Source organism: Paramisgurnus dabryanus, chromosome 6 (assembly GCF_030506205.2).
Source record: "Paramisgurnus dabryanus chromosome 6, PD_genome_1.1, whole genome shotgun sequence".
NCBI lineage: Eukaryota > Metazoa > Chordata > Actinopteri > Cypriniformes > Cobitidae > Paramisgurnus > Paramisgurnus dabryanus.
The window spans coordinates 38189418-38261506 of record NC_133342.1 but is presented as its reverse complement, the minus strand read 5'-3'; the positions used below and the strand labels follow the sequence as shown (position 1 = coordinate 38261506).

General features: G+C 37.8%; 6 protein-coding genes across 8 annotated transcripts in view; 1 reads left to right on the top strand and 5 right to left on the bottom strand.

Annotated features, from left to right (window-relative positions):
• xcr1b.3 (chemokine (C motif) receptor 1b, duplicate 3) overlaps window positions 1-1841 on the bottom strand; it is a 3238-nt gene extending 1397 nt beyond the window's left edge. Inside the window, exons 1-2 of one of the 2 annotated variants that reach the window (XM_065276740.2) lie at window positions 1718-1774; window positions 1-563 (exon numbers count right to left, since the gene is read on the bottom strand). The exon at window positions 1-563 is cut by the window's left edge and continues 1397 nt beyond it. The gene's annotated coding sequence lies outside the window, so the exon portion shown is untranslated. Of the gene's footprint in view, window positions 564-1717 lie in introns of both variants that reach the window. The other variant, XM_065276741.2, reaches the window with a different exon arrangement.
• A 611-nt stretch (window positions 1842-2452) lies between these two features.
• LOC135767114 (chemokine XC receptor 1-like) lies at window positions 2453-3732 on the bottom strand. Its single transcript, XM_065276743.1, has 2 exons — window positions 3651-3732; window positions 2453-3494 (listed from the first exon to the last, which is right to left on the bottom strand). The coding sequence occupies exon 2, from the start codon at window positions 3476-3478 to the stop codon at window positions 2453-2455; it is 1026 nt and encodes a 341-aa protein (XP_065132815.1). The 5' UTR covers window positions 3479-3494; window positions 3651-3732.
• Window positions 3733-9584: 5852 nt separating this feature from the next.
• xcr1b.2 (chemokine (C motif) receptor 1b, duplicate 2) lies at window positions 9585-10678 on the bottom strand. The gene has a single exon (XM_065276949.1). It carries the CDS (start codon window positions 10676-10678, stop codon window positions 9650-9652), a length of 1029 nt encoding a protein of 342 aa, XP_065133021.1. The 3' UTR covers window positions 9585-9649.
• A 5080-nt stretch (window positions 10679-15758) lies between these two features.
• LOC135767113 (chemokine XC receptor 1-like) lies at window positions 15759-18161 on the bottom strand. Its single transcript, XM_065276742.1, has 2 exons — window positions 18047-18161; window positions 15759-17629 (listed from the first exon to the last, which is right to left on the bottom strand). The coding sequence occupies exon 2, from the start codon at window positions 17597-17599 to the stop codon at window positions 16571-16573; it is 1029 nt and encodes a 342-aa protein (XP_065132814.1). The 5' UTR covers window positions 17600-17629; window positions 18047-18161; the 3' UTR covers window positions 15759-16570.
• Window positions 18162-24617: 6456 nt separating this feature from the next.
• On the bottom strand, window positions 24618-26715 carry LOC135767109 (chemokine XC receptor 1-like). Its single transcript, XM_065276738.1, has 2 exons — window positions 26574-26715; window positions 24618-26303 (listed from the first exon to the last, which is right to left on the bottom strand). The coding sequence occupies exon 2, from the start codon at window positions 26285-26287 to the stop codon at window positions 25205-25207; it is 1083 nt and encodes a 360-aa protein (XP_065132810.1). The 5' UTR covers window positions 26288-26303; window positions 26574-26715; the 3' UTR covers window positions 24618-25204.
• A 1329-nt stretch (window positions 26716-28044) lies between these two features.
• On the top strand, window positions 28045-59696 carry fyco1b (FYVE and coiled-coil domain autophagy adaptor 1b). 2 transcript variants are annotated; one of them, XM_065276692.1, is made up of 18 exons: window positions 28045-28134; window positions 28602-28702; window positions 29340-29446; window positions 31247-31372; window positions 35156-35262; window positions 35942-36085; window positions 36360-36453; window positions 36825-39017; window positions 39256-39348; window positions 40386-40504; window positions 40940-41107; window positions 41426-41569; window positions 49930-50102; window positions 50349-50469; window positions 52305-52391; window positions 57273-57483; window positions 57887-57996; window positions 58085-59696. In XM_065276692.1, the coding sequence occupies exons 2-18, from the start codon at window positions 28651-28653 to the stop codon at window positions 58158-58160; spliced, it is 4125 nt and encodes a 1374-aa protein (XP_065132764.1). In that variant the 5' UTR covers window positions 28045-28134; window positions 28602-28650; the 3' UTR covers window positions 58161-59696. The 2 variants fall into 2 exon arrangements, with proteins under 2 accessions (XP_065132764.1, XP_065132763.1); XM_065276691.1 differs by having other exon boundaries at window positions 52302-52391.
• The last annotated feature ends 12393 nt before the right edge of the window (window positions 59697-72089 follow it).

Below are 72089 nucleotides of genomic sequence, written 5' to 3'. Positions count from 1 at the left end.
CAGAATTTTTTTAAGATTTACATTTTACTTTTTTGCATTTGGCAGACGCTTTGAAGCAACTTACAGTATACAAACATGTGAACCTGGACCACAAAACCAGTCATAAGGGTTTAAATTTGTAAAAATTAAGATTCATACATCATCTGAAAGCTGCATAAATAAGCTTTTCATTAATGTATGGTTTATTAGGACAGGACAATATTTGACCGAGATACAACTATTTGAAAATCTGGAATCTAAGGGTGCAAAAAAGTAAAAAATTTAAAGTTGTCTAAATGAAGTCCTTAGCAACACACATTTCTAATGATAAATACTTTTTTTATATATTTAAATCTACAATTTGTACAAGTAATTTACAAAAATCTTCATGGAACATGATCTGTACTTAATATCTTAATGATTTTCACATATTTTATATCAGTGTGTATTCCCTCGAATCCACAACCTTTTGCACTGTAATGTATATACAACAAGAACACATTCATGTTTTTTTTTCACATTTATTTACATTTCATGTTCAAAAAAAATTTGATTCTTCCTAACCCCAAATAGCTGGAAGAAATCTGAAAAAAAGACAAAACCAAAGCTCAGGCATAGAAGGTTAAAGCAACTTGCTTGCAGTTCATTCAAGTTATAGATTTTGTCAGTAGGCCTATGTGTGTTATCTGGGAACCTCAAACCACAATAAAAACCCACTATTGCGCTTGTAATGCAAAGAAAAGAAAGAAAGAAAGAGAGACAGAAAGAAAGCCCACTGTAAAAAATGAAAAATTGGATTAGCTTAACCTCCTAAAATCCGAGCTTTGGTTTGTCTTTTTTTTAGATTTCTTCCTGCTATTTGGGGTTAGGAAGAACCAATAAATATAATAAACAAATATTTTTCTTTGAACATGAAGCTGTGTAATTGTCCACATTTGTGTACAACAGGTTACATGTTTAAATATTATGGTGCAAACAACTAAAATGTGATATCCACGTATGTGGAGGTCTTATGAGGTTAAAAAAAATTCTTCATTTGTTAACACCTAAATTTCTTTTACCTTAATTTTTTACAAAGTATTTTTCACTTAATAATGTAAGTTTTTTAGGTGTTACCATTTGAAGTAATTTTTTAAGATGGTTCAACTTTTTACTTTTTACAGTGTAGAAAGAAAGAAAAAAGAAGGAACTAAAGAATTAGGAAGAAAGAATTACAAAGAAAACATTAAAGACAAAAGCACTAAAGAAAAATTCTCATGACTCCGCAATCGTACTTAAATTCATACATTTCTTTTTTTTCTGTTGAACACAAAATTCAGACGCATTCAGAAGATTCTACATTAATTGTACTTTTGTGTCTCACTGATTTTTTTTAGATTTACATTTTAAATGTATGCATTTAGCAAACGCTTTAAAACAACTTCAACGCATAGTCTATATTTTATACTGTATGTCTGTTGGATCAAACCCACAACATTTGCATTGCTAATGAACTGCTCTACCACTAAACACATTTATTTTTGTTTTTCACATTTATTTACATTTATGCATTTATTTAAAGCAACTTGCTATTTATAAGTTATACATTTTATCAGTAGACCTATGAGTTTTATCTGGGAACCTCAAACCCACAATAAAAACCCACTATTGCGCTGCTTATGCAGAGAAAAGAAAGAAAGAAAGAAAATAAAACTAAAATAGAGTTGAATTTAAAGCACAAGCAGAAAACAAGAAGTACCTTAATTCTGGTGGTTTCCTCCTTAAACCATCAATCCAGTCTAAAGCAGAGATTGTTTCTGCATTACTGTATCACATGAATGTCCAGCCCACAACATCCTATCATATCTTGAACAAATTAATCTCAAATTATAAATTTCATGAACGATTGTCTTAAAAATAATTCATCTCAAGAAGTCTGTATTTGTGCATAATTTCTCTTTCACTTTCACTCTTAATGCAGTGTGAAACTTTACAAATAAACCACAACTCTAAAATAGAGATTAAACTGAAACTTTGCTCCGATACAAGTCTATTTACATATTTCTCATAAACATATTTGTATCATGAGAAAACAACTTTTACACTTTAACATTTTATATATTATCTCAAACTGTACTCAGATTTGTCAAAGCACAAGTGTCAGAGATCTCAATATGAAATCTCAGAGAGGGCTTATCCTAGTCCTATAGACTAAAATGCATGTTTGAGCTGCCTTCATTTAAAAACATCTTGCACTGACATTTCTTAACATATATCAGTATCATTATTGTGTCTCAAGATGCATACCCGTATAATTTTTTGTAAGATATGTTTGCAAAAACTACTTAAATGTTCTAATATAAACTAAGGTCTTGGATTAATCTAAACCTTGTCTTGGAAACTGCACCAATACGAAATGATTATCAAATTACAAGCATATTTTTAAAGCTCTCTCTATATAAACACTAAATTCAAGTTTAAAAATATTTCATTTTTACAATGAGTTGAGCACACAGTTCTCAAAATCTCTCTCGTTCGTGTTTCCTTGAGTCCTGAAGTCACTAAGATCCATGGTTCCTCTGTTCCTCCCGAGTTCAGGAGAACAGCACAAAAGTCTTGAGACAACTGACGTGAACTTCGCTCTGAGAAAATACAATACCGGGTTCATGCAGCAGTGAGAAAACGCCAGAATTCTGCAGATGATAAATGCAATATTCAGCCGGTAATACTTGCAGGGGTCATAGTAGGACATCAGCACTATGAGTATATGATACGGTCCCCAGCATACAAAAAATGCAATGACGATACACAGCACCAGAATCACAGTCTTGTGTTTCTGTCTGTTTGCTGTAGACATCAGCGTCAGCAGGATTTTGGTGTAGCAGAAAACAATGAGTACAAACGGTACGAGGAACAATAGGACCAGCTGCATGTAATATCCAACTTTATCGTCCTCCGTGTGGGTGCTTTCACAAAAGTAGCTGTCGAAATCTTTTTGTGCTTTGGAGGCCATTGAATCCCTCATGGAAGCAATCAGACCGATGATCCAAGCGCCGGCACAGGCGGCTCTGGCACACCACAGCCTCCTATCCCTTGTAAACCAATCGCCTCTCACCACCACGACAGCAAAGCGGTCAAGGGTCATGGCCGTCAGAAGCATGAGGCTTCCGTAGATGCCCACAAAGTAGGCCCCGGTCATGAATTTACAGGTGACGTCGCCGAAGACCCAATGGTGGAAAAGTTCCACGCACCAAAACGGCAACGTAAGCGTGAACAGTAGATCAAAAAGTGTTAAACACAATAAGAAGAGGTTGGTGGGCCTCTTCAGATTTTCATAGCAGAGGAGAGAAAACAAAAGGAGACCATTGCCAATGAAACTCATACAGAAAATAGTGGCATAGCACACGGCTGTGGGTTTTCTGTCATCATAAACCTCACACATTGTGCTTAAATTACCCTCTTCATCATATGAGTTATTGTAATCATATGAGTAATTTTCATAGGTGTTGTTGAGCGCCATCTCACCTTTTGCGTCTCTAGAGAACAAGTTGAAGAACAATGAGTAAGCGTCTTATTATGTTGCAAAGCCGTTGAATACTTTAATAACTATGTCAGGCCTAATCAAGAGCTATGCAATAATGTATTTAAAATATGGCATTACATAACAAAAGGACAATGAAATTCACACTTACCTCAGTGACTCGATTGACAGAAATGGGTATCTGCTTAATGCTTAATTCTCTGTCTTGTTGCTTCACACTTTGGTTAACGCAGTTATTTCCGTTAGCTAATGTTACTTTCACAATGAACAATCTAAGTGTTGCTTGGCACGTAAGTGTACTATGTGATTTCTGGGAAGCCTAAAATCTTCCTAAAAAGTCTAAACTATATGAGGACTTTGTAAAAAAAGAATAATATTAAACAATATTATATTTAAATTTGAAGTAATAAATCAGGTTTTATATAAATTATAACCATAAATAGAAGAATGTTATTTTTGGTCAGATGTTGCTCTCTAAAAGGGTTAATGACAAAAAAAAGTTTTTATGTTAAAAAAAGTATTTTTAAACTTAAAAACGTAAAAACAAATTGAGTCAGGAATGTGTTTAAAAAAAAATTGTACATTTTTATAATTTTTCCATAATATTTTTGATAATCTCCATAAAACAAAAATGACATGGGGTCCAGCCAATAATTGTCTAATTAAAATATAAGTTTACTGCGCTCCATGTGCTAATTGTTTGTTTGTTTGTTTGTTTGATAGTGGAATTTAAATTATAATCCTGAAAATAGTTTGAAAGTGTAAAACAACTTTACTATAAAACTTACATTTGAGAAGTAAACATTTAAGAACAATTTTAAAATAGTACATTACTCAACATTTGAAGTGGATCAAAACCTTTCATAAAAGTTTTGACATTTTGAACAATACCTATTCTTGTCTTAGAACAACTTTGATTAACTTTTTTGATCCACTTCAAATGTTGACTTCTTTCTTTCTTTTTTCCTACTTTCTTTCCTTCTTTCTTTCTTTCTTTCTTTTCTTTTATTCTTCACGCCAATCCAGCATCTGTGGCTATATTCAAATGCTGACTAATATGTATGATAACAATTATAGACAACCTTAGCTTGCATTTCTTATTTATTAGGCTATTTATTGAATTTATTCAAACTAAAATGATTAGCTAAAGTATTAAAATTATTTAGTTTTATGTTTTTATGGCCCGGCTCCAGATATTAGATGAAAGGTGGGCCAAATGATATTCCAGGTGGGCCGGTCGGATGGGGGGGTCTTTAATCTCACATGTCTATGGTTTTAATAATCATATATTTAAGACAATTGTTAGGGTTCTTTGTTATTGTTGTGTTTGTGTTTTCTTCATTTTTAATATATTTTTTGTGCATATTTTGGAACTATTTAGTAACTTATATATACAGTTAACATGTTTATTTTACATTCTCTCTTTTTGCATTTGTAATCTTTTTTGACCCCTTAACAGATCTTGAATTAATTAAGTAACTTTAGATTTGATAAAAAGGGGCATTTATTTTAAAATAACTATTTACCTCAACTAAAATAAACCTGTTACTTGAGTGAAGAATGAACAGTACACTCTCAGAAATAAAGGTACAAAACTGTACCTTTTCTGTCACTGGGGCTGAACCCTTTCAAAAAGTACAGCTTTGCACCTAAGGATTTCATTTTTGTACCTCAGAAGTACATTCTGTGACCAAAGAGAGCTTATTAGTACCTCAAAAATACATATTAGCATCTCAAAGTACAATATTGGTACTTAATGTTTACATATCTGTACCTAATGGTCCATACAATTACCTTTTTAAAGGGTGCTGCCCCACTGACAGCTACATATTTAGACTTTTTTAACAATGTAGGTCCTTAAGGTACAGAAATTTACCCAAAATAGTATTCTGTTTTGTATTCCTGTAAAGGTATAAAAAAGGCAACTTAGGGGACAGCCCCAGTGACAGAAAAGGTACAGTTTTGTACCTTTATTTCTGAGAGTGTAAGAATTGGGTTTATTCTTGTAATGTTTCGTTAAAAAGTTGCATTTCTTTAAAAATAACCATTTCCATCAACTAGAACAAACTTGTTACAAACTAAAAAGGTTAATTTGATCTGAAATGCTTAAGAATTATTCTCACGTCTGTTAATATAGTATAACATTTCAGATTTCTGGCCAAAAGCTGTTATGTGGGGGGGCCAGGTTGGCCAAGCCTCTGATTGGGAGGGCCAGGCCCACACTGGCCCCCCGTGGAGCCTGACCTATTTCTTATTAATATTTTCTGGTTGCACCACCCGACATGTACAATAAATTTACATTTAACAGACTTCTTCTCGTTGCTATGTCAGATGGGATGGGGGCTTAGCCCACTGAGAACATGACCCCACAAACACAATTTTTTTATTATTATGATTCTTATTGTCTATCCAATAATATCTAAAGTATATTGTTATGTGAAAAAATCACAGTAGGCTATGTAATATTGTTTATTGATGAGGCGGTCTTTTCACCGAAAGTGTCAATCACATGATCATTTGATGCGGGTCAGTAGCGCACTGCAAACGGAGTACTGTACAGTATGTGTGAAACAGCCGTAAAACCATCACTTCTTTCTCTCTGTTATTTTTTGCATTCCTACTTTTTTACACCTGATATTTCCTCTTTTGCATTTTCTCTACATTCTGGCTTCAACCTGGAAATATGTTAGCTCATAAAAGCCTAATCTAAATATCAAAAGTGCATTTTAAGCTATATTTCTAGGCATTCATTTTATGGATTAAAGTGATTTCATTTTTACATACACATTGATATTGTAAGCTGTGTAAAGTTATTAAGATTTTAAGTTAAGTAAGGAGATAAAATTGTTGTTTTATTTTTACCTGCTGAAAGTCTATGCTCGATGACTGACTGCGTGTTGTCAACAGTACAGTGCCACCTGCAGGCGGGAACAGATACTGGACTGTACCAACTCCACACAAGCTGCATTTAACAAAATAATCATGCGTAAAATAAGCGCTGATAACGCAAACAGACGGAATAACAAAACACATTTGAAATAATAACAACAAAATCAATTCAATTTGTAAACTTAAAAGTTTTCAACCCTTAAAAGATCAGTTTTTTTTTATAAAAGCCACCCCTAGCAACACCACTGAATGCTGGTAGGCCTAACTAAGCTTTTGCCTGTGATTTCAAATTCATAAATATGCTTTTTAAGTACAGTAAAAAAGTGTGTTTAATAAAATAGCTTTTTTTGTTTTACATTGGTTGTACAACTTGACACAGAAAGTTTACCAGCCTACACATTACTTTATTTTTACAGTATTTGAGAGAAATGTAAACATTTCATTCAGCCATAGACCCTGCGTATTTAACAGTATGATGTGATATCATGTTTATTGTTTATACTTGTTAACGTCTTAATAAAAGGCGCATGATTACGGTTAAGAACATCCAAATTGTTGGACAAAAGTTTTTTAATTATCCTAACATCCCAACAACTTTTTTTTGCAATTTGTATATAGAAATTATTTCAAACATTAAATAATGCCAGAGTATCTTATTTTGAATTTGTTACAATTTAAACACCATTGTCTTAAACTGTAAATTAGTAAAGACAGTTGCCCCGCCTGCCATTTTACAATTTTGAGATACCAAAACAAAAATTACTATTTATTATTTAAAAAAAAAAACACTCAAAATGTATTTAAACCAAATAGGGTTTATATAAAAAAAATGGCACATGTCATAAATGCTTCAAGTTATTTTTATAGTAAATAATGCAATTGGACACAAAAATAAGCATGTCATGTCATTGACCCCAAAGACTAAATAAATATTCCAGTTATGATTAATGTTATTCCTTACAAGAAATTAAAAAACCCAAACTAGTGCTGCATAAATTGAAATTTAGGCTATATTTGGTTGAATAAGTAAACTGTGAATCAGTACTGCGGTCATCTGTGGGTTTCTTTTATTGTGGTCCTGGCAACATGATCTCCATGAATCAGGTAACCAGTAATGAAACTTTGTAAGTCCATAAGAAGGAACTTCAAAAAAACAGAAAACACACCACTACATAGCAACAATACCAGATAATGAAACAGATGTGATGGTCTCAATGTTATATTATTTAGCAGAGATTTCTAGATTCATCTTGGTACAACGTGGGTGTGGAATTACACATGCTCACATATATAAAATGTCATGCAAAAATATGTTCCTTTAATAATTTTATCATTATTAAACATTAAAATCAATTAAAAGCTTATGTAATTTGCATTGTTTATATGGATTTAAAATTACATTAATTTTATAGGATAATGCAGTTGTTGTGCAAAATGCATTAATAACACAATTAAACAAGTCATTAAACAAAATATAAATAAATAAAACATGCCGTTTCTGCTATGGTGTATGAGGAGGAACCCAAGTGCAGACAGAGGTGGATGAACACAAACACCGTATTTAAATGAACCGAAAACAAAGGCCCACGAGGAAACAAAACAACATAAACAGGATAACTAATATGACAGAATAAACACACAACTGGATACAGGACTAGACTAAGACACTAAACTGGTAAACACTTACCAATAAACTGACAGAACACTAAATATACAATACAATACAATGATTTGACTAGACTTAAACTTGACAAGGTACTCACAGTCATGAAACAACAATGCCAAGCACAGAACAACAAACACAAGGACCTAAAATAGGGGAGAACTAATGAGGACGACAGGTGACATGGGTTAAACAAAAAATAGGAGGATGACAAGGGAGCGGGGTAAAAGTGACAAGACACAGGGAACACATGGTCAAGTAAAACCAATACTGAGACCACGTGATCCCACACAAAACATGAGCCTGTCATGATCCTACTACAAGACTAGATTAAACAAAGGACAAGATGGCAGAATCATGACAGTTTAAGATGTAAATATGATGCCAATGTGTCATTATTCCAATTAAATATTTGATATAAAAGTTAGTCAACACTTTTATTTTGGAGGTTTTTTGCATGAAGGCATGGGCGCTCAGATTGTTACTGTGTGTGCCTCCTTGGTGCATGACGCCCTGAATGCAGCACCAAGACTGATAACCTAGATGACAGCGGATGTAACATTGTGCAGACTTTTCGTGTATAAGAGCACTGACATGGGGTTCACAACGGCCACATAGCGGTGAACAGTCAGAACTATATTGAACATAAGGCTATTTTAGTATCCGGTGTAGAAGACAAAGTTAACAGCTCTTCATGCCACATCTCCAAAAGTCCATCTGTACATGTAATAGTAGGCCCAAAAGGGCAGGCTGAAGGTAAAAATCAGATCGTAGAGAGACAGATTTAACAGGAACGTGTTGGTCAAGGATTTCAGATTTTTGTATTTCACAAGGACCCACAAGACTAAAGCGTTCCCAACACAGCTGAACAGAACCACTGCATGTTTATTGTATCACATGAATGTCCAGCCCACAACATCCTATCAGATCTCGAACAAATTAATCTCAAATTATAAATCTCATGAACTATTGTCTTAAAAATAATTCATCTCAAGAGGTCTGTATTTGTGCATAATTTCTCTTTCACTTTCACTCTTAATGCAGTGTGAAACTTTACAAATAAATCACAACTCTTAAATAGAGATTAAACCGAAACTTTGTTCCGAAACAAGTCTCCTACCTATTTACATATTTCTCATAAACATATTTGTATCATGAGAAAAAAACTTTTACACCTTAACATTTTATATATTATCTCAAACTGTACTCAGATTTGTCAAAGCACAAGTGTCAAAGATCTCAATATGAAATCCCAGAGAGGGCTTATCCTAGTCCTATAGACTAAAATGCATGTTTGAGCTGCCTTCATTTAAAAACATCTTGCACTAACATTTCTTAACATATATCAGTGTCATTGTTGTGTCTTAAGATACATACCAGTATAATTTTTTTGTAAGATATGTTTGCAAAAACTACTTAAATGTTCTAATATAACTAAGGTCTTGGATTAATATAAACCCCTCTCTGGGAAACTGCACCAATCCGAAATGATTACCAAATTACAAGCATATTTTTAACGCTCTCTCTATATATACACTAAAACAAAAGAACAATTTATAAATTCATCAAGTTTAAAGAAATTTCATAAAGCTTAATTTTTACAGTGAGTTGAGCACACAGTTCTCAAAATCTCTCTCGTTAGTGTTTCCATGAGTCCTGATGTCACTAAGATCCGTGGTTCCTCTGTTCCTCCCGAGTTCAGGAGAACAGCAAAAAAGTCTTGAGACAAAGGGCCTGAACTTCGCTCTGAGAAAATACAATACCGGGTTCATGCAGCAGTGAGAAAACGCCAGAATTCTGCAGATGACAAATGCAATATACAGGCGGTAATACTTGCAGGGATCATAGTAGGACATCATCACTATGAGTATATGATACGGTCCCCAGCATACAAAAAATGCAATGACGATAGACAGCACCAGAATCACAGTCTTGTGTTTCTGTCTGTTTGCTGTAGACATCAGCGTCAGCAGGATTTTGGTGTAGCAAAAAACAATGAGTACAAACGGTACGAGGAAAAATAGAACCAGCTGGGTGTAATATCCAACTTTATCGTCCTCCGTGTGGGTGCTTTCACAAAAGAAGCTGTCAAAATCTTTTTGTGCTTTGGAGGCCATTGAATCCCTCATGGAAGCAATCAGACCGATGATCCAAGCACCGGCACAGGTGGTTCTCGCACACCGCAGCCTCCGATCTCCTCTAAACCAATCGCCTCTCACCACCACGACAGCAAAGCGGTCAAGCGTCATGGCCGTCAGAAGCATGAGGCTTCCGTAGATGCCCACAAAGTAGGCCCCGGTCATGATCTTACAGGTGACGTCGCCGAAGACCCAATGGTGGAGAAATTCCACGCACCAAAACGGCAACGTAAGTGTGAACAGTAGATCAAAAAGTGTTAAACACAATATGAAGAGGTTGGTGGGCCTCTTCAGATCTTCATAGCAGGTGAGAGAAAACAAAAGGAAACCATTGCCAATAATACTGATACAGAAGATAGTGGCATAGCACATGGCTGTGGGTTTTTTGGCATCATAAAGTTCACACAGAGGAGTTAAATCATCCTGATATTCATAAGATGAGTTGTAGTCATATGAGTAATTTTGCTCATAGGTGCTGTTGTGCGCCATCTTACCTTTTGCGTCTCTAGAGAACATGGTGAAGAACAATGAGTAAGCGTCTTATTATGTTGCAAAGCGGTTGAATACTTCAATAACTATGTCAGGCCTAATCAAGAGCTATGCAATTATGTATTTAAACTATGGCATTACATAACAGAAGGACAATGAAATTCAAGCTTACCTCGGTGACTCGATTGACAGAAATGTGTATCTGCTTAATGCTTAATTCTCTGTCTTGTTACAAGTTATTTCCGCTAATGATACTTTCTATAGTCATATATTGAGTATGCCTAGGTGCTTTTTCACAGAGAGTGTCAATCACATGATCATTTGATATGCAGAAGCAGTAGGTCAGCAGCAAACTGCAAACAGAGTATGTGTGAAAGCACAACGGGTGCTTGACGAACCCCACCGCACACTACTGCAAACGCACTGCACACAGATTAGGTGTGAAACAGGCATAAAACCCTCACCTCTGCCTGTCATAATTTTTCTCTGTTCTTTTTTGCATTCCTTTTTTAAAAACCTGATATTTCTTCCTTGGATTTTCTCTACATTCAAAACCTTACTCTAAATCTCATAAGTGCCAGGGGCGGATTTAGTGATTTGGGGGCCCAAGGCAAATCCATGTATTGGGGCCCCAACCTATGCCCCTTTTACTATATATATGTACACACACACACACACACACACACACACACACACACACACACACACACACACACACACACACACACACACACACACACACACACACACACACACACGCACACACGCACACACACACAAACACACACTCACCAGCACAGATCACCAGGCCCGGATTAAGAGGACTTTGGGCCCTGGGGCTATAGCAACACCAAGGGCCCCCTTTCATCTGATTGCCAAACTTGTCTTCTACCGCAATACTTTCATTGATTGTTATATTGTATTTTAACACAACTGAATGCTATTTTCACATATTATCTGTTTTGTTGTCACACATAAAGAAAGAGTATAAAATAGTGACTAAACATGACCAAATAACACCCGTGTTTAATCCAACCAGCTGTTACTTTTTTCTACTGCTAAAATCCTGATTTATAAATGCGACATCGCCTGACAAATTCACCATACATTTACATTGAAGAGTTGATATACAAGGTGATTTTGACTACATTACATGTGTGTCTCATGCGGTGCGGAGCTTTACTGATGCTCTTCTCTTGTTGTGTTCATGAGAGCTTTTAATTTTAAATGCAACTGATAGTTTAATTGTAGATTGCGTATAGCGCAAACAATTCCGCGCAAATGTAAAAATATGAGAGAATACACTGTTACGCACATGCGCATACCGCACCATAGGAAGGGAGAGAGCTCGGACACAGCATACCGATGTGTGTGTGGGAAAACACTGCTTACCTTTCATTAAGTCATGATAAACTCAATCAGCCGTCTTCTCTGTCATTAACATCTGTTGACGTTTAGGTGAAAAGACAAGTACACGGAGGAACGCACATGGAAAACACCGCCAACTTTTAATTCTTTCACTCAGTGTCATGTAAGAGAGCCATGCACTGTCAAGGTGTCGCAGAGAGGCACTGTCCCAAATGGTGCACTTCATGTGGACTTTCGGTCGCGTGGCCTTAAATTGCGCGTGCTCGCTTAGTCTACAAGTCCGTAGGGTGTCCCATCTGTCATTTTTATGCTACAAATTGTGCTCATCAGCGCCCCCTTTGATCCCTTTATGGGGTCTTTGGCGAAGCCCACACTGCAGCAGGCTTCGCACACTCTACCAACCCAGAAGTCCTTTCGAAAAAGAAATCAGACAAATCAGACAACGGAAGGGAGGAGTTCACACTGATGGGCAACTTCTCGTCCTATTTCCGGCGTGACGCTCGAGTCTGTCCCAAAATAAAACTTTGGTGCACCCTCTTGGACTTACGTCAAGGGTCCCTAGGGTCTTCACTACATGATATCGTCAAAGTGTGGACTCTGAGGAAGAGGTCTTCACGTGTCCACTTAGATCCGAAAACCCGAGGTCCAACCCGAGACCCGATTGGGTTCGGGTCTAAAAGTTTCACATGTGTCTCGGACATGGGTCGGGTACAATAATAGCGGCATCGGGTCTCGGGTTATTTAAAATGAATGTGTTTTTGCTGAACGGACCAGAGAAGATCCGAAACTCTCACGCGTGTGCGTCAATGTCCTTTTCAAACCTTTCATCTGTTTGCCAAGAGCGTTTGCGGCCCATACTGTGTGCGACAGATTCATGGCTGGCGGTAGATTCATTTTCGTTGAGACAGACATGTCAGTCAATTTTAAATGTAAATTTTAGCAGTTACCTTGGTGTCGTCGTCATCAGATAACAAAGTAAAAGGAATGGAGCAGCTCGCCAAATTGATTGCGAGGCCACTGGAGTTTCTTTCTGTCTGACTCCTGCGTGTGGGTCTGCAGAATGCACACACGTCAGTGTTGTTTACATTAGGGTCCAGTCAGGTTAAAAAAAATTGCCACTAGTTTGGGTCAGACTCGGGTCTAATTTTCTCAGGTTTGTCTCGGGTCGGGTCTTTCTTTAAAAAAAAAAAATATTTATGCATATCTGGTATAAAGTGATTCTGGTCATTTCGGGTCAGGTACATTTCTTTGGACCTGAGAAGACCTCTACTCTGAGGAGGTCTACATGTCTGAAGTGTGCCTTTTGGGACAGGGACAGAGAGGAGAGAGAGAGAGAGAGAGAGAGAGTGTGCACACGAGAGAGACGCGCTGAGCGCTAGCAACAGTGATTGAAGCCGTTTTAAATATTAAAATAAAAATGTAAATGGTAATCATAAAAAATCTATTCGTGGCGGCCAGTGTTGATTCTGTGGCGGCACGCCACAAATAAATCAATGTATGGGAAACACTGCATTACCATCCAAATAGTGTTTAACTCATTAACTTCAGCTGCTTGCTTACGCTCTTCGACATATAAAACACGCAGATCGGGGACGACGCAGGGGGCCGAAGCTAACTGTGGGCTGCTGCCTCTGCACTCTGGGTCTTCCACGGGCACGGATGAAAGTTAACCAAGGTAGTTTGTTAGTTTAGGAATTTTCCATCCCTTTTCTGCCTTTCGAGTTTGTTTTTCCTTTTTTTATTGTGGACCACTATCACTTTTTTATCATTTTTGAACTGCAGCGAGCATTTTATAGGCCTACCCATGTTCTGCATGAAAGCATAAAGAAAAGAGGCATTTCCCAACCTCATGGTGTAAATTGTAGAGTTAATTTGATTGGGCGGTGAATTATATCAGTCAGGCACATTTTCCAATAACTTCTTGTTATTTTATTATATACAAATCAACCACCTATGACTTGACAATCTCATTTCCTCCAGCCAATCACGGGCCCCCTAATCCCGTGGGCCCTGGGGCTTCAGCCCCACATAGCCCTTATGTTAATCCAGCCCTGATTATAATTTACCATTAAACTTAGAAATATAGTAAAGATAATGGTTTGGGCATACTCAGAAGATGTGATTTACTGTTAACTGTGGGGTGCAGGGCTGTTATGATAATGGGATACCGCTTGCTATGAGAGGAATTGTTCATTCACTTTAGTAAATTAAAGCCAAAAATATTCAACAAGTTGTCTACTTTATTTATAATGACAGAGATATTACATTTAATGTATTTGTATGAGACATTTTTAATTTCTGGAAATGTTTAATACAGAATAAGACAAATAATGCAGGATACCAAAAATTTGCCATTTTGTTGATTTTGTGCTCTTCCACGATCGCGAACAACCGGAGGGACTGACTGGCAGCCGACATCTAACTCCACATTGTAGAATCAGTATTTGGTCTCTGGTAAGCCCTCAATTAAACTAATAAATATTACCATAAGTAAATTAGATATGCTGTGTTCACTGCCAAGATGGACACAAATATGGCGGCGGGCATGGCGGAACTGACGTCTTTGGTTCCTATGAAAAGAAATAATTTCGAACATAAAATAATGCTTAAGTATCTTATTTTGAATTTGTAATAATTTAAACACCATTTTAACAGTTGTCTTATACTGTAAATTGGTACAGACAGTTGCCCCGCCTGCCATTTAACAAGTTTGAGATACTAAAACAAAATTGTTTATTATTAAAAAATACTGAAAATGTATTTACGCTAAATAGGGTTTATAGAAAAAATTTAATAAATGCTTCAAGTTATTTTTTATAGTAAATAATGCCATTGGACACAAAAATAAGCATATAATGTCACTGACCCCAAAGACTAAATAAATATTCCAGTTATGATTAATGTTATTAACTTCCTTACAAGAAAAAAAAACTAGTGCTGCATAAATTGAAATGTAGGCTATATTTGGTTGAATTAGTAAATTGTGAATCAGTAGACTGCGGTCATCTGTGGGGTTCTTTTATTGTGTTCCTTGCAACATGATCTTGATGAATAACCAGTAATGAAATTCCATAAGAAGGAACTTAAAAAACAGAAAACACACCACTATATAGAAACAATTCCAGACAATTAAACACAGGAATCACAGGAGGACTAATCACAGAGAACAAGAAATTGAGCACAATTAGGTTGGGGCAGGAACAAAACTACAGACTTACTACAAAATGGCGGTCGTGATTGTTTTGAACACATCCAATGTTTCCTGTGCCATTTTGTAGTAAGTCTGTAGTTTTGTTCCTGCCCCAACCTAATGGTCGTTCCAAACCAAAGTGCTCAAAACTGACCACTTCAAAGGGGCCCATCAGAATGACAAATTTCAAAGGGTAAAACTGATGATCACTACACTGCCCATGATTCTTTGCGCAGTTATACTATTATGAATACATTAGCACAATAAAACTAACACATTTTGTAAATTATACATGCTTATGCTTGACAACAAATAAATAATTTTTACTACATGAGCAGGAATCATCCATAGTCAAAATATATCCATTAAAAATGAATTGCTTATAGAATTAATGACTAAAGTCCATTGCCCATGGTGCCACCAAAGTAAGCACAAACCAAAACAAACTAACAAATATTCACTTTCTGTGTTTTTATTGAAAAGGAAATATTCACTTCACTTATCAGTTCGTGTATGTTTTCTGTGAAACATAATTTTTTTTTATTTCATTGAAAAGTGTGAGAAGTTGGTCGGTGTAGCCGCCACAGAATTTTGGCATAACAAAAACTGAACATTTCCAGTCAAAACTTTAAATATAATTTGAAAAAGAATGCTTTTATTACCAATATAAACAAATGTTTATGTTTTCATAAGCCCCTGACGATCGAGTTCAGACATCAGAAATATATCAGTCTATATACTCATGTTTTCTATTTTAGATTATGGATGTGACAGAAAAGGACAATGCTTGGGAGACAACATACTTTATAGGATTTCTGTAAATTAAAATGCACAAACCTGAAACAATAACACCCAACAAATGGAGAAGAGATGGCTCTTCTAACAACATTTATTATTTATTTCATTTCTGTATTTTTTTTTTAAGTTTTGTATGCACATTGATAAGGAAAAAACAAAGATATAGATGTGAAATTTCTTTGTTATGGGTGTGACAATTCTGAAATTTCTTAACTATGGAAAATAGTTAAATGCTTTAAAAACTTTAACAGTTACTTTGCATGGGTATTAAACCATCAAATATTTACATCTGAGAAATTAGTGAGGGTAAAAACTTTACCTTTTTTGATAATGTTATATTGTCATGGAATTGCAGAAAATAATAATAAACAATTTGTTTTATAAAACATATAAAGCACAGCAAAGGTATAAAAAACATTTTTACATTTAGCAGTGTGTGTTTTGCAATAATTCTTATAATTTTACATGCACTATTCAAGCCCTCTGTTTTAAAGGGCCAGTTTACACTGTATTCTGTCAATTATAAATCATAAGAACTAATACATTGACATTTCTTCCTCGTTTGAATAAATGAACCGGCTGTGTCGGTCCTGAGGATCTATGTCCTTATTACAAACCGTCCATAACATTTTCTTCAGGTGATTTCGAAATTTGATTCCCATGAAGACGTAAAACAAAGGATTAAGGCAGCAGTGAGAGAAAGCCACCATCCGGGAGATGTGCATCATATAGTCAACAGAGGTGCTGACGTCACAATCATTGAAAGGAGAGATACCCCAAGAGATCAAAGAGTCCAGAAATATGGCCACATTGTACGGTCCCCAGCCCAAGAAAAAAAACACCACTATGCAGAGGATTAACCACACAGTCCTGGCGCGAGTGTGAGATGTGGGTCGATGCAGCCGCCACAGGATTTCGGCATAACAAAAACCAATGACTATGAATGCACTAATAAAAAAGACATTTTGCAAGTATGTACCAGTAAGCTTCCAATTAATCTGTTGGTCAAATTCACAGTGCTGGAAAACATCTGTGACATTTGTCAACTCATCACTGGGGTCCGACACAACTCTTTGAAAATGGGAGTAGGGGAATGCAGCACCAAGACTGATAACCCAAATGACAGCAGATGCTACATAGCACTGCAGACTTTTCCTGGATATTAGCACTGACATGGGGTGCACAACGGCCACGTAACGGTGGACGGTCAGAACTGTGACGAATATGAGGCTGCTGTAGTATCCGGTGTAGAAGACAAAGTTAACAGCTTTACATGCCAGATCTCCAAAAGTCCACCCGTACATGTAATAGTAGGCCCAAAAGGGCAGGCCAAAGGTGAAAATCAGATCGGAGAGAGCCAGATTTAACAGAAACGTGTTTGTCAGGGATTTCAGATTTTCGTATTTCACAAGGACCCACAAGACCAAAGCGTTCCCCACACAGCTGAACAGAACCACTATGGTGAAAACGATTGGAGTGACAGTCGCTTGAAATTGAAGCACGTTCACCTTTTGACAGCTCTCATCAGAATAATCAGTTGTCGTTTCAAATTCACTTTCATTCATTTTGATACAAAAATGCTGCCCAACCAGTACCTGAGGAACAAGAAAGAGTTTTTTTACACTCTATACAATGCTGGGTTATATTCTACCAATCGTTGGGTCAAAAAGGACAAGCCAAGCTGTCATGTTAAAACAAACCAGCATTTTGGGTTAAAACCCTACAACCCTAAAGGTTAAATTATAATAATATTTTATTTTAGAGTGTATATTATTAATGTAAACGGTACAATGTGTAAATCAAACACTGTAATCTAAAAGGAGCTAAACATAGGCTATATAAAACAAATTATGTTAAAGATTCCAAAACAATCAACTAATTAGTAAAGAATGCAATTAATATTATATTTCAGAAGTATAAAAAGAACATGCTGTTTTATATTGCAATTATTAATTTACATACGAAGACTATTATAATATTATACAAACCAATAACCAATTGTAATTCTTTACCTTGAAGATAAGTTTTATAATGTTGTCCAAAGAAAACTATACTTGAATCGTGTGCCTGCAAATGAAACCTTTCAAATGACTGAAACCCTTATCATGTGTGTCTGTTCCTATTAAAGTTTCACCTGCAAATATCAAGGCAAAAAAAGATCCCCTATCCTGAAAAACAAAACCCACTGCCCATTCTCTGTTCCTAAATAATTCAAATTTAATGAAAATATCCGGAGAAATTATTTGTCTCCAACATAAATAACATGGGGTACCACAAGGCTAACTAGTCACAAATTGTAACAAACCTGTCACCCCCATTGTACATTAAGCGGGCCATTAATAATCTATAGTATTCAGTATATAGTTTAGTAGTAAGGGTATTGATCAGGAAGGTAATTATTTTATAAGTTGTCTGAGACTCAAAGACCTTTGAGTGCACCCAGAGTTATGTGAAAAAAAACACAGTAGGCTAATGTAATATTCAGTGGCTGCCGGTGAATTCTTTTTCGAGGGTGCACGATGCAAATCTCATCACAACATGTATTTAGCCTGTCATGTGTGGCTTGCAGGCCAGGCACCACGGGGGGGGGGGGGTTGTTGGGGGTAGGTGGGGGCATGGCCTTGAGTAGATGAGGATATAATCGATATAAATGAGTATATACTTGTTCAAGATGTCTCTGAAGATAGAATGCATGAAATCTTGGAAGATGGAGGGGCGTTGACTAATCCAAATGGCATGACCAAATATTCTAAATGGCTGGAAGGGGTTTATGGAAGGGATTTATGGAATCCATTTATTCCATTCATCACCACTTAGGATCGTGATGATTCTCAGATCCAGTTTTAAAAAGATCTTGACACCTCTCAGTTGTTCCAAAGCTGCTGGGACGGGAGGAAGGGGATAACAAAACTTAACTGTGATCTTGTTCAGTGCTCGGTAATCAATACAGGGTCGGAGGCCGCTGTCTTTTTGGCAACGAAGAAGAATGGAGATGCAGCAGAGGAAGTCAAAGGGCTTTGCTTATGTACTTCTACATTGCTTCCTGTTCCAGTATGGTAAGTGGATAGATTTTACCATTAGACACTGCTTCACCTGGAAGGAGATCAATTGCACACTCCTATTGACGATGAGGTGGTAGTTGGGAGTATCTCTTGGGACAGAGCATGTCCAGAAAGGCATTGTATTCCTCAGGAACAGCAACTGGAACATCTACCTTCGGGCTATTAATGATGTGGAACATACCGATATGGGTGAGACATGACGAGGATGAGGAATCTGTAACTGAGGAAAACAGGATGGAAAACAGCGATTACCCATCTTCTAACATAACTGGTATCCCAAGAGAGCTCCGGATGATGTTTCATTAACCACGGTCACCCTAATATGACATCCATGGTGGAATTGTCCAGAACCAGAAGTCTGATAGTTTCCCTGTGTAGAAGCCCCATGTCAGAACGAGTTCACTGGTTTAAAAGTTGATGGATGATCGATTAAGGGATTTACCAGTTACAGACTGGACTTTGAGTCTCTTGTAAATCTGTTCCTTTTGGATTTGGATATCAGAGCAGAGTTGCAATAAGATGAAGTTGCCCGCTGACCCAGAGTTGAGGAGGGCTGAGACAGTAACAGAGGAGCCAAACAAATAGAGCTTAACTTTAGTAGTTAAATAGAGCAGGGAACATTGTAGTAGAAAACCTTTAAATTTCTCCGCCAGACCAGAATAGGGCGCCGGGTTAGCCATGAGAGCTGCGACTACGGTAGCAGGGGACGATGCTGAGACTGGTATAGTGGAAATGCCAACCAGTCTCTGAAATCGGTCAGCGGGTGCGGCACCCATGTTTTCTGTTTACCGGTCTGGACTTCTGTTATGGTATACAGAGGAGTGGGACACAGGAGTAAGAGCATGTATGGCAGTTATTAAAACACAGTGCAAACACAGGCTAATGGGTTGAGGTTACGGTTAAGCAGACAGATAACAGTAACAGACGATGATGGTAACAGATAACTCCACACATACACTTTTTTGACAGTCAAAAAGATATAACAAATAACACTTTCCTTAAAATCTAAACTGATAAAGACGATGACAACGATGAAGATTACAGAAGTCTGAAGTCATTTTTACATCTACTGGTTCCCCCCAAGGCTGCTGTCTGTCTCCTCTCCTGTACATTCTGTACACTAACCAGTGTCGCAGTTTGTACCAGGACAGATACAAACTTAAGTTTGCTGATGATTCTGTCATTGTCAGCCTGCTAACAGGGGATGAGCTGGACCATGGGCCAGTCCTCAGTGACTTTGTAGAGTGGTGTGATAGCTCCTTTTATAGTTGAATGTATCCAAAACTAAGGACATGATCATTGACTTTGGCAGGTAACCTCCTTCCCCTACAGTTACGGTTTTATCTTTTTGTTTTGCTGCTTGGTTTTAAAGCCTCTCCCTGACAAACAAAAATAGACTTGGAAGTTTGGTTAAAGTGGCGAGCAAGATTTCCAGGAGAGGTCAGGCTCAACTTGGGGAGTTATATATAAAACAGGTCCAGAGGAAAGCTAGAGTTATATTTCAAACTCAGGATCATCCCCTTAGAACAGAGTTTGAGCTTTTGCACTCTGAGCGGTGCTATTGAATTCCTACAACCCCAAAACAGAAAAAGTTGGGACACTGTAGAAATTGTGAGTATAAAAGGAATGGAATAATTTACAAATCTCATAACCTTAAATTTTATTCACAATAGAATATAGATAACAAATCAAATGTTTAAAGTGAGACATTTTGAAATGTCATGCCAAATATTGGCTCATTTTGGATTTCATGAGAGCAACACATTCCAAAAAAAGTTGGGACAGGTAGCAATAAGAGGCCAGAAAAGTTAAATGTACATATTAAGAACAGCTGGAGGAGGACCAATGTTTAGGAATAGAAATGTTGTCCCATTCTTGTCTAATACAGACTTCTAGTTGCTCAACTGTCTTAGGTCTTCTTTGTCGCATCTTCCTCTTTATGATGTGCTGAATGTTTTCTATGGCTGAAAGATCTGGACTGCAGGCTGGCCATTTCAGTACCCGGATCCTTCTTCTACGCAGCCATGATGTTGTAATTGATGCAGTATGTGGTCTGGCAATGTCATGTTGGAAAAGTCAAGGTCTTCCCTGAAAGAGACGACGTCGGAATGAGAGCATATGTTGCTCTAAAACTTGGATAAACCTTTCAGCATTGATGGTGCCTTTCCAGATGTGTAAGCTGCCCATGCCACACGCACTCATGCAACCCCATACCATCAGAGATGCAGGTTTCTGAACTGAGCGCTAATAACAACTTGGGTTGTCATTGTCCTCTTTAGTCCGGATGAAATGACATCTCAGTTTTCCAAAAATAATTTCAAACTTTGATTCTTTTGACCACAGAACATTTTTTCACTTTGCCAAAGTCCATTTTAAATTATCCTTGCCCAGGGAAAACGCCTTTGCTTCTGGATCATGTTTAGATATGGCTTCTTTTTTGACCTATAGAGTTTTAGCTGGCAACAGCGAATGACACGGTGGATTGTGTTCACTGAAAATGTTTTCTGGAAGTATTCCTGAGCCCATGTTATGATTTCCATTACAGTAGCATTCCTGAATGTGATGCAGTGCCGTCTAAGGGCCCGAAGATAACGGGCATCCGGTATGGTTTTCCGGCCTTGACCCTTACGCACAGAGATTGTTCCAGATTCTTTGAATCTTTGGATGATATTATGCACTGTAGATGATGAAAACTTCAAACTCTTTGCAATTTTTCTCTGAGAAACTCAGAAAACTATTTTTCACTGCAGCATTAGGGGAATTGGTGATTCTCTGCCCATCTTGACTTCTGACAGACACTGACACTCAGAGAGGCTCTTTTTATACCCAATCATGTTGCCAATTGACCTAATAAGTTGCAAATTGGTCCTTCAACTATTCCTTATATGTACATTTAACTTTTCTGGCCTCTTATTGCTACCTGTCCCAACTTTTTTTGGAATGTGTAGCTCTCATGAAATCCAAAATGAGTCAATATTTGGCATGACATTTCAAAATATCGTACTTTCAACATTTGATATGTTATCTATATTCTACTGTGAATAAAATATAAGTTTATGAGATTTGTAAATTATTCCATTCCCTTTTTTTACTCACAATTTCTACAGTGTTCCAACTTTTTCTGTTTTGGGGTTGTAGATGCAGAACAAAGAGGTTGCAAATATCCTTTATTCCATCAGCTGTGAGGCTTCTTAATGGCACTTAGCCAGAGGTGTAAAGTACTTGAGTAATTTTACTTGATTACTGTACTTAAGTATTATTTTTGGGAATTTGTACTTTACTTGAGTACAATTTAAAATCAGTAATTTTACTTTTACTTAATTACATTTTTTAAGAAAAAAAAGTACTTTTTACTCCTTACAATTTTATTTACAGTCAAAAAGTACTTATTTTTTAGAGACCACTTTATTCTATTTTCCCTTACTCTTATCAAACCAATTGAATTGTGCTGATGGCCAGTTTAATTTAAATGTTATTTATTTTCCTTGGCCGAGATACAGCGTGCCACTCCCTGAAATTCATACGGTCGTAGCTCAGGCACCTTAAGTCCGGGGTGTTCACCCTTTGGGTCCCTTATCCTACCCGAGAGGGCTTTTTCAACGAGCCAACACCCGACTCTCTAACACTTTCTGTGGCCGACGGTCTCCTTTAAGTCCTAGGCATTCGCCCTTGGCGTCCCTTATCCTACCTGAGAGGGCCTTTCCAATGAGCCAAACCTGACGCTCTAACCCTTTCCCCGGCTGAGATACAGCGGTCATTCCCCTGATTTTCCCACAACCGTAGCTTGGATGCCTTTGGGTCGCTTATACCCGCGGGGACTTAAGGTGCCCGAGCTACAGCCGTGGAAAAAATCGGGGAAAGGACCACCGTATCTCGGCCGGGGAAAGGGCTAGAGACTCGTGAGTGGCTTGTTGGAAAGGCCCTCTTGGGTAGGATAAGGGACCCGAAGGGTGAACGCCCTGGACTTAAGGTGCCTGAGCTAAGACCAAGTAAAAATCCGGGAAGGGTTGACCATATCTCGGCCCGAGAAAGGGCTAGAGATTCGCGACTGGGCCCGTCGGAAGAAGATTTTTTCGCTTCTTTGAAAGCGACAACACATTAAGCCAGCAAAGAGTTGGATGGATATCTGGCCTGAGTTTCAGACACCAGGAAGTCTCTGCTCACGTTCCCTGCTATTTGCAGCCTCTCTATCAAGACTAAGACCTTGTTCACGCTGTCAGTCCAAATCTGATTTTGTTGCATGTCTGACTGGACAGACTCACTGTCCACATTGTGTATAACAACTGTTTAGATCCGATCTGTGCTTCTTGTAGGGTTTTGCAATTTTCTGGATTATCTGCACTGTTTCTATGGCAATGACGTCACACTGGCACAACAATCGTGTTTACATTTTACGTGACGCAACAGCATGACGTAACCGAAAAGCTACAAAAATACGATCAGAGCGGTCAGACTTAAATGTATTTCTGGAAATGTGATTTGAAAAGTATTTCAAACCACCTCTGGATATAGCTTGAAACAGAAAAGAAAAAAACAGATTTCATGTGTTTTTTGGCCGTTCACACATTCTAAATGTGATTGGGTTCCAATCGAATATGCACCAAAATCAGATTTGGACTGACAGTGTGAACAAGAACTAATACAACTCTTTCTGCACTGGCTGTCTGTGAGATGCTTGATACTCAATTTTGAAAATCAGCTTTAGTTAAATTCGAGGTTTCAAAACTTTGAGTAGCATGTTGCATACTGAAATTAGGTTGTTTTATAGTTTGATAATGAAATACAATTAAATACAAACAGTGTAAAGCAGGATAAAACCCTGTATGTGGTGCATTCACTTCATTTTTTTAGAGATTAAAAGCTTAAACAAGAAACTCTAGTTTAAATTTTTCCTGTTACTTTTACTTTTTTAATACTCAAGTACAATTTAAATGTGGTACTTTTTACTTTTACTCAAGTATGATTCTGGCCAGATACTTTTACTTTTAATTGAGTAAAATTTACACTCAGTACTTGTACTTTCACTTGAGTAACATTTTTGAGTACTTTTTACACCTCTGCACTTAGCACTTTGTAATAACTTGCATAAGTTTCATTTTTGCACTTCATCATGTTTTGTATTTTATCTGTTATTGCACATTATGTAATTTGGGTCGTTATTCCATCTTTGCTGATTGGTCTCTGTTGGTGAATGTTGTTTGTATGTTTATGTATTTTATCTGGAGCATTGCTGCAAATCCAATTTCCCCTTGTGGGAGACTAAATGTACTTTGTACATCATGTACATAATGTTGCCCTGAGGACATCAACCACTTGGCGAAATCAAGAAAGCTGTTTTCATAAGCTCCCAATGATCAAGTTCAGACATCAGAAAGAAATCAGCCTAAACTCATGTTTTCTATTTTAGATTAGGGAAACATGCATACATTATGGATGTGACAGAAAATTACTTTTAGGAATTCTGTAAATTAAAATGCACAAACCTGAAGCAATAACACCCAACAAATGAAGAAAGGGACAGTTCTTTAAACAACATTTAATATTTATTTAATTTTAAGTTTTATTTGTACATTTATGACAATGTGACATTTCCTTGTTATGTACATTCTAAAAATTTGCACTATACTTAACTATGGAAAATAATAATAATAAAAAATGCTTTAAAAAAACATTAACAGGGACTTTGCATGGGTATTTAATCCACCAAATATTTACATCTGAGATTTCAGTATGGTTCCAAACTTTGGGTAAAAACTTGACTTTTGCAAGGAATTGCCAAGCAGATTTTTTATATTAATGCATTTAACATGAGAAAATAAAGCAAAACAAATATTTGTTTTGTAAAACAGTAAATGTATATAGCAAAGGTATATAAAAATGTTTTTTTATATATTTTATACACTTTTTGCATTGCAGCTTTTACTACATTTTACCACGCAATTTTATTAAAATAAACATTTGGAAAATTCATGATCATTTGTATTCAATTACAGATGCTTTACAATAATTCTTATAATTTTGCAATTTTACAGGCACTATTTGAGCCCTCTGTTTTAAAGGGCCAGTTCACACTTCATTCTGTCAATTATAAATCATAAACACGAGTAGCTAATACATGGATATTTCTTCACCGTTTGAATAAATGAGTCGGCTGTGTCGGTTCTGAGGCTCTCTGCCCTTCTTACAAACCGTCCATAACATTTTCTTCAGGTGGTTTCGAAATTTGATTCCCATGAAGACGTAAAACAAAGGATTCAGGCAGCAGTGAGAGAAAGCCACCATCCGGGAGATGTGCATCATATAGTCTATAGAGGTGCTGACGTCACAATCATTGAAAGGAGAGATACCCCATGAGATCAAAGAGTCCAGAAATATAGCCACATTGTACGGTCCCCAACCCAAGAAAAAAAACACCACTATGCAGAGGATTAACCACACAGTCTTGGCGCGAGTGTGAGATGTGGGTCGATGCAGCCGCCACAGGATTTCGGCATAACAAAAACTGATGACTATGAATGCACTAATGAAAAAAACATTTTGCAAGTATGTACCAGTAAGCTTCCAGTTAATCTGTTGGTCAAATTCACATTGCTGGAAAACATCTTTAATATTATCTGTGGAATATATCTCATCATTCATCTCATCACCAGGGTCCGACACTCTTTGAAAATGGGAGTAGGGGAATGCAACACCAAGACTGCAAACCCAGATGACAACGGATGCTACATAGCAGTGCAGACTTTTCCTGGTTAAGAGCACTGACATGGGGTGCACAACGGCCACGTAACGGTGAACGGTCAGAACTGTGACGAATATGAGGCTGCTGTAGTATCCGGTGTAAAAGACAAAGTTAACAGCTTTACATGCCACATCTCCAAAAGTCCACCCGTACATGTAATAGTAGGCCCAAAAGGGCAGGCCAAAGGTGAAAATCAGATCGGAGAGAGCCAGATTTAGCAGGAACGTGTTGGTCAAGGATTTTAGATTTTCGTATTTTACAAGGACCCACAAGACCAAAGCGTTTCCAACACAGCTGAACAGAACCACTATGGTGAAAACGATTGGAGTGACAGTCGCTCGAAATTGAAGCACGTTCGCCTTTTGACAGCTCTCATCAGGATAATCACCTTCATAAGTGTCATTAGTGTCATAAATTTCAATTTCAAATTCACTTGCATTAATTTCATACATGCTGCCCAACCAGGACCTGAGGAACAAAAAAGAGTTTTTTCAGTTTAAACAAAACTGGGTTATATTACCAATTGTTGGGTCAAAAAGGGACAAGCCAAGCCGTTGGGTTAAGTTAACCCAGAAAATGTTTATGTTTGACCCAACAATGCGTTACAACAACCCATCCATTTTGCAATGAAAAACAACCCTATAGGTTAAATAATAATAACGGTTTGGGTTCATCCCTTTTGAGCCAATGTTGGGTTGAAAATAATTATATATTCTATAAAAAATGAAAATACTTTACCTTTAAGATGAGTTTTCGTAATGTTGTCAAAAGAAAACTGTACTTGAGTCAGGTGTCTGCAGATGAAACCTTTCAAATTACTGAAACCCTTATCATGTGTGTCTGTTCCTATTAGAGTTTCACCTGCACATACCAAAAAAATAAAAAAATAATGCTCAGATCCCCCATGAAAAATAATAACCCTGAAAAACAAAACCCACTGCACATTCTCTGTTCCTGAATAAAAAGGCATTAGTCTCCAACATAAATAACATGTGGTACAGCAAGGCTATAGTCACAAATTGTAAAAAAAAAAACTGTCACCCCCATTGTACCCTGCAAAAAAAAATAAAAACCAAAAAGGGGGTCATAAATACTCTAACGTAATCAGTAGTTAAGGTTTAGTAATAAGGGTATTGGAAGTTGGCTATTTTATAAGGTATCTCAAACCCAAAGACCTCCCCTAGTTGTTAAATTAAGTTGATATAGGCAATAGGGTACATAGGCCTACCATGTGTTCATTGTGTTGTGTTAATTCGTGGGTTCGAATCCCATCACAGGCCTACAGATAAACATTTAATGCACTGTAAGTCTCTTAAAGCATCTCCCAAATGCATGAATGTGATTACCCTACTGAAAAATCCTAAGACCAAGCTGGTGGGCTGGTTTTAGCTGGTCTCCCAGTTTTAGCTGGTTTTGCTGGTCTAGCAAGCTGGTGTGTTTTGGTCACTTTTTAATCTGGTCTAGCTGTGTTTTGGTCACTTTTTAATCTGGTCTAGCTGTGTTTTGGTCACTTTTTAAGCTGGCCCACCAGCTTGTCCAGCTTTGCCAGGCTGGAGGACCAGCTTAACCAGCTATTGCCACCTTAAACCAGCTAAACCAGCTACCAGCTTTTGCTGCCCCAATGAAAATTAACCATGTTTTTTTTTTTTGTGGTAAAAGTGAAGTAACCATGTTTTTTTGGTGTATTGATTACTATCAGCAAAAACATGGTTTTACTACAGTATCCATGTTTTTTTGTTTGTTTGTTTTTTTACTGTAAAACCATGGTTAACTTGGGTGGTCTTATCTGGAATTTTTTATTAGGGTTTAGATTTTCCTTGAGTAAAATAAATAATACGTTTTTTATTGTAAATATTAAGTTATATGTTTTTGTCTTATGTTTGTGACGTATATACTCATTAATTAAAAATGAAATAAATGACATAAAATAATACAAGAATAAATATAAGTCGAATAAAAAAAAAATAACATACATTCAAAAGTTGTTTATAAAATGTCACACTTTTTATTGTTTATGTACCAATAAGATAACTACATTGCAAATATAATCTATTTTGTTAATATGTTGCGAAAATAACAAATAAAGCACTCATTATTCAGCACGGGATACCTTCATTTACGGCGGTTCCGCGCAACCAAACTATCTCTACGTTCGAACCAATCAAACGTCGTGTTCAAAACCCTGCGTCTGTGATTGGACGAGAGTGCTGTCAGTTTATCATAGTGACCCACCTCATAATGCTGCAGGGTTTGTATCTACTGTAAATAGTCGATCGCGAAGAACATCTTTCTTTATGAAGTATGTTTTTATTTACATATATTCATTCTCATTTACTTTTTTAAATCTTGTTTAGAACATGTGAGCGTATGATGATGATTTAAGCGCTGTTGTTTACTAGAAAGTTGTGAAGTTTAAGTTAGCAGGTGCGACTGGTTCTTTAATCTACAGCTAATTTTAAATCGAATGTTTATTGATGTGTTTTAAACAGATTTATTGTAATAAATGAATCTTTTACTCTTTTGTTGGGCACTTTCCCTCATTCAAAATCTAACCTAATACGGTCCTAATGCACCTGCAATCACTTGTATTCACTAAACTTTTGTGAACATTAATACATTCTCCAATTATTATTATTATTATATTACGGTAAATAAGTTGAAATATTTCGTTTTTAAAAAAAGATATAGGATGCTGTCTTCACAACTTCTAGGCATTTCTAAATAGTTTGCTTTATTATAAAAACACTTGTTCTGTTCAACCTACAGGCACAATGTTGATTTTATGAAACATCACCACTAACATATTAAAGCCACCATGAGTACAGTCGGTGAAAATCAACTGCAGAGAATAATAAGAGATCTACATGGTACAGACAGCCCTCTTTCTTTTCTCTCTCTCTTTCTCATGTGATGTCTTGAATATCTAAACAGTCATGTGAACTGACTAGCTTGATATTTGCCCAAGATCCTTTAAAGAGACACTGCTGTGCACTCTGCTGTATTGTCATTTAATCACAAAACCTAATATTATGACAATATCGATGTGTTTAATAAATATTTTAGCTGTTTATGCAGTGTTACATTTACTCATGTGTCCATAACCTGTGACATTTGATACAGTAAGACGACATCCGTTCTGTCAAGATCAATGTTGATAAGTCAATGTAGCTCAACTGGTAGAGCATTGAGTTATTATCATTGCAATCGGTCATGGGTTTCAGCCCCACATGTATTAAAAAATGTACACCTTGCATACCTTAGCAAATGCTTAGACTTTGGTGTGAAACACTCATGCTGTAAAAAACTACTGAATGTATTTGGTTGTAGTTATTTTTGCTTATGGGGTGTTGGTGATTATTGACTCTGCGTTATATACTGTACTGTACATACTTTTATTACATTTAGCAGATGCTTTGTTTATCATTATGTGTGTTCCCTTATGGATGGAACCCATGGCGTTTGTCCTGCTAACACAATGCTCGTCCAAATGTTTTTTTTGCGCAGATGCAGTTTCTGAGCTGAGCAAAGAACACAGTGAGACAGGAGAGCCCATCACAGACGACAGCCCGAACCTTCACAAGTTCTGCTATAAACTGGAGTATCTGCTGCAAGTATGACACAGTCTTTGAAATATTTATATATATATATACATACAGGCCAGCTGACAGTCTTGCCTGGGCCTGGGACAAGATAATCTAAGAGTATAATAATAATAATCTACCATCAAAACACAACAAATAGTGGAATTAAAACCATGTTTTTGCTACAAACTTTATAACAGAATTCGAGTGTTTTAAATAACCATATGTGAGCTGATGTGGCTTTGGATCACAAAATGAAACTATAATATAAAGTTATTGTATTCTACAGTGCTAAAGGCTATGTTTATAAGCGTTGCATTATAATAAATATACTGTATTGGTTATTAAAATACCCGACATGACTGGAAGAACACAGATAGACCATATATAATCCCAACTGAGTTTATTGTCTTCTTGTTTTAATCTGTCACTTTATATTGCATTTTAACACAACTGAATGCTATTTTACATATTCTTTGCTCTGTTGTCTATAAAAAAGTGACTAAACAGGACTCAGTAACGACCCACGAACCAATAACTCCTTGTTTCTTTCTTTAACTGCTGCTAAAAACGCGCCCTGATCTGACAAAATCATCATAAATTTACATTGAGGCCGTACTGATGTTGCTCTTCTCATCAATGTTGTTGCGTTTTGAGCGCTTTTTTATTTTAAATACGAGTGGTAGTTTTATTGTATATACAGTAGCGTATAGCGCAGACAATTTGTTGCAAATTCAGAAATATGAAAGAATACACGGTTGCTGTTACAATGAATAAATAGTAAAATTAAAATGTAAATGGGAATCAGGAAAATCTATTTGTGGCAGCCAGTATTGATTCTGTGGCGGCCCGCCACAGATAAATCAATGTATGGGAAACACTGAATTATTCCATAGGTTCCAGTGTTAAACCCCATTCACACAGGACTTCTTAAAATTGAATTCTGTGTGAACACAAACACACAATAAATGTTCTGGGATCACTTCTGTGAAGAGGACCTAGTAACATTGCCGTAACATTCACAGAAAGCATCCTGTGTGAACAGGAGGCAGAATAAACAATGCCGTAAGAGGCGTGCCGGGTAAGGACACGCATGTCATCGCAATAAGAAGTTATGGTTCAGCTCTTTGACGATTATTCTTAATAAACTGATAACGTGTGGGGTCATGTAAATGCGTAAAACGCCGATTCCCATTGCATGTAAAGACCTTAACTGGCTTTCTCGCAGTTTTTTTTCATGTGCGCATGTCTTCGCGTGTGAAAGATAAACCATTACACGCGCAAGTTAGTGGAAAGTAATGCATTAAAGTCTCCGCTCAACTAAAGCAGTTGGCGGAGAAACTGCGAAAATTAGCATGTTACATTTACAGGTTCTGTAGACACGAGAAGGGATACAAAAGAATAGCTTAAGACAGATTTCCCGTCTGCTTTTTAAACGACTATATGTACTATATGCAGTGACATCACTGCCTGCGAGAAACTTCACAAATCTCCAAATTCCATGTAAACACAGTTTTCTGCATACCCGGTTTATTTTGTGAATGTAAACGTACTCATTGGAAGTGTGAATGAACCAAAAATAAAACGATCCAGGGCAAATCCCGGACGCTTTTTCCGTGTATTTTCCGTGTATTTTGTGTAAAAAGACTTTAGGGTTTGTAATAAATAAAAAAGTAAATAAGGATAACCAGCATGCAGAAAGCTATTTAGTAATGCTAAGGAAAATAAATAGTTCCTTCAGGTTTTATGGGTAAACCACTTTATCGTAAATCATAAATGTGCCTTGTTCATTCAGAGTTTGTGCTGTAACCCTTATGCTGTTTTGTCCAGTTTGACCAAAAGGAGAAGCTTACATTCCTGAGAGCGAGGAAAGACTACTGGGATTATTTCTGTGACTGTTTGGCCAAGATTAAAGGAGCTAATGACGGCATTCGCTTTGTCAAATCAATCCCTGAGGTAAATCCACAACATGAGGCCACACCTCTGCTGGACAACACACATCTTCAGCCAGTGCGTGTTTGGCTCTGCCCTATCTTCTCGTTTTTTTCATCGTAGATTTATTATATTGGTTTTCTCACATCATGACATTCATTGTCTTTTGCTCCTCCCATATCAGACGCAGCAGGTTGGTCATGTGCTGTGGTTGTTAGACTAGCATTAGCATTAGGGATGTCAATTTATGCAATTTCCCATATTCGATGATCATTTAAATTAACGATCAATCAATCGAATAATCGTTAACAGTAATAGTGCAATAAGCCTTCACTGCAGTGGCATATAGCCAATGACATAAAAGTGTGCATAAAAACGACAGCTTCCTCACGCGAATTAAAAGATTTTATTTTGTCTAAATAACATGCTAGTGGGATTGTAAAATGAGTCAATGTAGTTGTTGTTTTGATAAAAACATCAATTTAAACTTATCTCGTAATGAAATATAATGACTAATAGACACAGTGTATAACTCCGCCTCACATGGGCACTCTGCAACAGACGCATGAAAGTCCATGTCAAAATAATAATGTTTTATTATCATTTATCAAGTTGTTTACCTCGCGTTCCGAGTCGTTGATACACTGTTTGTAATTATATCCAAGAAGCACACGAAGTGCACTTTTCTCGTCGTCACCTCAGCTTAGACGTACTTTCAGCAAAGATGCTTATATTACGGAGATGGCAACCTTCCATTAGAAAACACGCAGCGCCTCAGCCAGTCAATAATAATGATGATCAGTGATATATGTTGCGGGCATTCAGGGTGTAACGACAGTCAGTTACATTTGACAGTTTCTTGCCATAATTTAAGATTACATTTTAATCTGTTCATTAAAAACGGCTTCTGGTCTCCTTCTCTGTATGTAGCAGCGTTGCTATGCTAATCTTGCAGGCTTCCCTGAATAGGGTCTTTGCTTTCAGTATCCTAAACGTATTTCCATTTTCTGCATCGGACCCTCTCAGATCCACTGCGGATGTCATTTCGTTGCGTTGGCAGCCAGCCAGCCTCGTCTCGCATGACGTTAAAAAGCACATGCGTGTGCTTGGCATCGAGCATCGTTGTGATCATAGCTAGTAGTTTAACTTTTGCGCGCTCGCTTAATTTTTTTTCTCTGACTGAATGTGTTTTGCGCAGGCGCCGCACACACGTGCATGATCTTGTTTTTCAACAATCGTTAAGTTTTATCGAGTAAATTCTTATCGACAATTAATCGAAGATCGATTAATTGTTAACATCCCTAATTAGCATTGTTCAATAACCAAAGACTTGCAGACATCACTATTGCTTTTGCCCATGCTTAGGGTTATACATTAAAACCAACCCCAAACCATACAGTAAGCATTACTCATCGGTGTATTGAATGTATTAGGTCATTTCATCCTACAGACATGTGATATGTCATATTTTTGAGGCTTGTTTGATGTACTTTTCTGAGGAATTGGACTTAAGGCATATGATGAAATAGGATCACGGTGACTTACACTGAATGAGGAACCTGAGCAAAAACTAGGAACCAAAATATTGGGATGGACTAAACACCACTCATTGTAGCAACCAGCCTGGGTACCTTGGCAACAGCCTAGCAGCACTCTCCATTGAAAATTAAACTAGTTATTTATTTTCCAAACCATTTTGTGAAAGCAGACTGATCATTGTGTTTCTGTAGTTTTCACAACACAGTCAGGTGAACTCCTTAAGTTGTGTTGCACACAATATATACAGAAATGTGTGAACCTGGACCACGAAACCAGTTATAAGGGTACATTTTTAATGGAATAAGCTTTCCATTAATGTATGGCTTGTTAGGACAGGACGGTATTTGATAAAACTAATTCAAAGGTGCAAATAAATTGAGAAAATCGCCTTATAGAGTTGTCCAAATGAAATTCTTGAAAACACATTACTAATAATAAATATAATTTTTTTATATATTTATGGTAGGAAATTTACAAAATATCTACATGGAACATGATCTTAATTTTTTTATGATTTTTGGCATAAAAAATCAGCTTTTTTTCAGTTGTGACACATATACAAATAAAATACTTTAAATTGACTGTAGCTTTGGATAAAGGCGTATGCGAAATGCATGAATATAAATGTAGAAGATGCCAAAAGTTGGATACAGGGTACCCTTGGGATTTCTACAAAAAAATGTTATAAGAAAAATGTTTTGTAAGTGTCTTGAATCCAGAATGACTTCAGAAATCCAGCATTAACTGCAGTCTGATGTTTCCATCTGCTGTCCTTATGTTCTCTGGTCACCCACTGTAATCCTCCATCTGCTTTCCTGACAGTAGTGTCCAAAAGACAGACATTTGAAATCGCATACTACTGTACTACTTTTGTCAGTATGCATATAACACTTGAAGTTGAACGTCTTACTGCTTCAGCTAAAATGTGCAGTTTATATCCAGAGCATAATACACAGAATACTGTATCTCAAAATGCAATGTTTGTCAAATGAACAAAAGGTAAATCTAGGTAACCTATGTACTTGAGATATTTTAAGTATGTAAATAAATAAATAATGACAATAACTGTCAGATGACAGCATTAAAGCAATTGACTTAAAATTATTATTAAATACCACAAACTGTACTTGTTACCGTTACTGTGCGTTCATAGCAGACGTGAATGAAGCAATAAATTGGCGTGTAGTTGGACGTTTGAACATTTTAAGTTAACTCACGTAATTCGAGGAGAAAGCAGATTGTCTGACCTCCTCACTTTTTTATTCCTGTTTCTATAAAAATATGAAGATGTGTCGTACAGCTCCGGGTGTCCTCATACAGCGACAAGGATTTTGTCCTCCATTATTGTTTTGTATTTCTGCCTCCGCTTGGTACATCGTAATTAAGATGTTCAGATTTTTCAACACGCGTCAAATGTCCAGGATGCCCAGGATCACGCCGCAGGATATCTTTGCCTTGACTTAATATGTAAATCACTTTCGCTTAACCCTTCATTCGCGTCTTGTATGAACGGACCATGACTTTCAGTATATAGTTATCTGCTTATACACAATATGCAATTAGTAGCAATTTTGAACTTAGCTGATGGATAATGTACTCACTGGGACACTTCACCTTTTTTTTATATTTTACAGCTCCCCTAGAGTAAAACATTTGATTTTTACCATTTTGAAATCCATTCAGCTGATCTCCGGGTCTGGCGCTACCGCTTTTAGCATAGCTTAGCATAATCCATTGAATCTGATTAGACCATTAGCATCATGCTCCTAGCCATATCTACCTAGAAAATCGCAATTTTTAATTTTACGTCGGTCATAGTACACAATGTAACTACAGAAGAGACAAGTTTTAAATAGGAAAAATATTGAAACATTTTGGTCATTTTTAGCATAATGCTAATGGTCTAATAAGATGCAATGGATTGTGCTAAGTTATGCTAAAAGTGCTACCGCCAGACCCGGAGATCGGCTGAATGGATTCAGAAACGGGAAAAATCTAATGTTTAACTCTAGGTAAACTGGGAAATTAGCATATTTTCAAAAAAGTGAAGTGTCTCTTTTTAATACTTAAGGTTTGTTTGCAAAAACTTTTTAAATTCTCTAATATAAATAAGGCCTAGTCCTGAATTAACCTAAACCCTGTCTGGGAACCCACCCTTTAATGTCTTATTTAGAAAGTTTACACATTCTCAGATATCATAAAGTAATTGATGTCTTATATAATTTGTTTATTCAATGCTAAACTTTTTCTGTCTAATTTGTGATTTAGCTAAAGACGTCTCTAGGGAAGGGGCGATCTTTCATACGATACTGTCTTGTGCACCAGAGACTGGCAGATACTCTTCAGCAGTGTGTTATGAACTACGAGATCACATGGTAATGTACTATCCTGATAGACGTCCATCTGTATCGTACTTTGTAGAGTGTGATTGCGACATGTTCGTATTTATGCATAATTTGGCATTAAAAACGTAAACAGAAGAAAACATCATGAAGAGAAAGTAGCAGTATGGTTGCACATCAAGTTTTGCCAAACTTGTAAACAATCACTTTGGTAGAAACTGCAACTACTTTTGCTTCTTTAAGTTTGAATTTCGCATGATAATAATGTAAAATGAAAAGAGAAGTTAGCTCTACTAGCACACTTTTAAAGCTTTAGACAAAAAAAGTCTACAATTAAACATGCATGTATGATTTTAATGCACGGATATGACAACATGGTCACTGAAATGTATAGTATTAAAGCATTAGTGCATATATATTAATGCATATATGTTTTTGTAAAGTGTCTGTAAAGTGTATGCACACAGTACGTCACACTCCCACAATTTCATTTCTCTTCCTTAGCTCGCTTTCATTTCTCTTGAAACAAGTAAAACTTTACTGCTTCCTCTCTTATAGCATGCAGAGATGTAATGTCAGCATTTTTTGTTGTAATACATACCACACAGTTATTGTACCATGCTACCCAAAGACTGCAGATTGACAGGAATGCACAGCAAACATAAAATCTTTTAGAAATAAGGTTTTCATCTGCTTTTTTTATTATCCACAGTACGTGGTATTATGAACGCAGTCCATTCCTGAAGTCCCATCTTAACATCGATATCATCAACCATCTGTATGAACTCAATGAGATACAGTTTGATGTAGCATCCAGGGGTCATGACCTTGACTCTGACTGGCCCACCTTTGCCAGGTAATTCATGATGATTAACCCTTTGACAGGTGTATGGCAATGGTATTACACAAGTAACGTTTAAAGTTTCACGCATAACATTTAGCCAGCAATCTGTGCGTTACATTGGTTTTTCTACTGAATGAGCAGTTGGCTTTAATAGGACAACGGGGATGGGCTAAAGTGTCTTCCCACATCTAACTCTACATCCCGTGTAATTCATGCCCAGATTATCTTAATAAAACAAATGAGCAAGACAAAGGACATGTTTGTTTTGTGCATGTTACACATACAGGAAGACTCTGGGATCAGCAGTCTCATCTGCCCATGTGTGGAAACCACCCAGTCGCTGCTCCAGTGTCAACAGTCTGGCCAGCAGTTACTCACAGGTTCGTTGCCACATTAGACACTCTTAAAACCTTTGATTTTCTTCGTCCTCTCAGTTTTGATCTCTGTGTGGAGCACTGGCTTTAAGCAGACTCATATTAAATAAATAAATATTATTTTTGAGGTAAAAATACTAACATGCCTAGACTTTTGCAGAGTACTGTATTTAAAGTTTCCTTTGTTAGCATCACTGATTTGACATTGTACTAAGTCCAAAAATACTAATAGTTTAATAACAATCAGTATCAGCAATAGACCAATCTGAGAAAATGTTTGTTTGATGTGCTTATATTGGGTTACATTTTCTAGCTACTAGAATGCTGTTGTATAGTCAATGTCTATAAACGTCAATCTGGCATTTTCCTTCCTGCAGCAACCTCAGGAGTTTATTTCAGGCCAGGATTTCAGTTCCAGTCTTCTAGGTGATTTAGGGGAGTTGGGTGAGCTCTCCTGTAATGCTTCTGAGGACCTCCGCATTGAGCTTGACCAGTCTGAGCTGAAACAACAGGAGCTCCTGAAGAAGATCCAGCTGCTCACCAAAGAATCAACTGATCTGAGGGCTGTGATCAAGGATCTAGAGGACCAGCTTTTGGCTTTTAAAAGTTCAAATCAAGAGAAGGAAAGAGGGCAGTCCATAAGCTCAGCTGGGGCTGAGCAGGAGGTGTTTAAGGCTGTCAGAGAGTGCACTGATCGTCTCCATACCACCACACAGGAACTGGAGGCTATCCGAGTTCAAGAGGCTTCGGAACGCAACTTAGAAACCAAGCTGAACATCGCAGAAAACAGGAACATGGAGCTGCTGACGAAGCTTGACGGAGCTTTAAGTGAAAAAGAACAGCAGGCCGCCAGCTACTGCGACTCTGCCTGGAAAATCCAAGAGGTCCTGACCAAACTAAAGGAAGCTGAACAAGAAAGGATTGAGTTAAAACGAGAAAAAGATGACTGTTCCAGGCTGGCTGAGCGACTTGCTCAGGAGTTGAAGCAACAGGAGGTGAAACTAAAGGAGGTGGAAGGTGAACTGGAGGCATGTACTGCATCTGCCAACAAGGAACGAGCAGACAAAACGCAACAGGCTGATGAGATGCAGATGACCATAAAAAGCCTTCAGGGTGCACTCTCACTCCAGGAGCGTGAAGCGGGTAACCTCAACACACAACTACAGGACTTGCAGAGTGCACTAGAAGACAAAGAGTCCAAGCTGGAGGAGCTGAAGAGGAGGACGCAAGAGGGGCTGCAACAGAGAAGTGCACTTAAGGAGCAACTTAAGGAGAAGGAGACAGAGCTACTCAACAACACTCAGAAGGTCCGGAAACTAGAGAAGAACAACCAGCAATTGGCAGCAGACAGTCAGAGCTGGCAAGCACAAGCCAAGAAGCTGGAGGAGTACAAGAACCAGTGCACAAGTTTAATGGAGATCAACGCCAAGCTGATCCAAACTGTTAAAAGAAACGAAGAAAGCAGCAAGGAGCTGGCCCAAACCAATGCTGCTCTACAGAGAGAGCTGATTACAGCACAGACATCAGAAGCTCAGTTGAGAACCAGATTGGAGTCTGCTGGATTGACAGTGGATAACCAACACCTAGAAAACTGCATATCGAATGGCCAGGTGAAGAATGAGAAAACAGAGGTGGCATTGACGAAGTTGGAAACTGAGCACAAAGAACTGGCAGCAGATGGAAAAGAAAAGAGTATACCAAAGTTGGAAGAACTAGACGGTGCTGCAGATGCCAAAGAGAACAATATTTCTTGTAGTCACCTACAGGAGACCAAAGAATCCTCAAGCTCTGATAATAGAGAGTCCACTTCTAGGTTGGCTCTAGCTGAGGCCCAACTGGAGCTCAACATGAAGGAAGTTTGTAGACTTCAGGAGGAGGTTTTGGAGCTCAGGGCACAGCTGTTGGTGAGCTCAGAGGAGAGAGTGAAGATCCAGGCTCTGCAAGAGGTAACAGAAACCTCTAGAGAAGACCTTCAGGCTCAGACGGAGCAACTTAAGACTCAGTTGGAAGAACTAAAACACAGACACGTAGAGGAACTTCTGCGTTGCCAAGAAAGAGAAGGAGCCCTGGTAAAGGAAAGGGATACGGGGGCCAAAACCCAAGAGAGACTCCAGACGGAGATGAATACCATGCGGGAAGAGCTTCAAGTGTTGAAGAAACACAATGACACACTGATGCTTGAGAACAGAGAGGCTCGTGAGGCCCTACACAGAGCCAACACAGAAACAGCAGAGCTTGGGGTTCACCTCTGCATGCTGAAGGGGCAAAACGAGGAGGCTAAGCTGAGATGGGAGGAGCTCTCTACTAAACTGGAGGAGCAGCAGAAGGCAGCACAGGAGGAGGTGCGAAGTTTGAGTGAATCTGTGGAAGCCATGAGTAAAGATAATGCAAGACTCCAAGAGCAGCTTAAGCAGACTGAGGGACTCCCAAAAACCATGCAGGAATTGCAGGAGCAACTTGAACAGGCCAAAGAAGAAGTCAAGAGCCTTCAGGAGATCCGACAACGAGAAATGGACACTCTGAAGTCCCAGCTAAGCGATGAAGCTGCACAACACGAAATCCAAGTGCAGGTAATGGAGGTCAACATTTCTCATAAATGGAAGCACAATTAATTTTTTGACAACCTTTTTTCAAAGGTCTTACTGTATTGCAAGGTGCAACTTTATAGGAATCACTGTCCTGGGTTATTTTTGCATGTGCATCAGTAATGCCAGCCGCTACAACATTTATTAATCCATAGATGATTGTACCACGCGCATAAGTGCATTAGGTTTGGGTTTAACTGCTTTTTCCATTGTCTTTGTGAAGGGTCTAAATGAAGACCTGGATGAACTGAGAAAGAAGCTGGATATTGAACTTGAGAAAGTGTCAAGTCTTGACTCCAAAGTGTCAGAGCTGGAGGTACAGTATTATGATCATGTCATTATACTCTTGATGGATGTTAAGGATTCTTTTGCATTTATGCATTTGGCAGATGCTTTTATCCATTCCAAAGTAACCTACAGTGCATTCAATCTGTAAAATGTTACCTTTGACCCCAATGAACTTTTAAAGCAGACCCTGTTGGGCTAATGAACAAATAGTTTGAGCAAAATAATTATTTCTAATTACGAAATTCATTGAACATTGATGCCATAACAATTATCATGACTCACTTATCATAAATTGATGCTGAACGAAATTACAAGATGCTTAAAGATTAGAAGTCTTTAGGCTACACTCAAAAAAATGCTGGGTTATTTTCAACCCAGCGTTTGAGTCAACAAGAGACGAGCCAAGCCTGTTGGGTTGTAATTAGTGATGCACCGATGTATCGGCCGCCGATATTTATCGGCCGATTTTTGATGAATTTGAAACCATCGGCATATCGGCAATAGCACGAGAAAGGCCGATACTGATTGTTTATTAATTAACTGCATAAAGAAATCCATGTAAAAAAAAAAAAATGAGTTAATGTTGTTAATAAAATAAATGCTGAATAGCAAAAAACACCTTTTGAAGGCTGTCATGTTGTCTTATTATATTTGTTTTAGCTTAATTTGTACCTCTCTTATTATGTTGGTCAGTCGAATGTTAATTAGATCCAATCCATGTTTAGTTAAAATATTTGATTCAGAAATAAACTAGCTAATAGACCAACTGTATAGGATTGTATACAAGTGTTTAATATCGGTATCGGCACCGGTATCGACCAGAAGTTGTCTGTTTAAATCGGTATCGGCCCCAAAAAATCCTATCGGTGCATCCCTAGTTGTAATTTAACCTACGCAAAGATGTTGTTTTAACCCATTGTTGGGTCAAATATAAACATTTTCTGTGTTATTTTAACCCAACGTCTGGGCTCGTCCCTTTTTGACCCAGTGCTGGGTTGAAAATAACCCAGTATTTTTTTGAGTGTACATGTGGGATTCTTTCTCATGTATGTTTGTGTTTTAAAGTCTGTCAACAGCGACTACAGTCAGATGATTAAAAAGAACGACACCCTCATCGGCAATTCTGAAACCATTATTAATCAGAAAGAGGAACAGATAAAAACCCTCAGAGAGAACTTATCCAGGTAAGAGATTTTCTGTACTTCTTTTCAGGGAGTCCAGAACTGTAAACAAATAACCGCAAAGTGCATCAGAATCGGAATGAGGTTTATTTGCCAAGTGTGCACACACACACACAAGTTATTTGTTGTGGTTTTTTACAGGAGCTCTGGGTACATATATACATATATGACAAGAAAGAGGAACATTAAAACAATTGAAGGAAAAATATACATCTAGGAACTTATGTACAGATTTGCATTTTGTATTGTAAATACAGCTGTTAAATAAATATGTGAATATATGTATTTATTTACGTAAAAAACAGTTATTGACTTGTTCAGTATCTAGTGCACAGTGATCTGTACTGATGTTCACACTGTACATCAATAACAGGATTAATTTCACAATCTGCTAGGCTTACTAAATGCTTATTGGTCTGTTCTGTGGCTTTCTATCAGAGCTGAGGAGCAGTTGGCTCTTGCCCAGCAGTCCTGTCATGAGCTGGGTGTGAACTTGAGCAGAAGTGCGATGGAGAAGCAAACCCTTGAGCTGAGGATGTCTGCTGAGATAGATGACCTTTACCGCACCAAGAGGAACCTGGAAGAGCGACTTATTGAACTTATAAGGTGTCGGCTTCTGTGCCTTCCTAGTGTGACCTGGAAACTGTAGTCACATTTTAATCTAAACACATATATTCTTTTCTTATAACTTATATTTAAATGAAAAGGCCATTGCATTTGCCAAATAGTTAAAAAATCGTTCTTCACTTTGCATTTAACTGTCTGCATTCTAACTTTGCTTATGTATTTAATATAAATGTTTCTCTTCCTATTCAAACATAGCTTTCCTCAGACCAAATGTTATATTTTGTACGTCACTTTGTATAATAGGATCTGCCACATAAACACATGCAAATGTAACTGTTTTGTATAACTTCTGTGTAGGGAAAAAGATGCATTGTGGCAGAAGTCGGATGCGCTGGAGTTTGAGCAGAAACTGAGGGCAGAAGAACAAACAGACCGAGACGTCACATACTGTCTTACCTGCCGTAGCCAATTTGGCTGGACCCTGCGCAAATACAACTGCGGGTAATGAAATAGTTTTGTACAGGGCACATTCTTGTGATCATATACAGCTAGATGCATGTGTAAATGTGTTCTTGTTTTTTTCTGTGCTGTTTCTTTAAAGCATTATTCCACTTTCATAAAAATCTGATAATTTACTCACCCTCATGTCATCCAAGATGTTTATGTCTTTCTTTGTTCAGTCATAAAGAAAGTATGGAGGATTTTTCTCCATATAGTGGACTTTAGTGGACCTCAACAGTTTAAAGTTTTAATGCAGCTTCAAAGGGTTCTAAACGATGCTTAACCCTAATAAGACCCTTGGGGTCAATCCTACCCCCAAGCCACTTTTCTTTAGTTTAAAAACATGGTTCCCTTCATCTCAGTGGAATAAGATTTTGTGACTTTTCCAGATTATCTGTCAAGATTCATATAAAAAAACTGGGCTTGATTCGGTTGTTCTAAAGAGGCGTAAAATATGTCACTTAGTCCCTTTGGGGGTAAAAATGCATTTAAAATGCATTTCGAAAACTACAAAAAATTCTACTATTTTTATTTTTAATGTCCTTTCTAATGTTTATATAAACATAAATTCAAATTTTTTTTTTACGAAAGTAGTGATGTTGAGCAGTTGGCCACATCCAGTAAAATGAATGGGTCTCTATGGGTGTGACGAGACTGACAGGTTAGGTTCCATTTGCAACTCTTTATTGATGTTTTCAAACAGCAAACAATAGTAAACAATGGGCACATCCAAGTAATCATAAACATATAACAGACCAGGTTCGGGGCAGGCGGCAAGCAATCGTAAACGTTAATCAGTCCAAGATCGGGGCAGGCAGAAAGCAGTCGTAATCGTAATCCAGTCCAAGTTCAGGGCAGGCGGCAAGAATCAATAAACCAAGAGACAGTCCAAAATAACACCAGGAAATCAAACACGGGTACACACAGGGAAAACGCTCAGAAATGCTGCTAGGGCAAACAAGACTTCGCAAAGTTCAGGTGGCAGAGTCCCAGGTTAAATAGACCCGCTGATACGCTGCAGCTGGTGTGTAATCAGCGGGTCACAGTGCATGATGGGGAATGTAGTTAATATTCGGGTGAATGGGAAGTACCGGGAGCGTTGGCGCTGACATCCGTCACAGAGCCCCCCCCCTGCGAGCGGCTCCAGACGCGGGAAGTGTTCTTTCGAGGACGACCTCGGGGACGAGGGGCAGGTTTATCCGGGTGTAGTCTGTGAAATTCATGGATGAGGTTGGGATCCAAGATGTCGTTAGCGTTTTCCCACGACCTCTCCTCGGGACCATACCCCTCCCAGTTGACGAGGTACTGCAGGTTGGAGCCCTGACGTCTGGAGTCCAGCAGCTCGCTGACCAGATAGGCCTCTTCTCCGTCCACCATGATGGGAGTGGGCCCTGATCCTCCAGAATCTACAGCCGCTCCCGGGTCCTCGGCAGGTTTTAACAGGAAAACATGGAAAGTGGGAGAGATACGGTAATTAGGGGGGAGATCAAGACGGTAGGAGACAGGATTAACTTGTTTCATAATTTTAAAAGGACCAACATACCTGGGACTCAACTTTTTGCAGGGGAGACGAAGTTTCAGGTCTCTGGACGAGAGCCAAACCAACTGACCAGGTTCGTAGTGGGGTTCTGGGGTTCTATGTCGATCCGCTTTTTCTTTGACCTTCCTGATGGCTCGGGACAGATGAACGTGAGCTTCTTGCCAAGTTTCCTGACTTCGAGTGAACCATGCATCGATGGCCGGAATGTCTGCGAGTTCTTCGTCCCAAGGGAAGATGGGTGGTTGGTATCCCAGGACGCATTGGAATGGAGTAGGGATGGGCATTTGATTAAATTTTTTTAGTCGATTGTCGGGAGAATTAACGATCGACTATCGATTAATCATTAATATTTTTATAATAAAAAATAATTATTTAACTTTTATAACTCAAAAATGTTGAATACAAAAATACAGCGTGTTTTCCTCCATGAGACCTTTATTACAAGATCAACTTGTGGCAAATAGTTAAACTACATTTAGTTAGACAACCCGAACATATATGTGCTTGAATATGCGGTGCTCTAAAGCAGCGGAACCTGCAGCTGCGAGCCGCATTCTTAAACAGAGACCTCATTTGTTCCAAAAAATCATTACCTCTTCATGATTATTTTTTTGAAATCAAAACTAAAGGTCACAGATAACGGAGTATGGCGTCAAATATTGCACCCTGGTGGTAAAATGTTGAATTGCTGCCACACAGTGAAATTCATTTAATTGCTTCAAGACACACGCTTCGCTAGGCAACGCAACCTACATTAGATTAAAAAAAGTATTCGATTAATCAATAACAAATTAGTGTCATCGACTAAATTCTTAACGATCAATTATCGATCGTCGATTAATCATGCCCATCCCTAGAATGGAGTGAGACCCGTGGAAGTTTTCTTAAGGGAATTCTGTGCATATTCCGCCCAAGGTAGGAAGCGACACCAGTCATGCTGATTCTTGTGACAGTACACTCTGAGAAACTTAGTTAACTCTTGATTAAGACGTTCAACTTGACCATTGGATTGTGGGTGATAACCGGATGTAAGACTGATGTTGATGTTTAAAGCTTTGAAGAATGCTTTCCATACCTTGGACGTGAATTGTGGACCCCGGTCAGATACGATGTCCTCAGGCAACCCGTAATACCGGAACACACAGTGAAGTAGCTGTTCAGCAGTTTCCATGGCGGATGGCAGCTTGGGCAGAGGGATAAAACGACATGCTTTAGAGAAACGATCAATGACAGAAAGTACCACTGTGTTACCATCAGACCTAGGCAGATCCGTCACAAAATCCACCGCTATGTGAGACCATGGTCTCTGTGGGATCACAAGGGGTTGGAGGAGACCAGCTGGGTTCTGGTGTGGGGTTTTACTGGCTGCGCAAACCGTACAGGCGTTCACCACCGCGCTGACATCAGGTAACATGGACTGCCACCAGAACTTGTTCTTCAGCATCACCAATGTTGAGTTAATGCCCGGGTGTCCAGAAGAGAGAGATGTGTGTACCCATTGAATGACCTGCTTCCTGTGAGAAGGAGGAACGTAAGTACGGTCTGCAGGGCATTCCGCTGGTGGTGGGTTAGCATTGTTGAGCTGGTTTATTTCTTGCATAACGTTCCACTGAACAGGAGCTACAATGAGGGAGGGTGGGATGATGGGCTCGGAACAAACAGGCTGGGGTGAAGAATCAAAGATACGTGACAAGGCATCTGCTTTGGTGTTTTTGGATCCAGGTCGGTATGTGATAGTAAATGGAAATCTAGTGAAGAACAGAGCCCACCTTGCCTGCCGGGTATTGAGACGTTTGGCAGATTGTAAATATTCCAGGTTACGATGGTCTGTGAGAATCAGGAAAGGGTGTTTGGCGCCCTCTAGCCAATGCCGCCATTCTTCCAAGGCCGCCTTCATAGCTAAAAGCTCCCGGTTACCCACATCATAATTTCTCTCAGCAGGATTCAGTTTTCTAGAATAGAAAGCACAGGGGTAAACTTTGCCTGGATTACCTTGTCTCTGTGATAATACCGCGCCCACTCCAGAATTCGAGGCATCCACCTCGACTATGAAAGGCTTCTCGGGATCTGGATGATGCAGAATGGGGGCTGAAGTAAAGCGGGTCTTGAGGTCACTGAAGGCGGCTTCGGCTTCCGGGTTCCATGTGAGCTTGTGATTAGACTTATGCACAAGTGAAGTTAAAGGTGCAGCAACCATACTGAAATTCTTGATAAATCTTCTATAAAAGTTAGCGAATCCCAGAAATCTTTGGAGTTCCTTTACCGTAGTTGGTTTGGGCCACTGTAGAACTGACTCCACCTTCTTTTCATCCATAGCCACCCCGTCTGGACTTATGATATACCCCAGGAAGGACGTAGATGACTGGTGAAACTCACATTTTTCTGCTTTCACGTAGAGTTGGTGTTCAATGAGGCGTTGGAGGACTGTTCTGACATGGACGACGTGTTGTTCTGGGGAATCAGAGTAAATCAAGATGTCGTCAATGTAAACAATTACGAATCGGTTGAGCATGTTCCGGAGCACATCATTAATAAAGGACTGGAACACAGATGGACTGTTACAAAGACCGAAGGGCATCACCAGATATTCGTAGTGACCATCGCTGGTGGAGAAAGCTGTTTTCCATTCGTCCCCTTCCCGAATACGAATCAGGTTGTAAGCACTACGGAGGTCCAATTTGCTGTAGATCTTGGCGTTGCGTAGTTGCTCCAAAGCAGCAGGTACTAGAGGTAACGGATAGCGAAACTTCACCGTGATGTCATTCAGGCCACGATAATCAATACAGGGTCTTAGACTGCCATCTTTCTTGCCCACGAAGAAAAACCCTGCAGATGCTGGTGATGTAGAATGGCGTATGAAGCCCTTCTCAAGCTCCTCTGCGATATATTTCTTCATGGCTTGTTGTTCAGGTTCGGATAGAGGAAAGATGCGCCCCCTAGGTGGTACTGTATCAGGTAACAATTCGATAGCACAATCACTGGCTCGATGAGGTGGTAGTTGCGTGGCTTTGGTCTTGCTGAATGCAATAGCTAGGTCTGAATACTCGTGGGGAACATTATCAGGTAAACTGGGAACTGGTTTAATTTGTGATGTACACACAGAGAGATCAGGTGACTTACTCAGACAGGATTTCCTACATTCATCACTCCACTTCAGAATACACTTTTCCTTCCAAGAAACGAGTGGGTTGTGTAGATGCAACCAGGGAAAGCCCAAAATAACTGGATTATGAGGAGATGAGATGACATAGAAGACAATCTCCTCTGTGTGGTCGTGTTCGGTAACAAGTGTGATGCTTTGAGTGATATGCGTGACGTGACCGGTGCCCAATGGTCTCCCGTCTAACGCTGCGATAGAGAGAGGGGGTACACAAGGGGTTACTGAGATTCCATGAGACTTCACTAATCCCGCATCAATAAAGTTTCCCGCAGCCCCGGAATCAAGTAATGCTTTGGTATGAAATTTACTTTGTTGCCATGACAACGAGACAGAAATGTCCATACACTCAAATGTAGCGGATGGTATAAATGCACTCACCCGCCCAAGGCGTGTCTGAGCTGGTCGTGAGGGACAGATAGCAAGCACATGGCCAGCTTCACCGCAATACAGGCATAAACGTAGACGAAAGCGGCGTTCTCTCTCATCCGCCGTGAGACGTGCTCTACCCACTTGCATGGGTTCACTCGTATCTGGTGAAGGTACTGCGTGAGTTGCGTGAGTCTCAAATACACGGACTGGTCTGCGACTGCGTACTAGATTATCCACTCGTATAGCCAGCTTGACGAATTCATCAAAACTCCTCCCTTCGTCACGGCAGGCTAACTCGGACTGTAATTCTTGACTTAAACCTTGACGAAACAATGTCTTCAATGTATCCTCAACCCAGTTGGTCTGTGCAGCGAGTGTGCGGAAGGTCAGAGCGAATTCGGCCGCTGAGCGGCGCCCCTGTCTAAGGGAGAGTAGTTGTTCACCTGGGTCTCGACCTCCTGCTGGGTGTTCAAACACAGCTCGCATGGTGCTCTTAACCTCATCAAAGGTGCTTTGGTTAAAGTTGCCAGCTGCCCATAATGCCGTAGCCCACTCTAATGCTTTCCCAGTAAGCAAAGAACAAATCAATGAGATTTTACCTCCGTGGTGTAAATGTGGAGTTGCTGGGCGATGAAAAGCTCACACTGCATGAGAAAGCCTTTGCATCGATCTGGGGTGCCATCAAACTTTTCAGGGAATGCTAGACGGGGTGTCACTGAAGCCAGGGGCGTGGCTCTGGGTTGAGTTGGCTGAGGCGTGGGAACTGGTGTAGCGGCGGTGTTAGCTGACGTAGCTAAGCTCTGCACAGAGCGAACTAATTCCTCCGTGAGAGAGGTCAGTCGGACTAACTGATGTTGATGAGCCGCCAGGATGTTTGCTTGTGTGGACAGCTCGCCTGTAAGCTGTGCCACGGTTGCTGGGGCCTGTGGTGGCGAAGTCTTCTGTGACGAGACTGACAGGTTAGGTTCCATTTGCAACTCTTTATTGATGTTTTCAAACAGCAAACAATAGTAAACAATGGGCACATCCAAGTAATCATAAACATATAACAGACCAGGTTCGGGGCAGGCGGCAAGCAATCGTAAACGTTAATCAGTCCAAGATCGGAGCAGGCAGAAAGCAGTCGTAATCGTAATCCAGTCCAAGTTCAGGGCAGGCGGCAAGAATCAATAAACCAAGAGACAGTCCAAAATAACACCAGGAAATCAAACACGGGTACACACAGGGAAAACGCTCAGAAATGCTGCTAGGGCAAACAAGACTTCGCAAAGTTCAGGTGGCAGAGTCCCAGGTTAAATAGACCCGCTGATACGCTGCAGCTGGTGTGTAATCAGCGGGTCACAGTGCATGATGGGGAATGTAGTTAATATTCGGGTGAATGGGAAGTACCGGGAGCGTTGGCGCTGACATCCGTCACAATGGGCATCTGGTGGTCAAAATGATTTATTTCCTAAACTGTAATTCTTTTATGTTTTTTTCTAAACACCAAATGGCTGAATTCAACACATAACATCTAGATCAATATCTAAAAACTATTTAAATAAAATTTAGATAATGATTTATGTGAATCTTTTTTATAAAAATTTGATATTTTTCAGGCAAGCAAATGGTGTAGTTGAGGAATTGAGTGGTAAACGGCTATAAAAGTACTTCATATCTCCCAAATCACAGTATTAAAGCAACACTATGTAGTTTTTTTACCTTTAAATAATGTCTCTAAAATTATTTCAGTGATAGAACAACTTTTAACTGGACAAATTGTACTGTTGCTGCAACCTGAGCAGCCTCCTAGCTGCTACAAGCACACTCTGAAAGTGGAGGTGGAGGGTAGGAAACACAGCCCCGCCCCTCCCCCTGCCTGCAGAAGAGTGTCTGATACCAGGCACTGTTGGGCTTTTCAACCACATGGGGGAGCTGCAAGTCATTTTTACATGGAAACTACATAGTGTTGCTTTAATGTATAGATGGGAAGTAAATGCAAAAAAAATATATTATTTGTATCATTAAAAATGTATATGTTTTTTGTAATCACTCTTTTAATCTCTGGGGTCATTTTAACCCGTGTAACTATAACGTATACAGGAAAATAGGGTCTTATGAGGGTTAAGGGTCTTATCTAGCAAAACCATCGTCATCTTCACCAAAAAAGAAGGATTGATTTCTCGCCTTGCATTAGCCGTGTGTCGCGCCAGCGTAACCTTACATACCGTATTTTCTAGACTATAAGTCGCACTTTTTCATAGTTTGGTGGGTCCTGGAACTTAAGTACGGGTGCGACTTATACGTAAAAATTATTTTATATGATCCAAGAGAAACCATTACCGTCTACAGCCGCGAGAGTTCGCTCTATGCTGCTCCTGTATTTATGTAATTCAATGGATTCAGTGATGCGGAATGACTTTGAGACCTTTTTGAACTTTATTTGGCTTGTCGTGTTAATTTAGCCTATTCAGCCTCCCAGGTATGTTCTGTATGCTATTGTGTATCCTGTAAATAACTGTTTATGTTACTTTAACATGTGCGGACACCTATTCAGCCTGCTGTTCTGTGCTATTGTTTAGTTGAATAACTTGCCTTTCCAGATTAAATGTCTGTTCTTCGGCTTGGATTTTGTGAAATCATTTTCTAAATAAATGCCACGTATAGTCCAGTGCGACTTATAAATGTTTTTTCCTCTTCAAAACGCATTTTTGACTGATGCGACTTATAGTCTGGAAAATACGGTATTACGTAATCATGTCGAAAGGTCAAGCATGATGTATGCCACCGCTCTTGTGTTTACATGTGTGGAGAAAGAGGGCCACTAGTAGCCGCTCATGTCTATGTCTCATTTCCTTATGTCACATGTGACCTTTCAACGTGATTAAGTAATAAGGTTGCGCTGCCGCATCATACAGCTTGTGCAAGACGAGGTTTTGTTGTTTAGAAGTACAATTGTTGTATTTTTTTGGGAGATTATGTTTTTGCTAGATAAGACCCTTATGCCTCGGTTGGGATCGTTTGGAGCCCTTTGAAGCTACATTGAAACTGTAAACTGTTGAGGTTCACTATATGGAGAAAAATCCTGGAATGTTTTCCACAAAAAACTTAATTTCTTCTCGACTGAACAAAGAAAGACATAAACATCTTGGATAACATCGGGTGAATAAATTATCAAATTTTTTTATGAAAGTGGAGTCACATAAATAGAGATTTTTGTACATATCACACCACAGGCTTTTTACAGTTTCTTGCTTTGGAAGTAATGAAGTCAGTGGTGATGGGACATCACATTTATATAATGTGTTTTAGGATATGCAGTCGTCCCTTCTGTTACAACTGCTGCAGTCATGTTGCGAGTGCTCAGCAGGGCGGCCCCAAAGTGCGATGCTGTAAAGACTGCTTTACTCACAACAGCAACCCACAAGTGGAATCGAGTACTCCCAAATCAAGTCCAACCAGAACCAGCAGACCTGGTGTCAAATGTGAGAGAACAAAAATATTATTTTGAAAATATTATATTGTTATGGACTTTAACACTGTTTGATCCATGCCACGAATACCAAATTATTAAAATAATGACATATATAACCATTTAAATATGACTTATATAATCATCCATAGATGGTACTTTAGGATATGAAACAGTGAATAAATGACTCACTGAACAGAAGTGAGTCATGTATCTGTGTGTGGATCACAGCCTGTAATTTTGTGTGTTTTCCACAAAGGGGAGCCGAAGTCTCCTCAGCCGGACGATGCAGCGTTTGACGTGATCTCAGAAGATGAAGTGAGCTCAGTCCACGACAGTTCACTGTACACCACCGCACTGTCCTCGGAGTCAGAACAACTGTAAGATACACACCAACACAATCTTCCTATCATTAGTTTGAATTACAAGAGCATTTTTGTCTTATCCTCACAATGTAACAAGTCAGGTTATTCTTCATTGTGAGAATAATATGTAGGTCAACCCAGCACACATAAATGCATTTCCTTCTTGTTAGCACAAATCCTCTCCACTAATTTAAATGTAAACATAAAACATCAAACTAAATAACATTTTCTCCTGCTGAGCTAAACGGTTTCATTATTTGATTTATTTTCATTTGTCAATGTTAATTTGACATGATTGGAAATGAATGCATCCTAATGTATTTCTAACTATAACAAAAAAATTCTGTACTACACTCAAAAAAAAGATTTTTCGGTTAAATGTATTTTATTTACGTGGCGAATTTCCATGTAAAATAATTTTATAAAGTAAAATAGTTTAGTTTCATTCAACAAACACAATCAGATTCACATATATTAAAGTTCACCTATTTCATTTCTAAAAAACAACGTTATTTTGTGTATTTGGTATAATACAATGTGTTTGCGTGGTTTATGGTTAAAAAACACATTTCCACTAGGGGTGTGACGGTCATTATATAACCGTGAGACCGACGGTTATAGTTGAACACCGTCATTAGAACTCTATAACCGCCAAAACCGTGTTATTAAAATATTTTTTAAAACATTTTTTATCATAAAGAATTTTTAAATACTAATTAAAAACAATTGTTAACAGTCTGTGTTATACGCCCCCTCACGTTCTCATGCAGTGAAAAATACAGAGCGGAGCAGACACTGACAACGCGCTGACATACAGGACAGACCAGGTTACTTTTCGGTTACTTTTGAGATTTAACATATTAAACAAAGTCTCACCTTTCAAATCATCTCTTCCTTCTAGTTAATTTATAGCATCAAATAAACATGAATGACCATGAGAAGGAATGTTGTTTTAACCGCGGAAAGGCGTCAGTACACTCCGCTTTTCAAGTTCAAATCCTCCCATGCTAATCTACTAACTCTCTTGAACGCACATTCACTGCTAGTTGTCTTGCTGTTAATTTTAAAGAAACGTAGAGCAAGTAGCTAATCAGTGTCTAGTTTATTCAAACGCCGGGTGAGCACTGTGCAGCGCGTCTGCGGAGAGCGTTTGCTGCGCGTGGCCATTGTGCTTTTACACCGGCTGCGTTTAATAACAATCTCAAGTTCACATTACTTTCTTTTACCTGCGCATTTATGAGCAAAACCTCTTCAATACGCTTTTAATCCACATTGTTTTCGTGCTGTTCTGGTCCGTGTAATGACAGATGTAGACACAATTACAGACATAAAAAGCCCAATGCACAAATCTGTTTCTCTGAAGATTATTAAAATAGATGATAGATAGAGGATTAATTTATGCTGGGCAGAGAGTGACAGCGCAGTCTTCTGGCAACAGTGTGTTTTTTTAATATTTCATTGCTTTCTGTTAAATTGTTCAAAGTTATTACTGTTTAAAACACACTTGGCATCACATTCATGATTTTATGGTAAAATGACACTTTCCCGTCAATCCACGAGCATTTAAACGAGCAAAACGCCCCCCACAGACGGTTATGTGATGAACCGTCACATTTGACTCACGTCATAACCGTCATCACCAATTCTGAAACCGGCACACCCCTAATTTCCACATACCCTACAGAAATTTGAAATTTGCCACCTGATTTAAATACATTCAACGTATAAGACATTTGATGTATTAGAGGTTTTTAGTGATGTTTTATGCCTTTTATGATTGATTTATATTTGCAGTGAATTAACAACAATGTATAATAAATATAAATGAATGCATGTCTGTATACCAGCAGTGACGTCACAACCACAGAGGACTCGGACGAGCTGATTGGCTCTGCTCAGGATGCGGAGATCCACCTGCTGAAAACTGGAGAGATGACGTAAGACACACAACCTTTATACTAATGCACACTTTTAAAGGATACTTAAAAGACAATTACCCCATGATTTACTTACCCTCAAACATTAGTTAAAGGGACTGTAAGTAGGATTTTAAGTGTTTTATTAATCAAAATCAATGTCTTTATTCATAAATATGTCCTCGTTAATGTCAAATGACCTCTGCCATTGATCTGACTTTTCTTTCTAAGCTTAGAATTTCTTCTCTTTACTTACATTGAACGGTTAAGACCAAGGAGGCTTCCATGTCGTTCCGCCGTATTGATAAACTATAATAGCAGAGAGGGACAAAAAGCACTAGCCTACCAGCCCGTTTCCACGACGTGTTTTCAATCTGAACAGGTGAACCAGCTGAAACAGACACCGAGATCAGTGAGTACATAACGGCTACCGTTGTTGCAACGCGCATTTGGAAAAGCGAGGCGCTAGAGAGCACTATTCCTTTGAATGCAAAATACAATCTATCCACTAGATGGGAGTAAATCCTACTCACCGTTCCTTTAAATTAGAAAATGTCCTGGCCCTTTGAAGCTTTTTAATGGTAGTAAATGGTGCTGTAAAAAAGTGCATCCATCAATGCGGCTCCAGTGGGTTAATAAAGGCCTGCTGAGGGTATTCGATGCAAATTTGTAATAAAATATCCATATATATATATATATATGAAGAGTTTGGTTCCAAAACGCAATAAATGCCATTTTTGAAAAAAAATGAGTTACTGCCAGAATCAGTATTATATCAGGTCAGTATTAAAAAGTAAATTCTTAATTTTACGCAAAATCCAATATCAGCCGCGTTATTCTGTTATCTTTTCTCCCTTTTTTCCCAAAACGCAATAAACGCCACTCCTCCTTTTTTACAGAACGCAATAAATCCATTCCTGAAATTACATCCCATCAGTCACGCAATGTAAACAAACAATGGCAGCACGTTGAGTACACGGAGTCCTAGTTTTCCTCATCTACTTTGTACTTCGTGATCAACAAACAAACAAAAACAAAATAATACTTTAAAGTGCCCATCTTATGACTGCTTTTCCACAAGTTATATAGGTGTATGAGTTCCATAAAGCATGTTTCAAAAGTTGTTTGCTCGAAATAGCTTGTAGGAAAAGATTGTTACCCATCTCTAGGAGCCTCTGTTTCAGGGCATTTCAGATTGTGCCGTTTTGAGCTAGTCATTACATATTTATGAGCTGCTGCTCCTTTGATCACGCCCCACTACTAACGTCATGTGCCCGTGCGCATGCTCAGTGGTATCGTGAGCAGTACAGACCATACGGTGTTATTATTTTATGTATTATTATTATTATTATTAACGGTTTATGTTGCCAACAGACAAATCATGCAGAAAAGTATCACTAATAAGTACACTACAGGAGAAGAAACTCATGACACACAATGATTCCAGAGTAAATTGTGATGTTACGTTAGCAGTCACAACAATAAACTCGTTTTCCCTGGACAATGCTAACATATTCCCATTATAAAACATTTTCAAACACATTATTTTCGCAAATTACAGAAATTAAGACCCGGCGGGGGATGTATACTGCTTGTGGACCGCGTGCTAATTGCTAGAAGCTAGCGGGAGGTCCGGACCGTAAAGTTATAAGAGGCTCGGGGGTTAGCATCGTCAGAAAAGCCGGGGCTGTAAGGCCCGGTCTCGGTGTGTCAAACTCATCATGACACACAAAGATTCCAGTGTAAATTGTGATGTAGCAGTCTCAACAATACACTCATTTTCCCTGGACAAAACTAACATATTCCCGTTATAAACATTTTCAAACGCATTATTTTCGCAAATTACAGAAATTAAGACCCGGCGGGGGATGTATACTGCTTGTGGACCGTGTGCTAATTGCTAGAAGCTAGCGGGAGGTCCGGACCATGTAACTTATATATCTATGCGCACCGTAAAGTTATTAAGAGGCTCGCCTCGTCAGAAAAGCCGGGGCGTACGGTCTCGGTTAGTTTGGCAAAAAGCTTTTAGCTCTAGCATCATAAATGTAGTATTTTGTGACAGAAGATGACAACATGCAAAATATAACGTGACTTCTTACCTTTTGTGATGAAACAACGCGATCGCGAATCGAATCCAGTCTGTTTCAGATGTGTGAATGATCCATGAAAGTCCAATAAAATACATCCAATTACCATTTTTGTCCACAAATGCTTATAATCCGTGAAATATAGATACATAGTCTGTTGTTTACATCAGATTTCGCATGAAGGTCTTATCGCCTACAATCTGAGGACTGTTTGCGTCGTAACACACTGTATATAAGATTACCAAGATTACTCCGGGTTCCAATAACCACGCGTTAAAACTTTGTTTTTAAAAGTAGGTGGGAGTATAATCCATAATATCCAAATAGCGGTGTTATTTCTGTGAGACATGATAACAGCACAGAGGGTCTCATTCAAGTGACTGCTCTGTGCTCTCTAGCTACCTGGTGGGTGGAGACCTGCGAGTGGGGTGGTGGGCGGGAAAATTCAAACTGAATGTGACGAAACTTTTTGTTACGTCACAACGGAGCTGAGTTTTAACTCGCGCAATCTGAGACTCAAGGCAGAGGACATTCAGAAACCTTTATCTCACTCAAAACAGCATGGATGGATTTTTTTCCAAGTTTGTATGCGTGTGGGAGCATCAGAGACACAAATGAACACCCCAAAACCCAGAAAAAGTGAGTTTTTCATAATATGGGCACTTTAATAGCATTGATAAACCTGTGATGGTTTTCTGTGACGGGAAAGAAACGTAAGCCATCAGCATCTAATAATTTACGCAAGAGGCACTCTGGAGACGTCAACGAAAATCGAACAGGGCCAAAACATTTTACAGCTGATTGCTGTGAAAAAAGTTAAGCGACGACGTCAAGTATAACCGCAGCAATGACAGTGTTCTTAATATGACAAAAAAAGTGTTTTGATTAATGACATTAATGTTTATATTTTTAATTAGTGTATACCACTAGTCAACTAAATGAATAGAACATGCCAAAGATGAATGCACATTTATATAGGCGATTGATTGAATAGATTTATAGCATTTTGAATAAAAACTTGTCATGGATTTATTGCATTTTGTGAAAACATAATCCGTTTGTATAATAAATCTTTGAAAATCAAGTTATGGATTTTAATTTTTTATGTTTTTATAACCTAAAGATGCTATGTGAAAGTTTGTAACAGAAAATAGTGGTTTTCATCTTGACACTTTCTTGGTATAGAAAATACGTTTTTACAGAAATTTGTCAAAATGGATTTTTTGCGTTTTGGAACCAAACTCTTCATATATACAACTATAATAACTAGCTCATGTACTGTAAAGGTGGGGTGCATGATCTCTGAATGCCAATGTTGACATTTGAACATTCCCCTACCCCAATAGTATCTGGAACTTCTTTTGATAGACCCGCCCCACACATACGCAACCCAGGCAACAATGTCGGTTAGTAGACACGCATCTACTGCTGATTGGCTATGAGTGTGTTTTGGTATTCGGCCTGACTCCCTTTTCCAGTGTTTTTCAAAAATAATGCACCCCACCTTAAAGAGGCCCTTCCACATAAAACCGTTTTTACTTGTATTTTTTGATATGTGTTAGGTCCATATGTGTTTGTGTTGTGTCGTGAATGTGAAAATGAACTTCCACCTCCTCTGTCAGCTCTAGCCACTGAAAAGAAATAAGCGGAGAAATCAGGTCAGTTAGAAAAGCTTATCAGTGTAACGTGGAACTGATTGAGGTCATTAATATTCATGAGCTCTTCAACTTGAGACCGCGCCCACATATTACGTGTAGTTGAGTTAGTTTTCATAACAAGTTACAGCAAGGATGGCTAAATGTCAACCGTACCGTATTCGGGCCATTGTTTTTCGTCGAGAGACATCATTCCTATTAAACGAGGGAATCATAACAGTTGCTACATGTTTGGATGTTCAGAAGAACGCTGGATTTGAAGAGAGACTGCGATTAAAAAGCAATGCTCCTCTATCAGTATTGGATCTGGACAGAATGGCGCAGCTTATGTGAGTAAAGTCTTATGTGTCACTGTGGCGGCTGGTGTTTTCTCTTCCGAGGGACACGATTTCATGCTGCACACGCTTTGAAAGGGTTTATGATAAAAGACACGCGTGTGTGTGTGACTTAAACACTTTAGTACTATGTGTTATCAGTTGCGGCCAGGATTTCTCTTCAGAGGGACGCGATTCACGCGAATTCATGATGCACACGCATCGAATGTAATAAAAGTTTGTGCGTTCGTTACACGTGCGTCGAAGGGTTTATGTAAAAGACGCTTGTGTGTGTGTGTGTGTGTGTTTGTGTGTGTTTTTTGTGTGCGTGGGTTTACGATAAAAGACACGTGTGTGTGTTTGTGTGTGTGTTTTTGTGCGTGGGTTTACGATAAAAGACGTGTGTGTGTGTGTCAAAAGGGTTTATGATAAAATATGCGTGTGTAAGAAAGACACTGTGTCTTAAGACACTCACTTAACATTAAACTGATTACACATGAGATTAAATTGAAAGTTAGTTTGAACGCAAAACTGTTATCCAATCATAGCAGTGGGCGTTTACTTCCAAGTCGTCAATGCAGCCCGCCCATTAAAACGAATCATTTCTCTAACCAGCCTCAAAATCAGGGTACAAAATGGCCTATTACTTATTGCTTTTGATGTTTTTGGATGTAAAAACCATGCAAACGTCATGAGTAGACCTCAGACAACAGTATAAAACAATAAAAACGACAGAGGAAGGGCACCTTTAAAATGCCACTTTTTGGACAATTTGGACAGTTTGTGTATGTGGTCCATATGTTTCTAATTACATGTTCATAATGATCATTACTGTTTGTTCCTCAGGTCGAGTCTGGAGTACAGCCTGGAGGATGTGGTTCAGTTTGGTGGTGATTTCAGAGAACTCTTCATCAAGTCCAGCTGTTACAGCGTCATTCTCATAACTGCTGCTCATCCGGGTCATACGATCAGCTGGATCTTCTCCTCTAAAACCAAAAGCATCGCCTTCAGTGTAGTGTACAGAGAGAAGAAAGACACACCTCTGGAGCAGGCTAAGGTAACGGAATCATGTACAGTATTTAAGAAGCTTGCACATATACAGTACATTGCATCCGGGTTTTTTTTCTAGAAATTTAACAGGTTTTTTGTTTACAGTAGGTAAACGCTTGTAAGGTATTTATACACCACTGATAATATAGTTATGTCGATTATATTGCATTTCTGTCAACAGATCCTCATAAAAGTTACACAGTGCCGACCAATTAGTAGTTAGTTAGGGCTTATCAGTCATACTTTTTGGATTGAAACTAGACCAATAAATCTTTTATGTAAATAACTTGAAGTTTTGACTTCAGAAAACAAATAGATAACTAACTTGTACGACTAGTCAGCTCCCCCAGCCATAGGACAGCTGTAATAATCTTAATGAATGATCTCCAAACCTCATGCAACTTTTTCAGGTTCTGATCCCTCTGACAAGATGCAACTCTCACAAGGAAACCATTCAGGGTCAGCTAAAGGTCAGGAACCCTGGAGAATACACCCTCATCTTTGACAACTCCTTCTCCAGGTCTGCACTGCCACGCATTTATTTCTTCAACAAATTTCCTATCATCTACTGGCATTGAGTTATGAATAATTATTGTTCCTATTTACAGGTTTCTTTCAAAGAAAGTCCTCTACAAACTGACTATAGAGACGCCAGAGGTCCAAAATGGAAGTGATTCTCCTTAAACAGGAAAACATCTCACGCACACACACACACACACACACACACACACACACACACACACACACACATATTTACAAAGCCAAGTAGGCATTGCTGCTTTGAAGGATTTGTGTGGCCTTATAAGGAAAAAAATCAAGAATATGCTTTAATCTTTCTTAGTTTTAACCACAAAACTAAGAAAAAATATATATAAATAAATATTTGTTTAAACAGAGCATATTGTAGGAATATTTTGCAATACTGTGTATCATATGTTAATGCAGTATACTGCTTTAAATGAAAAAATCACTGTACTTTAGTATTTTTATCACAGTAAAACAAATGAATATATAACAAAATTAAAAATTTAATAAGAATCAACCCTTAAAATAATATTAACAATTGACACATTACAGTTATGACAATTTCAGGGAAAATTGCATTTTTTGTTTTGGAAATAATGTCATAATTGTAAAAAAAACATTGTCATAAAAATAGGCTACATTTTTTCTGTTTGGGTAAAAAATGAGCCAGTCATGTTATTATGAGATTAACCATATAATTAAAAAAATAATGTACTGCCACAAGTGACAAACTTTAATAGACTTATTATTTTTAGACTTAACAACAGCGCTGACAAATTTAACACTGAAACATGAAGGATGTGAACAAGAAAAAATCTCTGTGTGGTCAGGATTGTACATGTCTACATGAAGGATTTGATTGATTGCAGATTATGCACTACACAAAAGCTTTATTACTACTCTTTTGAAGTGAGATTTACTATAGCTACTGATGTGACTTTTGTGTATGGACAGATGTGTGGTCTGTTTGTTTGACATTCCTTTATGCCAAATATTTATCTTGCACAAATGCATAAAATGTAGGAATGGGGAAAATGTTGGGAGCCTTAATGGATTTCTAAATGGAAAAATACCAAACGTTTGCAATGAATGTACACTCAAATAAATAAATCATAAAATGCTGGGTTATTTTCAACCCAATGTTGGGTCAAAAAGGGACGAAGCCAACCCTTTAATTCATTATTTGGTCAAATATACACATGTATGGCTTGTTTTTTCCTTTTGACCCAGAGTTGGGTCTGAAAATAACCCAGTAGTCTTAAAGAACAAATCAATTTTTCTTATGAGATTACAGATACTCTAGTGCTCTGTTTTTAAAGGTCTTCAGTAATTACGATTTCTATGCAGACATAATATTTGTATTCATAAAAGGGTAATTAGACGATGTGTATGTTTATGTCATGCAAACATTTATGAGCTGCTTTGTGTTTTTCATGTGTAAGGTTTTGTTTAGATAGTAATAATAATACAAATAACAGCAGCTCAAGTTAGATGCTGTAAATGACACTTTGACTATTGTATGTTACATTTTCTTTGGTTCTCCACTGTTGCACTTTCTAAATGTTTTTTTTTTTAGAGTCTAATACGGTACTAATCAAGACTGGTAGTAATATTCTGACTAATTTCTGTATGTGGCTAATATATTGCTGCTGGTTTGAAATGAAGCTATTGAATTAAAATTTCTCATTAGTGTGATTCTTTCTTTTACCTTTAATTTCACTTTTTATCCATAAAGGTCCTTTTCCTCAGGCAGCATTAATATTTTACCCTGTCTGTGAAAATCAAGCTAAGGTCATACATTTATCCCACATAGTGTAATGTAAGAACATACTGTGAAAATAAGTTCTTGATATCTTTAGTATTGACTGAGTAAGGTCATGTCAAAGATTGAAATCAATGTGAAATCAAACTATCACAGACATGGTCACATATCTTTTGGTTTAGAACCATATGGTTTCTGCTCTTAAGATGAGCCATGTTGTTAAATAGTTTTAGTACATACAGACACTCATTTGTATATGCAATTATTAAAATTTTATATTAATGTATCAAGATGCATTAATATAACACCCTTCGAAGCAAAGGGTGTTGTATCACACCAAAGGGGGTTATTTTGCAATAACAACTGGCTGCCTGTACATTATTCTGCTTATTACACGGCTATTTACCTCTTAAGTAATGAAAGGAACATTAAATATTGATCTAAAATATTGTATTTGCTAATTTTAACCAATGCAGACCTCCCTTAAGGAAAATACTTTTAACATAATACGCTCAAATGTCACAAACACCCTATTTAATCATTTGTAAATATAATGCAGGGCTCCAGACTGCAACCAAATGGTCGCATTTTGCCACCAAAATTTGAGAGTGTGCCACTGAATATTACATCCGGTCGCACATGTGTGATGTGTGACTATATTTAAAACAGCACATTGTGCTTTCTGCATCTATCATCAAAGTATTTATTAGTAATACAGTGTATTACTTAATAGAAATGTGAATATTTGGTTAGCATGTTGATTTACAGTTTGTGCCCCTAAATTTTCTGGCTGCGCCCCTAAAATTTTCAGTTAGGGGGCCACTGTGCTCCTAGTGAAAAAGGTTAGTCTGGAGCCCTGTAATGTCATATACAGTATGAGTCATTTTATTGTGGCAGCCAAAACCAAAACGTCAGAAAATCATTATTCTTAGTATACTATCTAACTGATTTTAAAATAATGATTTTGGGGCTTTATAATGGGCAATTCAAAATGTATTGTGTTGGATGCCATCATGAAGGATTAAACTTTTCTTTAACATAAACCCACATTAAGCTGAATTAAGTTATTACCATCCTTACCCAAGACTTCCCCATTACATTTAAAAGATTTATGACATAAAACCACACATAACACAGTTGACGGACAAAGTAACACAGTTGACAGGAGTAACACAGCTTGACAGGACACATTAGAAGTTAAAGTTTCTCAGCAGCAGTTTAACACATCTCCCTAAAACACAAATCATTCTGTTTAATATTAGGGTAAGCCCCTTAGGGGCGGTTTCCCGGACAGGGATTAAACTAGTCCTAGACTAAAACATTTTTAAGAGCTGTCCAAACTGAAAACAACTTGCGCTGACATATCTTAAAATACACCAGTTCCCTTTGTGTTGCCTCAAAATGCGCACAGGTAATGTTTTAAGTAAGGCATGTTTGTTAAAACTAGTTATGGCCTAGTCCTGGATTAAGCTAATCCCTGTCCGGGAAACCGCCCCATAGTGTTTACAGTAAGTATATGAACTCAGTATCCATAAAGCATTTTAAACACACACATTATAATAATATCTATTATAATGCTAATTAATATATGATTATAAAGGTAAATAAAGTTTTATAATGCATCATGACACCTTTTATTCATTATTTATTCTTTATGCCATTCCACCATATATTCATGGTGAGAACTGGTTAATCCATACACAAATTGATCCACACAAATGAATCCATACACAGGTTGATCCACACAAGTTAATTCATACACAGGTTGATCCACACACGTTAATCCATACACAGGTTGATCCACACAAATTAATCTATACACAGGTTGATCCACACAAGTTAATCTATACACAGGTTGATCCACACAAGTTAATCTATACACAGGTTGATCCACACACGTTAATCCATACCAAGGTTGATCCACACAAGTTAATCTATACACGGGTTGGGGGAGGGGCCATTATGACACTACAAGCTGTAAGGACAAATATAGTAACATCATATCACTTTTCAGTCATGACTAGCAGAAACAGATGCATGTAAAATCTATTATAATAGTCTTAGAGTACACTTAAAAGTAATTTCTGTGTAAAAACAAGTATTTTTATCGACAACACTTACTGTGAGCATAACTTAACACAGAATTGCCAACATTGTCAACCACGCAAATCCTTGTTTATGGGTAACACAGTTGACATTTTAGGGCCTTTGGCAAGCTGCTGACCTTGGACTAGTTAGTACATGACCTTGATTAATTATGTTTTTATGTTCTTTCTCTACGTATTTATAAGTAAAGCATGTGACACAAGGAAAAACACAGTTAACGGTCAATCAATCTACTCTATGCGCAGACAATAATGTACTGTAGATAAAATATTGAAGAGGAGAAGTTATGACTTCAAATTTCCCTCTATAAAGGATGTTACATTCCTCGATGTTGGACTTGTGACTTTGAAACAAACCATTGCTGATGTATAGGGGTTTTATTGGGAGTAACACAGTTGACACTGATTTCTCGAGCATACACAAAATGGGTGATTTAATGTAGGTGCATGAGCAAAATATATATATAAAAAACTTTTTTATTTAATTATATTTTTAGACAACAGAAAGATGTATTTTAGAACTAATCTGAAGAGCAAAATCTCACATTTAACAAATCGGACAGCACAAAAACAGCAAATTCTAGTATAGAATATGTCATTTTTGCAAGATAAAAGATGGATATCTATTGGATTTTTGTATTTAATTAATTAGAAAACTCCTCTGATATAAAAATGATCACTTTTAGTGTACACTTTTTCATAAAAAAAAATGCAGCATTTTTGTCAAATCGTCATATATTTTTATGCTACTTTAACTTAAAAAATTAAGTTAAACAATTTCAACTTGTTTTTATAAGTTATGTCAACTATTCGCGGATCAAAACATAAAATATTAGCTTGAATTGACTTGCAAAACAAAGTTGTTTTAACTTCATGATACAGTATTTTAAATATGTTTTAAAAGACATATTTATATAAATTTTTTATGTAATATTAAACTGTACCTGTCAAAATTCTTTGCAGCGTTTGTGTTACCCTACTGTATGTTATTAGTTTTGATAGGTTGTTATCTAAGAATATAAAACCTGCAAATGTTGCAGAATCAAGCATTTCAACGAGCCGTGTAATAAATTGCTTTAATAATAACAACCTACAGTATGGAAATAATTTCACCATTTGACACCCTGCACTATGGTGATTTTTGGTGTTCTAAAATATATGATTTTTCTAAGATACCTGTATCTTTACTTAACTTTGTACCCAACATCCTCCCTTTACCATGGTAAAAAAAATCCCTGCAGTGCACTGCTTTTCTCCCTGTCTGGCCAACCATCTGCTCCGAACATATTCTGATGTTCTCCACGATGATTATGTCTCTATGTATCCACTAAGGATATTGATTATTCCCAGGCATTGCTTCATCCAATCAGTAGCAGGATGCTGTTGCCCTTGGTTACAGCATCCAGCTCTGCAGAGAGCGCGGGTGTCGTTCAGCTCGTGGTGAAGTGTGTCTGAACACGTGTGTTTGCGGTGCAGTCCAGACCGTTTCCCAAGGTTAATGATCCTATTGTAAATCAGATCACATCCTGGGACCGGCCTGCAATGATCAGAGATTTACACGCATACAGTGAGAGAGCGAGAGGGAGAGAAAACTGAGGGAGAGCGTGTTAAAAAAAGAATGTGAGTTGAATAACAATCACATTTAAAAACAACGACTTGCACTCCAAGGTTGCACCTATGCATTTAGTGTTGGAAGGTCAAATGTGATGCTTAAAGAACGTATTACTCAACAAGTACATTAATGCGATTTGATGTAGCTGATACACACATTCCTGCCATATCTGTTATTCATTATAAGAATTTCACAGTTTACTACCCATAATGCAGGGTGACTGATTTAATCTTACATTTCCAGTGTGATAAATGAACCACCCCAAATTTTAACATCTTGACTGTTGGCAACTCTCAGCAGTCCAGTTAATGTATGCGAAGCAATAGGGGGCAGTCTTACCCATAACAACCGTTACTACTGGACTGCACCTGTTAGATAACCATCAATGAGACTTTCTGATTCATGAAAGTGCATTCATTAAAACTATTGAAGGCAGTTGAACCTGACGAAAAATAACTACTATTGTATAACAGCTGGCTATAAGTACAGACCTCAAAAACATATCTTAACATTCTTAATATTTTGTAATCAGGAGATATATTGCTACATTATTTAACCCTTTCTGTTTCGATATATACAGAAAATAAACTCCTCAGTTTAGGGACATCATGCACCAATTATTTTTAAGGGGGCACATTGTGCACAGCTCACAGAAATTTGTGCATTAAAGGGGACATTTCACAAGACATTTTTAAGATCCCCGTGGTACATATGTAAAGTTTTAGCTCAAAATATCATATAGATCATTTATTATAACATGTTAAAATTGCCGCTATGTAGGTGTGAGCAAAAATGTTCAATTTAACTGCAAATGAGCTGATCTCTGCACTAAATGGCAGTGCAGTGGTTGGATATTGCAGATTAAGGGGCTGTATTATTATAATAAGATCCCCTTCTGACATCACAAGGGGAGCCAAATTTAAATAATCTATTTTTTCACATGCTTGCAAAGAATGGTTTATCAAAACTAAATTACTGGGTTGATCGTTTTAAAATTTTCTAGGTTAATAGAAGCCCTCGGTACACAATTATAGCACTTAAACATGGAATAAAGTGAGATTTTTATGATATGTCCCCTTTAAAAGAAATATTATAAAACGGTTAGTTCCAATCCTTGATTCTGATTGGTCAATAGGTGTGCTTTATTCACGATAAAACATGGCTATGACCGCTTCACCCAACGGTTCTGTTTATCACTGCGCCCTTAGCAACCACATGTATTGGTTTGTTGTTTTTGTTTGAGCTTTCATGCATATTACACATTGGAACACATTTTTGTTCATGGTCAGGGACTATTTTTTCTAGCGGAAGAAATGCTTTTTATTGATTTAACTTCATGAAAGTTGCACTAATATTTTTTTAACTTTAATATTGTGTGGTAACCAGTTTATAAAAGCAATAAGGTACTGTAGGCAAGTACTGTAGAGCCGGCTGAAGAGCCGTTGCTTATTCACGATACAGCACAGCCTCTCGTACCTTTTTGCTTACTTATAGAGCATTAACAGTGTTGTGTTTTTTATTTTTCACTTACATTTCTAACAATCTGAGCCCCTGCCTTCATGTAAAAAAGAACCAAAATAAAAGTTTTGACCAAATTTGATGTCAAATACTAATATCAGTTGAGAATTCGTTTATATTTTACGTGTCGGCTAATTCGTATAAATTCATACCAAGTGAATCGTGCAAAAACGTACGATTCTCATGAAAAAAACAACAACGAAACCAAACCCCTAAAGCTAGATTTATAGTTTAGTTTTTTACCTGATGGGAGGGGTTCTGGTGGACCAATCACAGCACTTGCGGTCCGCGTAAAACTGACGCGCTGTTAAAATTTTTGTGAGGTGCACGTCAGGCTACGCAGAGGCTACGGATAAACTACGGCGTATAGCTATGGCGTATAGCTACGGCGTATAGCTACGGCGTATAGCTACGGCATATAGCTACGGCGTAGAACTTACGCATGACTATAAATCTGGCTCAACGTCACAGGGGTCAAGGCAAATAAAAAAAAAACGAATGTGGTCGTATGAATTAATACGAATTAGCCAACTCGTAAAATATGTACGAATTCTCGTGTTGGTATGACATGCAGAAGTTACATCTGAAATGGCATTTATGTTTATTTGTGTTTTGTTTAATGACTTGTTGAATGCTGCTTAATTGTGCCATTAATGTATTTGCACAACAACTGCGTTATATAACAATAAAACATAAATAAAATAAAAAGTATGTAAACAATTAAAATCACATAAACAGCGTCACGTGATTGACTTTAATGTTTATTTAACATTTTTAACCATTTATTTTTTAAACATCAGGGGTTAACTGCACATTACAGTACTCGGGTTTAGAAGTGCGTTTCTGACGACGTTTTAATTATTCAGATAACAAAATTCAGCAGAAAGGAGACTGCGACCGCTCACATACTGTTGACTGCCACTGCGCTGTTGCGTCTGCAGCGCCTACCGCCTGAATGAAACAACATGTAACAAAATAAAAAATAACCTATGAAAAGTGATGAGGATGCAGCACAGTGCTTTACAAACTATATATGGGTGATTATATAAGTGCAGGTACATCCAATGTCATAATTTTTTCTGCTTGTCAAATGTTTATATTAATAATAATGTTAATTATTTGGTACTCATTTTCATAGATTAAGTTACAGGCCATAACAATATATTATAGCTGAAATGCATTTTAAGATCCATGTGTTTTTTAAACTTCATTTTTGAAAACCTCAGACACAATATGGAAGAAGGGCAGTTGACGTTCCCCATATTACTGTATGTATTTAAGGTCTACAGAGACATATGGCCTCTGAAATCTGTTTATGATTCAGTGTGTGAATTTTATTACCATAATAAATAACAGAGTATCACACCTTCCTTTATCTTGGCCACTGTGTGAAGACACTTTTTATTCATTTTCTCCGTCTCTCTTGCTAGTGTGCTGTTGGCATTCAGGGCGTATTTCAAATTCCCAGTTGACATCTCGTAAATGCGGTTGTGGCCCGTTTGCTTGTGTCAAATACGATTTCGTCCACAGGGGCTGTTCATCACAAACTTCCACCCTGTCGGACAACAACCGAGACCTCCCTGCTTATTTCAGCACTCTGTGTCGTCTCCAATCTCTTTTATCCTGCACACTTCTCTTTTCTTCACGTGTTTCAGTTTTCTAATTGAATTCTTACTTCAGTCGTTGCATATCAGATCTATAAAGAAAATTTAAGTGGTGCTTGTCTATGCAAGTGGTGTCTATGTAAGTGGTGCTTGTCTAAACCTGTCACCATGATGGTTGCCATGGTGTTGCTATGCAGTGGCTGGATGGTTAGTGCATTGCTTTGTGATCGCAAATGTAAAGGTGCACTGGAATGGTTTTATGGTTGCTAGTCATTTCTGAATGGTTGCCATGATGTCGGGTGGTTGCAATGTTCTGCATCCGGAATATTAGTAGTATTAGTAATATTTTATGTTTCTGACCACCATCTTATTTCTGTTATAAATCATGATTGCCTCTCATGCCATGTTTCTACACTAATGATGGATGTACTGGCCTCATTATGAGAAACCTGTTTATTCAAAATTACCTGTATCTTATTCAAAGACGGTTGAATTTGTTAATTTTGGAAACGTTCGAAAATAATCAATCATTCATTGATTCATACATTCATATTTTTCTTTCTTTCAACTCCCATCTTAGCTTTCCAATTGATAGTCTTTTTGATCTGTTGTTTCCATGACAACATGCAGTAGCTCCAAACCTTTCAATAAAATGTACAATTATGAGCAGTGTGGAGACGGCCCTTTTAGTCCACTTGGTTTGCCAGTAGAGATTTATAAAATATATATATATTATTAATAATAATATTTAGTAAGCACATTTATTATTGTTCATACCTCTTATAATTGGTATACTATAAGTATTTGAACAAAATCTATGAAACTACCCACAACATTGTGGTGACAGTGTTTGAATGCCAGGCACCTCTCATATCCCAGCAAGCAATTTTGCGTTTTAATAGCCGTAAAAACACACGTCTTGATAAAATAACACAACATTTGGGCTGTCAGTGAAAATTTAATAGATGTCTAACCATAGTCCAAAAATAAATAAATGAAACCAAACACCTTGTAATCACTGTTGACTTTGCTTACATGATGGAATATCATACATCTCACAAGTTATTAAAGTTCATTTTGGTTAGAAGTGGGCTCCTCATAGCTGGACTTAATGGGGTCTATAGTTAACCTAGATGGTGAAATGACGGCTATTGTTTGGTGGGATGTTTCTTTGGAAAATAAAAGGAATCTATTTGTTATCAATTAATATTTTTTATTAACAGGTTGCCTAAAAACAGGTTGCCAGACATCAGCCGGAAAGAACAGCAAACATCTTTAGGTGCATGGATCAGTGGTCTCCAATGTGTTGCCCGCACAGTGTCTGTGAGTTGCCCAACAAAGCACATTCAATTAATAGTCTTAATTTTTATTTATTACATATTTTTTATATTAACTTATATTGGCTTTTTATGTATGTTGTTGCTCTTCAGCTATCATATAAGCATGGAGACAGAGTTGTACTTGCAACAACAATGTTGTAACTCGAATCATGACAACAGCATCACTACCCTTTTAAGGTAGACATATTGAATACTCTAACCCAGTGGTTCCCAAACTTTTTCAGTTTCCTTGTGTATGGTGCATTTCTTCGCGGCCCCCCAAAGAAAATTTGTGACAAAAAACTGTTCTAAACTCAACATTTTACTAAAACACATATTAAATTATACAAAAAAGTAGTGCTTTTGGTTAGTAGCCTTATTTTTTATGTTTAATTACACAGAATTCATGATAAATTTATGTATTTTATAAAATGTCATAAAACTGGGGCCCCCCTGGCACCATCTCACGGCCCCCCAGTTTGAAAACCCCTGCTCTAACCTATGTGTACCGTCCTCTTAAGGTGGACGTGCTGAATATACTTGTGTGTCGGTGTTTGAATTATGTAACTCAGTCAATGTGAGGTGCTTGCATTCGCCCCTACAATGTTTTAAACAATGCTAAAACATATCAACAAGTAAAATAAAATAAAATAGTAAAACAAAAAAGTTTTAAGTAGACTATATACTGTATAAAAAACCCTCCAGATCATTTTATTTTATGTGGTAACCCTTGCTCACAAAAGGGTTGGAGACCCCATCCAGGGGCCAGTTGTTCAAAATCTATTCGGATTTTGTATATCAAATTAGATCAAAAATTCAAAATGCTTTGTTCAAAACAAAAACATGGATTCTGAATTTGGATTGGATGACAAAATACATTCTAGGTTTTGTTCTGGATCAAATCTTCACTTTGTGAAGTAAGATTGGGATTTGTTTAATCACAAAAAGTAGGATTATTCTGATCCAAAAAAAATGCAATGATACATCTAATTAATTGTTACTAAAACTTATAAACCTACAGTTAGTCTACAATACAACATTTCTATTATGTAATATTTATAAATGTATAATTTTTTTGTTGAAATTTTGTTCAGTTCAAACCTTATAAGGATAAAGTATTCAAAGTTTAACATTGGGCTACCATCAGAGCCGATCCTGGCCTTCTGGGGGCCCTAAGCAACTTTGTGAGGGGGCCCTGTCATCGCGTTCATTAAAAACATTCAACGTCTCTGCTTAAATACAAAATGTTAACTAAAACACGTATTATCTTATAGCTGTACATTTTTGCCACATGTACATTACTGTGACACTCATCAGAATACTTCCTAAATTATAACATTGAAACATGTTTTCTGAAAAGCCCTTAATCTGTTACATTAGTACTTAGAAGACAAATATATTATTTATATATTATATAAAATAGCTGTCAGATTAACTATAACAAACAACTCAAAATATCTTCCAATTTGTTTAAAAACTAACGCATGATTCCACAGATAAACACACCAAAATACATCAATCTTTCTTTAAATATGCAAACATTAGACCTAATGTGCATTGCTTTAAATGGTAACAGGAGTGACACAACATCTTGCATGAATAAATGTTTATTTTTTAACACGTATGAAAGATTTTGATTATTAATGTGTACAAGCATACACACACTGGACTAAAACTGATTTTAGGTATTTGTACTGCAGTGTTTGTTATAAATCCATTGCATAGCTAGTCAAGACTAAATAGGAATTTGTGTTCTTAATCTTTTTAATTCACCTTCATGGCGCTTGTCTCTCCTGCTCCGGGCGGATAGCTTTAATATCTGAATGAAGACGCATGTTGATAAGTGCGTCAAACGCATGCAGAGATACCATAGATGGACTAACAAATGCAATAAAAGTTGTCACGGCTAGTCCGTGTCATGTTTTGTGTTTGTCTCCGATTACATCACTTGGACAATTCACGGACTGATTCCGCATCACACCTGTTCCTTGTTAAGTCTCTGTGTATTTATACTGCTGTCTGTGTCACACTAGTCGCCGGATGATTGTCATCACTACCCTGTCTGTTCCCAGAGTCATGTTTTGGATGTTCAAGTGTTTACTTACCTGTTCGTCGTGTTACTCCCGGGTGTGCCTCATAAGCCTTGAAAAGTGAAGCCTCTGGCTCTTTGATCGCCCCCTGATGGCTGGCTGCAGTACAAGTCATAAACCCCGCCCTCTCCATTCAAACGAATGGGACTCTGCTCTAAATAAAAAATTATTTACACTTCCAATAAAAGTTTCCGATAGATGGTTTTGGTCCTTTCAAATAGTTTTTATCACGCTGGTATATGTTCAAGTCTTCATTATTGTGGTTAGTTTCATTTTAGCATGTCATTTGATGCAATAGAAACGGAGCGTGACGTTATGATTGGCATGGTTGAAGTGGTCGCGTGGGCGTTTGGGCGGAAGTTTGATACCGCGGCTCCGCCTCTGGCTCCACGGATGATTCCTTCTGCGCATGCCTTGGCTCCAAACTGACGTTTTTACGTAACATGGCGGTGACCGTGGTCGGACATTTTTGGCTTCAATTCATTACAATGGTGGGAGGCGAAGTCGCGTCGTCCATCTTTTTTTACAGTCTGGTTACTCCTCGTGTTTTTGTTTCCAATTTTTTATTAAATGTTATTTATTTTCGAACTCTGCGTTTGCGTCCTCACTCTTCTACCGTGTCATGACATAAAGTATTGTGAGAGGATATAAAATATAATTTTGAATGGATCCCCCGGCACAATGATGTCACTCGCCAGCTGGTCTGTGCAGCGCTGCATGAAGTTAAAAACAAGGGGGCCCACTAGTGGTGCAGGGCCCTACGCAGCTCGCGTAGCCTGCGTATAGGGCGGATCGGCTCTTGCTACCATTCAAACCTTCCAGTCAATTACGAAAGAAAAAGTCCATATAAATCCCTCATACAGTAGACAATACCAAACCAAAATATTTAACATTTAATTTTAACAAAAGCAATCCTTAACTTTAACTGTCATTTGACACTGTACAGTATATTCATTAAAATCGCAATCACCAGAAACCAAACAGTCAAAAGTTTTAACAATCAGCATTTCTACAAATGTAAACTACAGGACGTTTAGCCTCTTTATGACTTAAAATTCATGTTTCAATGTGTTTGTGAATTATCTATAGTTGTTTTTTGAGGGCCAGAATAATAGACTGAATATTAAATTGAAATAAAAAATAAGGGAACGTTTTGATGTTTTATTGTCTCTTCAAGTAAAAACACTTAGTGACCCCATACCGTACCGACCAAACTGTTTTTAGCCTAATAGTTAACATTGACATGTGATCCCATTTAATCCAGATTTGCTCATCTGAAAAAATGTGTATCTGGATCAGGGTGGTCCAATCCAATTTTGCTTTGAAAAACTATAAAACAAAAGTGAGATGGTTTACCTGATCCCAGATAGCAAAAGGGATTACCAAATCTGGATAATTTTGATCCAGATTAAACTTTTTTTTAAACAACTGCCCCCTGATGTAGATAAAAAAATATCGTCTATAAGGCTCATATACATTTAATCTGCAGAGGATCTTTCCTTTGGATTTATGATTTGCATACTTATGATGTTATTTATATATTTAATATTATGTACGTATACTTTTGGTATTTATATATATGTATGTGCTTCTAAGGAGTCCCCAGAAATGTAAAAAAAAAAATGCTAAAGCAAAAGGTCTGCTGTGCTGCCAATTATTTTTGTTTGTGAACAATTTGTTGTCTATATAATATCACAATTACTTTCTATTTAACACAGTTTAAATGTTTCTTTACACAAAATATGAAAGGAATATTTGCAAAAGTTTCAGCTATCATAAGTTTGAGTATTGCGGTTACAATGTGCATAAATGACTGCAGGTGGGTGCTTGCAAGCACATTGAATTGAAAAATGGTTAATAAGTCTTCTAAAAAACATGTTGCACTTTTGTATATATGCCTTTGCATATTAAATTGATATGAGCCTTGTGGTCGGCCTTGCATATGTGTGCATCTTTTTTAATTCTTAAAATCAGTTACACTAAAGGAATCCAGCTGATAAGACCGATACAGGACCAAGCGATAAATTCGATTCACTTAGACACCGAGGTCGTGGCCCTCTGCATGTACCATCACACGG

Bases quoted from the DNA above. Each gene is read 5' to 3' on its own strand.
- LOC135767113 (XM_065276742.1), bottom strand. From the start codon at position 17,599: ATGAATGAAAGTGAATTTGAAACGACAACTGATTATTCTGATGAGAGC.
- LOC135767109 (XM_065276738.1), bottom strand. From the start codon at position 26,287: ATGTATGAAATTAATGCAAGTGAATTTGAAATTGAAATTTATGACACT.
- fyco1b (XM_065276691.1), top strand. From the start codon at position 28,651: ATGAGTACAGTCGGTGAAAATCAACTGCAGAGAATAATAAGAGATCTA. The intron at 39,018-39,255 runs GTAATGGAGGTC...GTCTTTGTGAAG, and splicing joins AACACGAAATCCAAGTGCAG to GGTCTAAATGAAGACCTGGA. The intron at 39,349-40,385 runs GTACAGTATTAT...TGTGTTTTAAAG, and splicing joins CCAAAGTGTCAGAGCTGGAG to TCTGTCAACAGCGACTACAG.
- LOC135767114 (XM_065276743.1), bottom strand. From the start codon at position 3,478: ATGGCGCTCAACAACACCTATGAAAATTACTCATATGATTACAATAAC.
- xcr1b.2 (XM_065276949.1), bottom strand. From the start codon at position 10,678: ATGGCGCACAACAGCACCTATGAGCAAAATTACTCATATGACTACAAC.